Below are 63,496 nucleotides of genomic sequence, written 5' to 3' on the forward strand. Positions count from 1 at the left end.
AAGAGCATCCCCGATACTGTATTTTTGGGATATGACTCCCTCTCTGCTTCTGCCGTTGTTAGAGGTCTCCTAGTTAATGGAAACCCAGTTAATGAAGTTTCTGAAGGTTCTGAAGTAGAAATATTATTAGATCGGACACCATTCTATGCTGAATCAGGTGGTCAAGTTGGAGATAATGGTTTCTTATATGTGAATGGAGGGGAAGATAGAAGTCAAGCAGCAGTTATAGAAATTAATGACGTCCAAAAATCTCTGGGAAATATATTTGTGCACAAAGGCACGATTAAGCAGGGATCTGTAGAGGTTGGCAAGGAAGTAGATGCTTGTGTTGATGCAAAATTGAGGCAGGGGGCTAAGGTATGAAATTAGTGCAGTGTATCTGCTTTTTGACCTTTTCGATTTGGTCCTCATTTTGTTTATTTGGAATTGCATTAGCTACAGTTCTGATTTGATCACATCAGTTTCCAGTGGTCTTTAATAAACAAGAAAAAAAATATTTTATATAGATAGATAGTTTCATCTGTGTCATGCCTTCTGACAGCATCCATATAACATCTCTGATTATATGCAAATCTGTACAGGACTATGGTTTGTAACTTATGTTTCGTGACCAGTAACAGCTTAGCTTATATCACATGTGACATCTGTTTATAAGCAAATTTGTTGTTAGAAGTCAGATATGAATTTCTTATTGTCTCCATTATCACATCACACAGGCTAATATTGTTATATAACTCCTTTATGTTTCCGGCACTTTGTAGGCCCATCACACTGCAACACATCTACTACAGTCTGCTCTTAAAAGTGTGGTTGGTTCGGAAACTTCACAGGCTGGTTCCCTTGTGGCGTTTGACCGTCTTCGATTTGACTTCAATTTCCATCGCCCAGTTTCTGAAGGGGAATTAACAAGAATTGAATTGCTTGTAAACCAATGGATTAGCAATGCAGCACATCTTGAGACAAAAGTCATGGCTTTGCAAGATGCAAAAAATGCTGGTGCTATTGCAATGTTCGGAGAAAAATATGGTGAACAGGTTGGTATATCTTTAAATGAGACCGTACCCAAGATGGGACATTGCATTGATGTGACAAGGAATAATGAAAATTCTTGCATGACATATCTGAATTTAAAGGGACAACTGATGCTAAGAAAAGAATTATGAATGGTAGAGCAATTCTGTTAATACCTAACAGTGTTAGTAGTGGAGACAGCTCTCTACATGTTCAAGAAAAAAAGAAGAAACAGTGGAGACTCTGAAGTAGTCGGTGTTTGTAAATCTGAATCTTGTTTTTCTTCAGGGTTCATTAGATTTTACTACCTCTTCCTGGAAAGAATGCAGTTTTGGGTGCATTCTCGGTTATAGTGACCAAAGTTTGACCAAATATATAGGTAAAAATATTAAAGTTTTTGACATCAAATAAGTATATTATGAAAATATATCTATTGACAAATCTAATGATACTTATTTGATGTCATAACTATTTATACTTTTAATATATAATTGGTCAAACTTGAGATAGTTTAATGCTAGAATTGCATTCTTTTCAGGACGGAAGGAGTAGATACTAGAAGCATTGTCAGTAGTTAACCCTCCATTTATTTTATTGTCTAATAGGTCAGAGTCGTAGAGGTCCCTGGGGTCTCATTGGAACTCTGTGGTGGGACTCATGTCAGTAATACTGCTGAGATTCGTGGTTTCAAGATAATTTCAGAACAAGGAATAGCTTCTGGGATCAGAAGAATAGAAGCAGTTGCAGGTGATGCTTTTATTGACTATGTTTGTGCTCGGGACAACTACATGCGGCGCTTATGCTCATCCCTTAAGGTATGCGGTATGCATGCTGTAAAAAGCTTGTCTGTTACCTTGTGATGTATCGTGCTTTTGTTGGTGAGTCGGGCAATTGGGCTGTACTCATGCATCTGATGGTATTTGTCGTCTATTCAAATGGACTTTGGGTTTGTTGTTTCAAGTGTTTTGAAACTATCACACATGAAACCTGCATGCCCACTACTGCTGATTATAGGCAAATGTTGGTTACTGGCAATAGCCAATCCTGTGTACTGTTCCCCACCTTTGTAGAGTTATCAAAAGTATGTTTCTCCATTTACAGTTTCGCTGTTGATGTTTTAGCTGTGACTTGTATTTCAGGTTAAGGCTGAAGATGTGAACGGTAGAGTAGAAACAATTCTTGAGGAGCTAAGAGCAACCAGAAACGAAGTATCATCTCTACGCAGCAAAATTGCAGTGCTAAAAGCAGCTTCTCTTGCAAGTAAAGCTACAACTGTGGAACCCCAGAATGTCAGGTACTTGCTTCAGCTATCTCCAATTGTGTGTCCTTCATGTTCTGCTAATAATATAAAGTGAGCATGATGTTGAAAGTTTGCAAAGGTGATCTCACCAATCGGTTTTCTATAGGATTGTGGTCGAGAACATGGGCGATGTAGATGCAGATGGGCTGAAAAGCGCTGCGGAGTACCTCATAGGTACCCTCCAAGACCCTGCTGCGGTGATTTTAGGATCAAGCCCAGGGGATGGTAAAGTCAGCCTGGTTGCTGCCTTCAGCCCTGCAGTCGTCAAGATGGGGCTGCAGGCAGGGAAGTTCGTGGGTGGCATAGCCAAGCTCTGCGGCGGAGGCGGTGGAGGCAAGCCCAACTTTGCCCAGGCTGGGGGGCGGAAGCCGGAGAACTTGCCGGACGCCCTTGAGAAGGCCCGAGCTGAGATTGTGGCAGGGGTATCAAGTTCGAGCTGATTCTCTGCTGCCTCACCTGTGATGCTAGAAGTGTAGGGATAGGATTCATAGGGAAAATGTATTAGATATGATTGCCATTGGCATTCCAAGCAAAAACAGTTTTGTATCCTCCCTTCCTTGCCTTGTACATTCTCTGCAGATGACGGAGCCGTTTTTGTCAGTTGTACTACGCACAGCAAAACTACACCTCGGAGTCTCCGGTATCAATGTATCATCTTGGTGCTTTTACGTTAACCGCAAAACATGAGGCTGTTGGACCATCCAAACAGTTTTTGCTTGGAGTGCTCAGGCGAACGGGTGGTCGAGTGCGTTTTGCACAAGTGCACAACAATCCGATTAGACGGTGTGCCGAGTGCCGAACCGAATTCTGCCTGTTTCTTCCAGTTCCAGGCGCCGACGCCTCAGCTCCGTGTGTGGTGACTGGTGACTGGTGTGCCGATGCCGCTTGGCCACGTCTCGCCATTGCTGGCCAGTGGCCACGGAACAACCCACATCGCTGCGCCTGCGCCTGGCGGCACGCACCGTTTCGCATTTACCAGCGTAGGCGCGCCACCCACCAAAGGATCAGAGCTCCGTGTCGCCCAACGCAAAAACCTGACCGATGGCGGCCCGGTGCTACGCAGCTGCCTCCGTGGTCAGAGCAGGAGCGCACGACCTCTCCCTCTCCCCCTCCTCCTTTTCCGTCACAGCCGCGGCGCGTCCGAGGCCGGTAGGAGGAGTGTGGGCCTGCGGTGGAGCCGGAGGAGGGTACAGCTGGCTCCGCGCCGTCCGCGCCATGGGCTCCGCGCCGTCGTCGTCGTCGTCGCAATCCCCGTCGCCGCAAACGCCTTCAGGACAAACCCAAGGTGCCGTGCGGTTCTTTCGCCTCTTTTTTCTACCGCACAAGTGATTGTACAGCGTGTTCTAGTTCTATCTGCCTTCGGTGTTTGGAGAAGTTGGACTGGATAGGTTTCCCCCGATGCGGATGGCTTCTCGACATAGATTCTTTAGATTCTTTGATCTATATATGAATTGTATTAGATGGTGAACCGATTAGTCCACCGATGCGAGTGGAACAAGAAGGTGGACTAAACCGATGTTGATTAACCTATGCGGGCAAAGATTTGTGTCCTGAGTCTAATTTTGGCAAACCAGACAGTAGGCCTCTTACTTTATTTCCGGACTGATATGGGGATTGGATACTTAATTTGAGAATCGTGCCAATTTCTTGGCAGCAGCAACGGATGAAAATGGTGGTAGGTATCACAAGGCAACAGAACTAATTGTTCGTCAGAAACTCACTCAGATTAGCCCCCTTCCCTTTATATTCCAAGGGAACTGATAATTGATAACATAGGTTCAGACTTCAGAGTACCAAAATTATTCTGATTTTGTTTTAACTACTAAGGGGAACAGGTAACACAAGCAGCAAAGTTTTTATCTGTCCAACAGATATTAAAAGATGATAGTGTGGAAATGCTTCTGGGGTTTAAACTTACATAGCGCTGCCCTTCTTCAGACAAGTCACGAAATCTTGCATCAAGAGAAAAATGAAATGGCAATGTCAAAAGGCAACAAACAAACTTGACAGAAATGTAACAGATGCAGCAAATCCTTTGTCTCATCAAGAGGTTTTTGCAAGTTGCTGCAGGTAATCTTTTGTTTTTTTTAAAAAAAAAAAAGACCAACTTAGGAGGAAGCTAGGTGTCATTTTATTTTATATTTTATGAAGAAGAAATTAGGCACTCAAATTTGCCACAACAGGACTTGAACCTGGGTGGTCTGGGTATACATCCACACCCTTGACCAACTGGGCTTGCTCAGCTTCCTTCCTGGTTAGTCTTTGAACTGTAGTTTGTCCATCAGCTATTAAGTAATCTGGTCTTTGGTGATAAGTACCCAATTAAAATCCTTTTCAAGAAATATCAGAAAATATAACATTGAGAAACATCAACCACGAAGGAAAGATCTTCCTGTAAAAGATCATTAAGATGTATTTTGTTCTATCTTTTATTTTGTTTACAATGGTTTTCTGGAACACTCAGAGTTCACGTGATGCATTCATGCTTGAAGTAAAATACTATTTCAGACATAATGTATGCCTTCAATATTTGGTCTCTTTTTTGTTGTTAAGCACCGCCCTTTCGTTCAAAGAAATTAAATAAATTTGTTGCACCTGTTATGTGATTTGGAATTTGGATATTCTAGCGGTGACCCAGTATGTGGTACAAACTCTTTGAAGAAATATTGGACTAAAAGCCAATACTTTAACGTGTGGAAACAGGGAAAGCAGATTATACATCACTGAGTGAAGAGGAGTGGAAGAAGCGCCTGACTAAAGAGCAGTATTATGTTACTCGGCAGAAGGGTACTGAGAGAGCATTCACTGGGTACGTTACCAAGTGGGGCTGTTATTCAAATTCTTTTTGCAATCCACTCAAATTATTTATCTTCTTTTGCCCGCCTTTTTTATCTACTCAAACTATTATTCACTGGGTACATAAGATGCAGCAGAATGGTGCTGAGAACATATTGTCTGTTTTTTTATTATATATCAGGGAATACTGGAATACTAAAACCCCAGGCATTTATCACTGTGTCTGCTGCGACACCCCTCTGTTTGAGTAAGCAACCACACTTGGACAACCAAGAGAAATGCTTTGTATTTCTTCATTTGAAGTTTCTTTTCTGGAACCTCATCTGTGATTCTGCTAACTATTCTGCGCCACTGATGCTTTGATGATGTTTCAGGTCATCAACCAAATTTGATAGTGGTACTGGATGGCCATCCTACTATAAACCAATTGGCGAAAATGTCAAGAGCAAGCTTGATATGTCAATCATTTTCATGCCCCGGACCGAGGTGCTCTGCGCCGCCTGTGATGCTCATCTGGGGCATGTCTTTGATGACGGGCCACCACCAACAGGGCAGAGATACTGTATCAACAGGTATAACCTTGCTTCCGTTTAAGTCCACATACCATCCATCCTTGTCACATCGGACATTCAGATGCTAATTAGGAGTACTAAACATGAACTAATTATAAAACTAATTGCACAGATAGAGACTAATTTGCGAGACAAATTTATTAAGCCTAGTTAATTCATTATTAGCACATATTTACTGTAGTGTAGCACCAATTATCAAATCATGGAGTAATTAGGCTTAATAGGTTTGTCTCGCAAATTAGTCTCCATCTGTACAATTAGTTATGTCCAAATTAGTGTCCAAACGTTCGATATGACATGGACTAAAGCTTAGGAGGTGGTATCCAAACACGGAAACACCCCCTAACTCTTCTAAGGTTAGGTTAGGCTTGCACAAGTTCGGTGGTGGTAATATACTATGGGATTGTGAGTCCTCCCTGCAGTACTTTCCTCTACAGTGAGTCACTGACAATCAGGCCACCTTCCAGTACTTTCCTCTAAGGCCTTGTTTAGTTTGAGAAAAATTTTGGATTTCGCTACTGTAGCACTTTCGTTTGTTTGTGGCAAATATTATCCAATCATAGACTAACTAGGATCAAAAGATTCATCTCGCGATTTACAGGTAAACTGTGTAATTAGTTTTTGTTTTCGTCTATATTTGATGCTTTATGCATGTGCCGCAAGATTCGATGTGACGGGAAATCTTGAAAAATTTTGGAAACTAAACAAGGCCTAAGCAAGTGGGAGAGGGATGTACTGCAGAACATCTAGTTGCAATATCGTGCTGCCATAGCTGCGCTAAATCTGCGAGAATATTGAAAATATGGGGCAAATAGGTTAATTAAATAGTTAGTTCTTGTGCTTACTGTTATCCTTTTTCCACGCAGTGCATCTCTGAAATTGAAGCCTCAGTCGCTGGATCCTTTAGGAAGAAGTTAAGTATAACACTGGCCCGCCCAATGTAAACTGTGGGTTTGTATATAAACTATTCGAGTTGTACCATATTTATTATTCCTCTATTATGCATATCAGGTGCACAAACTGATGAACCTCTAGGGTGTGTGTGTTTTCTTACGCCTCTCATCTAGCTACAGCTACAGTTATAGCATACGTGCATGGCACTTGGGACCTACAACCAGAGTAGAAGACTGTGTCCTTTCAGAGACCACCGGCTGAAACCATTGGAGCTTACATGTATGTGATGGGAACATCACAGTTTCTCTGTGGCACCATGCGAGTGAGGTTGTAGAGGGGAGAGATCTGATTTCAGGAATCTAACCCTGACTGGTTGTGTGGCCACTGGCCAGCGCTCGGTCCTGAATTTAGGGTGAAATTGGTTGCATTGCCCGCATCTTCTCCGTCCTAAAATACGTTTGAATCTCGGTCTCGAATCTAGGGTGGAATTGGTTGCACTGCCCGCATCTTCTTCATCCTAAAATACATTTGGATGGTTGTTTTTATATTGTTCCAACTCGATGAAACACGTTTGGATGGTGGTTGTTTTCATTGTTCCAACTCGATGAAATACGTTTGTATGGTTGTTTTCACTGTTCCAACTCGGTTTCAATTCCAATTCATGCAAAATATACGGTGCCATCTGCATCGGCGATTCGGTGGAGATGCTTGATTCGAGCGTATCTCCTGATCAGATTCCGTGATGCAATATACTCGCCCGTTCTATTAAGGGGGTGTTTGGGACTGCTCTGCTCCAGTTTTTGCAGCTCCGCTCCACGAACTCCACCATGGAGCAGCTCCACTGTGGAGTTTGTGGAGCAGGAGGTACTGTTTGGCACGCAGCTCTGCTCCAGCTTTAGGAATGAGTTGTTTTCATGCAAATGACCCATTATGCCCCTGATCAAAATTGCTCATGATATTTTCCGACCATAATAGAAATCAATATTTTTTGACCAAAATAGAAATCAAATGATGGAACATTAACAGAGACCATAATTAAAATACAAATAATTGTCCCATAAATTGTAAATAATAGAAAATTAAACAAAGGTTATAATTCAAATAAATCAATACCTGCTCATCCTTCTTCTTTGTTGTTGGTGGACGTTTCCTTCCGGCGGCACCTTATCCTTTGGTTCCTTGACCGCTTATCCTTTGGTTCCTTGACCGCTAGCTCCCTGAACGGCACCAGCTTGCCTGCCGATGCCCTGGCCACTAGGGGCTTGTGTTGTCGCTCCAGTGCATGGCCACTGGCCGAACTCGGTAAAAGAACTCCAGCCATGATCACCAGGGGCCACTGGCCAGGAGCCGTATGAGGCCAGGAGCCGTATGAGGCCAGCTGTGGCGACGGACCGTACGGGGCCTGCGGCGGCGTCGCGCCGTATCCTGCGCTCCCGCTTTTACAGAAACTAATCTCGTGATTAATGAGTGGCAGGGCGGGTAATTACCTCACAACTCCATGTGGGAGTATCAAACTCCAAAAACTGGAGTACCCCTTGAGGTACTCCAGGAAAACCATGGAGCTGGTCTCTAGCTCCACTTTTTTTTTTGGAGCGGAGTTCGTGGAGTTAGACGTGTTTGGCAACCCAGAGCTGGAGCGAAGCTGAAAAACGGAAGCGGAGCAGTCCCAAACACCCCCTAAAAGTGTCATTTTTTATTTTTAGATTTCTTATTTGGTCGTTCATTTTATACAACTTTTTTATGCAAATAGCAAAATAAATAAATCATTGTTAAAGTATTTTTTTACTAATAAAATAAATCATAACAAAATAAATAATATTTATATAAAAAATTTGAATAAGACGAACTGCCAAACAAAAAGTTTAAAAGTCAAAAACGATATTTTCAATAGGACGAAGAAAGTATGCAACTGTGTGAGGCATCGGGCCCAGGCTTTTGGGTGCTTTTATGTTACCTTGTAGCCGTTTCGTCCTCCCGACATGTTCACTCGTGGTAGCCTTGTCAATCTCGCAAATCTACTTTGGAAAGCTCCTCTTCATATGAGTCCTGGCAGCCGAAGCCATCGATCTTTGCATGAGACCGGAGGAGTTATGTGGCTCGGTTTGTTGAAGAGCTATGTTGTAATCACCGTCCAAACCACTAGTGAGATTATCTGTGCGTGTGGCTCGACGGTTGAAGAACCATGCTATAATCACCGTCATGTATGGGGTGATTGGTTGCCCTAGCCAGGCCATCCTTGCACGCTTTGCCTGCTTTGCCTCATTTTTCTGTCGTGTTTGATTGCCCTTCTCGCATGCTTTGCCTGCTTCATCTCGTTCCTACCCTTCACCATCCTGCATAGCTCTGTCTTCTCATGGGGTGATTGGTTGTCCAACCAGGCCATCCTTGCACGGGTTTTCCTGTTTCATCTCATTCTTCTGTCGTGTTTGGTTGCCCTCCTTGCACGCTTTGCCTGCTTTGTCTCGTTCCTCTACCCTTCACCATCCCGCACGGTTCCACCTTTTCAATTTTCACTTCCCTCACGATGTAGGATGTCGCGATGCATGGTGTAGGGGCCCATGTGTCCCAAAACTCTGATGCATACATACAACCAAAAAAGTTATCGTCTCATATTGGATCAACAACAAAGACAACCAAACACGACTAGTTGCATGGTTTGAGTATGCATCCCACCATCTAGGATCAACTCTCCATTTTAGGTTGTCCATGACCAAAACAACCAATCACGTCCTTAGTTTCCATTTCCCTCACAATGTAGGACGGCACAATGCACACATGGTGTAGGATCCCATGTGTCAGGCACCTAAAACTCTTATGCGTACATGTAACTAAACAATATCTCATCTCCTACTGGACCAACAACAAAGACAACCAACACACATCTGGGTACATGGTTTGAACATGCATCCCACCATCTAGGACCGGCTCTCAATTCCGGCTGTCCATGACCAAAACAATCACTCACGCCCTCAATTTCCACTTTCCTCACAATGTATGACGGCACGATGCAAGCATGTTGCAAAGGGCTAATGTGTCAGACACCCAACACTCTGATGCATACATGCAACCAAACAAGATCTCATCTTGTATTGGACTAACAACAACAAACAACCAAACACTTGACTGGGTGCACAGTTTGAACATGCATCCCACTATTAGGACTGGCTCCCTATTCTGGTTGTCCATGACCAAAACAACCAATCACGCCCTATAAGTACGGGTAAATTTATCCAGAACACGAAATTTGAGCTAGAGTAGACAAAACTTTAGAAATCTTTATTTTGACTATTTTTTATATTTTTTTGTTTGGACAAAACTAGAATTACATGTGTGTGTTTTCACTGATGTGCGGAAAAGTTCCCTTTGGAGGTTAGAAACACATATGTTTTTCTCCCACCATCCAAAGAAGCCCGGAGTGTCCCACGCTCAACGTGCATTGTGCCAAGCCCCTGTAAGATTTATGTCATAGAAAATACATAAAGTAAGTAGGCTCAAACAAATTTTAGAAAAATAGAATTGATTTTCTATACAGCGAAGTAGTCTAGAACAAACCTCGTTAACAACTATAAGAGTCTTTTTGTTCACTATAAATATATGACTGTACGTTGCACCGATATTGTAGATTTTTGAATTGAACCTTAGTGATCCGACACGAACGGAGAAGTTATAAAGGCTTTGTACCGGATGTAGACACGTGGATTTGGTCTTTATATTAGAACTACATAGGATGTGGGTGTGTGAGTGTGAGCGTTGAGAGGAGTATGATTCGTATCGAACATGGATGTGTGAGCAGGGATCAAGATTTGGTATCACCGGGTAAATGAGACTTTAGAGTCTTTTAGGTATAGAGATAGAGAAGAGATGAGATAAAGATTGATAGAAATAAATATTTTGGTTAAAAAACCTCCAACAACTTTTTTTAGTTAAACCTTTAAATATTGCTATCCTTAATCTTAATTTATCGCTAGTCAAAGCGTGAGTGGCTCTTAAAGTGTGTACAAATATAGAGAAACTGTTAAATGATGCCAAACATATGAAAACAATTTATATTCATATGATCCTCCTGATTAAGGCCTTGTTTAGATCCAAAAACTTTTTGGATTTTGACACTGTAGCACTTTCGTTTTTATTTGACAATCATTATCCAATCATGTAGCAACTAGGCTTAAAAGATTCGTCTCGTGATTTACAGATAAACTGTGCAATTAGTTATCTTTTTTAGTTATATTTAATATTCCATACATATGCCGCAATATTCGATGTGATGGAGAATCTTGTAAAGTTTTGAGTTTTTGGATGTATCTAAACAAGGCCTAAACTGTTGAGGGTGTGAAAAGTTTTTAAGAAAGAATTTCGGAGATACTAGGCGCGACTGGGCGCGCCCGAGCCGCGCCCGTGGGCGTGGACTGGAAGTGGAAAATTTTAAACCGACACAGCCGCGGCAACGCGCGGTGCAGGCGTTTGAAAAGTTGCGGATCCTCTGTGGCGGGCGCCAAATTACCCAACGTCCTCGCGTGAATTCTCCCACAACCCGCTCCGCAGATCTACCGGACCAAAGGACAATCGAAAAAATATAAATTTTTTTACTTCATCAAGCGAAGAGTGATTCCCTCCTCTCCCCCTCTCCGCAGTCGGCACCGCGTGAGCCAAACCCTCCCAGCTCGCGCGCCCGCGATGGATGCCCCCGCCCCCGCCCCCGCCCCCGGACCTTTCTTCTCCGGCGCCGAGTCCACCGCGGCCGCCGCCCAGGCGTCCACGACCGGAGCCCAGCCGCCGCCGGTGGATCCGCAGGCGCACGTGCCCGTGCAGGGCGCCGGCGCCGGGAGCGGCAGCGGCGTCGCGCGAGGCTGCCGGCACCACGCGTACAGCCGCAAGCAGAAGTCGCTCGGCCTTCTCTGCTCCAAGTAAGGCCAGCAGCTCTCGCCTCTCACGCCCTAGCTCGGTTTCGCCCTGGACTCGCGGGCGTGCGGTGCTTTGACTAATTGACTTTGGTTCCATTCCTTCCTTCTTGAAGCTTCGTGGCGCTGTACGACCGGGAGGACGTGGAGGTGATTGGGCTGGACGACGCGGCAAAGCGGCTCGGCGTCGAGCGCCGCCGGATCTACGATATCGTCAACGTCCTCGAGAGCGTCGGGGTGAGTCGTGAAATTCCTTCTTGGAATGCGATTCAGAACTTTCAAACTATTTTTTCGAGCCGTCATGTGCCATCCTGCTTTAACAATTCCTGGGGGTTGGGGGGCCTCTTGCAGATTCTTGTGCGGAGGGCCAAGAATCGGTATACATGGCTCGGATTCGGGGGAGTCCCTGCCGCGCTGAAAGAACTCAAGGTCTGGATTCGATCCCGCGGTTCTGAATCGCACCCATCTTAGCTTCCACTGCTAACCTCATTACCCACAAATTTCCCTTTTTTTTTATCAATCGTGTTTGGTTTGATCAGGAGAGGGCGTTAAGGGAGATGTCTGGATTACCGGTGTTACTGCCAATGGAGGACTCCTCTACTGCCAACGTTAGTTTTCTTCAACTGGATTTGCTTGACATTGGCCTTGTTACAAAATACCTGCTGTTGATATTTCAATTTTCTTTGGGTTTTGTGATTGCAAAGTTATCAGATGATGAGGATGATGAAAAACTAGGCGATGCTGATGAAGATGCTGAGAGCGAGAAGCTCAGCCAGTCTGTTGACAATACGTCTGATAAGCCTGATGCACCCAGTTGCCGCCTTAGATCTGGTATAGCTGTTTAGTTGTGTTCTTGTTTTACCTGGAGCCTTCTATTATCTATGTTGTGTGCTCACGTTTGGATTCTGTATTCGTAGATCATCGGAAGGAGAAGTCCCTTGGGCTCCTCACTCAGAATTTTGTCAAGCTCTTCCTCACCATGGAGGTGAGAGCACTGAATTCACCCTGTATGATTTAGGTTATTTCCCTTTCTCACTTAACTGTAATGGGGCTTGTATTTTCTGCAGGTTGAGACAATCTCACTTGACGAAGCTGCAAAGCTTCTCCTTGGAGAGGGACATGCAGAGAGCAACATGAGAAGTTAGTACATGCATTCCTTTTGTTTAGTTCCATGCTTCTGTCAAATGCCTTTCCTACCCAAATAGAACTCACAATGTGATTCTAATATTCACAAAGCAGCCAAAGTTCGTCGATTGTATGACATTGCCAATGTGCTGTCTTCTTTGAACCTCATTGAGAAGGTAGGTTCTTGACCATACCGTTTCAAATGAATGGAAATCATATTTCTGCCTGTTGGCTGCTGAACATTGTTTCTTGTAACGTTTGTTTCAGACACAGCAAGCAGACACAAGAAAACCTGCGTTCCGGTGGCTAGGCCAGGCAAAGCGAAAGCAAGAGAACAATGTCATGGTTGCTCTACCTCCATCCAGGAAGGCAATGCCCAATAAGAGAGCATTTGGTACTGATCTTACAAACATGGACAATAAGCGAGGCAAGTTAGACACTTCAGCGGAGAACAAAGTCAAGCTCATGCAGGGTGCTGGCAACATAGTGAAGACTTTTGAGAGGCAGCTGGGGCAAGGGAAAAGGAGTGACTTTGTTTATGGGCCCTTCCACCCTGCTAGTGCAAAGAAACAGGAAACTGATGATCAAACCGTTAAGCAGCAGGAGAGGAAGACCATTCAGGACTGGGAAAACCTTGCTGTGTCCTTCCGTCCACAATATCAGAATCAAGGTGAGCTTAACATTTCATTTATATAAATTGCAGTGTTGAAGAATTCTTTTTCAAAGAAACAAATTTGCATCACCAAAACACTGTCTGTCCTCTTGTAATTTCTTGCAATTAACTTGTCAAGCACTTCTGCTTGCAGCAGCAGGTGTCTGATCTTGAATGGGAAAAGAAAAGAATCTGGAAAATACATGAGCAACTATGAATCGTTTGCTACTAAGACTTTAAAGGCTTGCTAGATATTAAACAGTATATAAACGCATCAAGTACTGAACAAGCAGCTGTGTACTTAACATGGTTTCTCTTACAATGTTTAAAACCCAATTTCCATGTCTAAAAATCATATAGCCATTAGTTTTTAAGGAAAACATAGATGATCATATTTTTGACGTAAATTCCAAAATCTGAACTTGTAATGAGAGAAACATATTTACATTTATTACGCTATAGAAACCAGTAAAGATCTGATATCACATGTTATTACGATAGATTTTAGTGGTCCAATTATGCGTGAAGTTTTGTATTCTTTTTGTCTGTTTGATACTTTGACCCCTTGTGCTATTTCTGTTAAACTACTATGGAGAGATGGTTCTTTTGATTGACTGGATTGAATTTACACCACCTTTTGTTGCTGCAGCCCTGAACGATCTGTTTGGCCATTATGTGGAAGCATGGAAATCATGGTACTTGGACCTTACCCGGGAAACGAGATCATGAAGCAGGACGTTGGCAGATCAGTTGTAACTTGTACGTCGATTCCAGTAGGTAGATCAACTCAGTTGTTGATGCTTGCTTAGGGAATCGCCCTTTACAAGATGTAATAAAAACTTGAAGGCGTTATTGTCTTTCGATTGTATTTACTCATGCTAGAAATGAGGCCATTTTTTCTAAGGAAAAAGGCAGCAAAATTGATCGAATCGGCAAATTGTTGCTGGTGGACAATACATAGTCGACGCCTAAGGTTACTATTTCCTCGTTTCCACTATCTGCCTCGTTGTATATCATGCAGCGTAAGGAGTTGTTTGGTACGAGGAGCACCAAGTTTGAGCAGCAAGAGTGCAAGACAGCTGAAGGCTACAATCCGTTCAGCTGGTTGACTATTTTTGCATTACTCCATTTCTGAACTTGCGCTTTTGATGAATTTGTCTGGTTTACTGGGACCTTACGTTTTAATGATCGTGCGATAGATGTTTTAAAATGACTGCTTGAGAGTAGTACTTGATCCACTAATTCTTTAGGATAATACGGAAAAGGTCATAAGCTAGTCATACCTTGGTTGCTCTAACAAAAACAGAAATCAATAGCTTGACATATTCTGGCATCTTGGGCTCCGGGCTGGGATAACATCTCATCAAGGAGATGCAAGACATGCAGATGCCTGGTCAAACTTCACAAACTGCATAAGGAGCACACTTCGCAGGATATACCAGGAGTATCCAAATGAACGTTGGCTGACAGTTTTATCATTGAAGCACAGCAAATCCACATGACAGATGACTGGAGTATGAACATCAAAGAGGGACGACCAAACTCATTCACCATCATACATATAGCAAGCCATTACCAAGCACTCATACGGTACTTTTAATAAGAGTAAGAGATGTCTTCCAATTTATGGACGGCACAACACATCGAACTGCCAGAAAAGGGTACAATCCCCAATGGCAAGTAGCAGTAGAACCATCAACATGCTTCACTTGGGGTCAGTGAAGAACTTGTTAATAGCAGGCATGATCTCAGGGGTCTTTTCATGCACAAAGCTTCTTAGGCCATGCATGGCGTAACGCCTCCCCTCCTCATGGTTCTCAAGCACACCAGCTGCCCTCCCTGCCTTGTTTACCCTGTAAAATTCAAGTCGTTTAGATTTTTCCAATCAACAAGTAGGTACATAATTGAGGAACCACGATTGCACTTTGTTCCTAATAACCAAAAATTAGTTTGGAAGGTCATGCTTCCAAATAATCCATACAAGTGCCGGTACAACACCATTAAAGTACTTTGTTCTTTGCATGATACAAGTTACACCATTAGTGTGGATAGTGATACAAGATTAGTGTATATGTAAACAAGGGGTGCATGTAACTAGGTATGCACAAATAAACAGCTCATGCCTACACGCATATGATCAGCTCTCATGTTTTATGTCAAAAGAAATGTTTGCCACCATGCAGGTACACAAAGAACAGAAGCATATGCATACATTGTAGGCTTCTAGCCACGATGCACTCCCAAACCTGACACTTGGGTTTCTAATACCTTAACTGGTCATGGATTCTTGTCATACCCCCACCCCACAAAAAAAAGACTTTTGCAGGTAATAAATATGTAAATATATACCATTTATCTCATCGGACCGAACGACTCCTACGAACGGTCTAGTCGTTCTCAACCTTGCCCACCAAAGAGAACGATTTTTCAAACCGGGAAAACTACTCGCACAAATTTCACCTGATGGATACAATACAACTCTGGTTCTGGCAAGTCAACGCCGAACCAGGGGTTCAGCCTTTCACTTTCAGACAAGGAAGAAATAAAGCGACTACTGAACTTGAACTACACATAGACCATTTCAACTTCAAGAAAGCGCCGATAAAGTGACTACTGAACTTGAACTACATATATAGACCACTCCAACTTCAAGAAAGCACCGAAACCGAGCAGATCTACCCTGCTCCAGCAGGAGCAGCACACCACATACAAGAATCGAACAGCCAAAAGGAGTTAAGAGTAACAGATCCGGACCTGACTTCCGGGTTGCCGGTGATGTTCCGGAAGAGCTGAAACCCGCAGATGCCGACGGCCACGCCCATCGCCGCGAACAGCGGGTACACCTGCGCGCGCGGAACCAAGGCACCACCATCAGAGAGAGGGAGAGAGAGAGCACTTGCGTGCGTGTGTAATCGAAGATACCGAGGAAGAGGAAGCTCACCTCGGGTCGGACCCAGCGGTTGGCCATCGGAGTCGGAGGCTCTTCGGACTGGGACGCGACCGCGACGGCGACGGCGGAGAAGGATGGGGGAAAGTGGAGAGGCGACGGCGGAGGAGGGGGAGTGGGCGGAGTGGGTGGGACGGTTTTATCGGCGAGTGGCCGCTTGGAGCTTATCGTCCGAAATGACGGTTCTGCCCTCGCGTTTTCGTTCACTTTTTGTTCTCTTCCGGTTGCCCACTGTTTGCAGTACACAGGAATTAAGCTTTCGTACGCTGCCAAGTGTTTAGTACGTGAACAGATGTGGTGTCCGCGTAATACAGTGACAACCATTAAGCTTTCGTACAAGAAACACCTACCTGTGAAGAGCGTGATTTTGATCTCCGTGTATTTATGTGTCAATTTTTTTTTAGAAAACATTCATTTTTTTGCCAATTTCTCGAGGTTTTAATTTTTTCCTACGATGGAAGGTTAACAATTCATACAAAATAATAAGACGTAGTGGCACGGTAATTACGCCACCTGCAAACATGAATTTAAAGCAACGTGGTTGCTCATTTTCTGTACAGACCAAATATTGTAATGATTGTAATTTATATGACTATATCACTCGTATATTTATATCTATATCTATATCTGTATCTATATCTGTATCTATATCTATATCTATATCTATATCTCCTGTATTTTAAAAATTTAACTATAAGTTATATTTTAACACGTAAGCCATCTGTACTATCTCTCACTCAACAACACGTCGTCTCACTGTCTTTCAATCTCTTAATGCAAGCCATCCATGACACTTCTATTATACAAAAATACTATTTTCAATATATAGAAATATACAAGGCATCCGTATATTGTTATTTTGTTTACTGTTGCATCATATTATAATTTGATCTAATTCTGTTAGTTTTTCATTGGATTCTTTTATTACCTTTATATAATTTTAATAAGAATCATGTACGAATGTGTAGGATTACTAAATATATATAACACTTTTATTTACAAAAAAAAAATCTTGCAAAAACGTGCAAGGTATCCTTTTATTAGTGTAATAATGATCGTACAATGTCATGGCGTCCTCTGTGCTTTGGTGATCCCATTCTTTTACCCCTCCCACGCAATCAATGCTTCTTTGGTTAAACCCTTAGAAAAGTTACATGGCCAGATAACTCCATTTCACCATATATAAGGATGTCTGAGAATGTTGCGTGGAGTACGTAAACCAGGACAACAAGGAAAATTGTTGGGCGTGGGCACTTATGTCATTTGCAAACATATGTCATCTGTGCCGAAAGCATATTCCAGTGCACTTGGCACCTGCACCAAGCGAGCCGTGTGCAAGGAGCACCGTGACAAAGGCGCGTCGTGAGCGACGGGAAAGTGTCCTTCCAAAAAAAAAAAACGGAATTTCTAAAACTTTTACGATTCATAGTCATATCAAATCACATATACATAAAATATTAAATATAGATAAAAAATAACTAATTACACAGTTTATCTATAATTTATGAGACAAATTTTAGTTTATGATTGAACAATATTTATCAAATAAAAATGAAAATACTACAATATCTATTTTATTAAAATTTTTAAAACTAAGCAAGGCCTTAGTTTGGGAACTGCCATAAGCTTCTGTTTTATCAAAAGAAAATCCGCATCGCTATCTTTAAGTTTAAGGTCAACTTGCAAATCTTGCGTCACTCCGGCCCCAGTTTCCGCTTAGAGCAACTTTAATATTTTGCCAACGATGCTATGCTAATCGCCTGCTGCGCTCGACATACCGCCTAAACTAATCTATCTGTTTACTCTATATCTATTTCAATCCGTATCTCTTATAAAATAGAACTCCAATACATGTAATAAGGTTAAAAAAAGATGAGTTGTTTCTCGTCCTGCTTTCTACTCAATCTATTCCAAATTATAAGGCGTTTGATTTTTTTGACACTAAAATTGACCACACGCCTTATTCAAAAAAAATGTGTAAAATATCACTTATTTTCTCGTGATTTAGTTTATTAATAAAAGTTCTTTAAAAATAACTTAGATTATGTTTATATATTTTTTTAAAATAAGACAAGTGGTTAAATTTGGGGTGAAAAAAGGTCAAATGTCTTGTAATTTAGAATGGAGGGAATACATTTTATCCTTTCATTTCTGCATTTTTGAAAAAAAAAGAAATAGGACGGGACATGGGTCAAAAGTCTGCGGGCGCGGGAGCATTTACGGGATCCCGAATTCAGCCGGAAAAATCCAGTTTTTGTTTCGTATTATTAAGCCCAATAATCAACAGCCCAGTACCGCACTTGATGGTTGGCCCACCATGCAGCCCATCTACTCTTCAGCTCTGCATGCCCCACGTGACGAGGCCCACGCCGCACCACTGAGGGCCCCTTTGGTTCACAGGCATGTTAATAAATTCGATTACTTGTAAAAAAAAAGAGATTTTATAGGATTGGATTTCCCAAGGAAAAAATATGCTTTCATGACCTTTGGTTCATAGGAAAAGTACTCTCTCTATTCTAAAATTATTGCAATTCTAGGTATAGGCACAACAACCTATACATACAATTAAAAGATTCGTCTCACAAAGTACTCGTAAACTATATAATTAATTATTTTTAATATATATTTAATACTCTATGTATGTGTCTAAATATTTAATAGTATATATTTAATGGGATAAGGCATAAATCTTTAGGAGAAACTAAACAAGGTCGCGTTGCCTCTCACCTTTCTCCAATGGCGGACCTAGGATTTTTGCTTAGGGTATGCCAATATAATTTTTTCATACAAGACGATATAATCCATATTATAATGTATTAAACATTCTAATAATATTTGCGACATCTAGTAGTATCTAAGCGGAACTTCAAATGAATTTGCTTGTGTGTGCCAAATAATTATCCATCAGCCAGTAGACTTTCGCATTATCAAACAAAAATTTTGTGGATGTGCCCCCTAAAACCATTTAAACGCCAAGAGGAGTACTATTATATGTGGCCAGCAGAGCCTCTAAGCCTCAGACTCTAGTCTCCAGGTTTCACCAGTGAATAATATCCTAATAGAAATTCCATGCATTAGTTTGCAGATCTAATTTTTATGTCTCACATCCATGCATTGGTGACTAACTAAAAGGACCAAATAAATATTTTTAATATAACAAAAGCGATCAATAAGCAACACATGAACAAATAAATCACCGGATAGGTGAATTGGGATAAATTCTCCAACCTTTCATTGTAGCAAAAGAAAGAAATAAGCACGAGAGGATTGTGCCAAAGTGCAAACCTCTTGCCGCGTGCTAGTTTTCAGCTTGGAATGGGATTGCCGTGGGAATCTATGAATAACGGACATGGCGTAGATTGAGGCGTCGACTCACCCTATTGGTCTGCTCTTGCGGCCTGCTATCTACTGTGTGTATATGCAGCCAGGCAAAATGTTCTTGGCGGCAGGCCTTGGATAAGTTTTTCTGTATACATACGTACGTATGCTTACGGCCGGATTTCAGGGTATGCCGTGGACCTACTAGCATACCCTGTAGGTCCACCACTGCCTGTCTCTGTGGCCCGTGCTGAGCTGGTCGGAGGTTTCTATATATAACAAATGAAAAGTTCAAACATGTGGATGAGAAGCCATCTACGGGTGATTTTCTTGTTGCCGGTTATTTTACTAATGAGCATAAGAATAGGCCACACTATATATGTCCAACGGACGGACCTAACATCGTGTCGTGCCGTGCCGTAGGTCGCCAAGCTGCTACGGGCCATCATGGCTAGCGAGCCGTGCCTATACGGGCTTTGTGCCTAGCCTTCGGCCTAAGGCACGACCTATGGGCCGGTTTTCGTGCTGTGTTAGCCTGACAAGCACGGCTTTTTTCCGTACCATATCGGCCGACGGCTCATCAAGCCAAAAACAGCCTATTTTTATCAATTTTTTTACCAAGTGCTGAAATACTTCATCATATTTACCAATATAACAATTAACAACATATATATACAAAGTCACAACTACACAACAATTCATTTTCACCAAACCGACCGTTGGAATGGGCCGTGCCCGGGTCGTGCCGCGTGCCTGGGTGGCGGCCCAAGCACGACATGGTCCCTCGGGCCATGCTCGGGCCTGGGCCAAATCATCGGGCCATGGGCTAGGCCACCGGGCCACGGGCTGCATGGCCATGTATAGATTCCACTAGCCCGAGTTGCTGCTGCTACAGGTCACCTGTGACATGGTGAGCATGTCCCCAAGGTCTAACTTTACATCCCCTAACCCTAGCAAGCTTTCCCTTGAGCTATTGCTCCATCCATGGCCACTTCCCACCATGGATAAGGTCAAGCTTCACAAACTTCATGCATGGCACATCCATCACTTCATGCACTGCATATAGTCTTGGTTAGTAAACACTATCACATGACACAGAGTAGTCTAATAATGTGTAGAAGCCTCTCATCTAAACAATGAGAATGGGACGCTTAATGCTTATTGCTTAGTTGTGGGATATTGGTAGAAGTTAAGCATGAGAAGGGAACTCATACTCACGCGTATAGGATGGTACACCTAGATAACTAACTACTAAAACCTATATGGGTACAACTTGACTATGTATCTAATCTAGCTATGGATTAAGGACCCTAATATCACACCTTGAGGATAACTTGGATATCTTACTCATGCGAGGGGTAGGTCATTGTGAGATGGGATCTCAGACGACATAGCTCGTGGAGTAGTAAGGACCGTGTATTGGGATATGTGAGTCTGAGTAACCACTCGTACAGATCACATGTTGCAGATGGGGTTGACAAGCTAAGTAACTAGGTGGGACTGGTTTATCCATGAAACTAGCAAGGGGGTTAGCGTCAATTGGGAGTGCTTGGGAAGTTACTCAAGGCACTGGGAGCAAGGACACTGACTAGGCAACTACTCGAATCTTTCCTTGGACATTGTGACCGGATTACAGAAAGGCTGGAGATGTGAGGCAACCCTTACCTATCGCTCGGGTATGGAGGTTCATCCAATTCTTCGTGTGGGTATAGTTGTACACCTTTGCAGAGTCTTGAAAGCATGGAATCCTTCAGGACAAAACTATTTAGTTGTTCTTTCTTTCTATACCCATGGTAGTACGAATGATGGATTATGGACACTTTGGCTATATGGTACACACCTTTACTTTTATGTTGAGCATAACATGTCATATATATATATATTCTTAATGAACAACATTGCTTTCCCCACTTATACAAATGTCTACCAATCCTTGTGCATCCACCAGATATCTATATGTTGAAATGAAGTCCAGCGAGTATGTAATGTACTCATGGGGCTATTGTTAAGTTGTTTTGCAGGTAAAGGACAATGGCGGCCATCTCACCCCATCATTGGTGGCAAAGTGGGTGAATGGCAGGAACTGTCCAAGCTATGGTAGTGACACCCATGGCAAGGCGACTACCCGTTACTAGTGAAAGTGTATATCGTGTAATAGTTGCCTTTGATAAGGTAGTAGTCGGTCATCACTGCATAGATTCTTAAATTCAACAACACTTGTAATATGCTTTTCGTTGAACTATTATATGTTTCTGTGTTGAGATGTAATCTTGAGTGTGGAGGCTACTGTCAATGATACTTAACCTAATCTCGAAGAGGAGTTGCTACGTGCGCTCTCGAGGGCCTGTCGATGTTGGTTTGCTTAAATTGAGTTGTTTAAGTGGATGACACTTGATTTAGGCAAGTTAACGCGTCGGGTCCCTCACACAAGGCTTCTAAGAATCTCCCCTTATTGTTCACGCCTTCACGGCATTGCTCATTGTTGACGTCAGACATTGAGCTACAACATCCTCGTGCGCAGAGGCAGCGCGCCTACCTGCCTAGTACTAAACTACTAAATATGGATATTGGATTTTCACGCATTGTGCTTAGCGTCATACTGGACACCATGTAAACTATGACCTTGTTTAGTTCCGAAGAGTGAAAAGTTTTCAGTACTGTAGCACTTTCGTTTGTTTGTGACAAATATTATCTAATCACGGACTAACTAGGATCAAAAGATTTGTCTCATGATTTACAGCTAAACTGTGTAATTAGTTTTTGTTTTCATCTATATTTAATGTTTCATGCATGTGCCACAAGATTCGATGTGACGGAGAATCTTGAAAACTTTTTGGTTTTCAAGGTGAATTAAACAAGGCCTATGCAAATGACTCACATAGTACAATTAAGGTCTAAAAAAATTATTTTCCTCCTCTCCAAACCTCGAATGGTGAACTGTGACGTGTGCTTTAATTTATGTATGCACTAAATGTGTATAGAAATGTACCAACTTAGGAGGTGTTTTTGAGATGTTAAAGTAATTAGTGTTCAATCATGAACTAATTAATGTTCAATCATGAACTAATTAGGCTCAAAAATTAGTGTTCAATCATGAACTAATTAGGCTCAAAAAATCATCTCCTAAATTATTCTCTAGTCGTGTTCATAGTTTTATAAATAGTCTATATTTAGTACTTCATACATGTGTCCAAATATTCGATAAGATAGATGTAAGAAAATAGCAGAACCAAACAGAGCCTTAGGCCAGTGTCAATGGAGTTTCATGGATGATTTCATGCACATTTAATATAGTGCCACATCAGCATTTTGCATGAAACTAGGAGGAGAGAGAAGGGATTCGTTTCATGGCCACGAAACGTATCCGCACTGTTTCCAAAACTTCGGAAACGCCGTGAAACCTGCACTGAGGCGCTTCCGAACGTTTCATCGCTACTCTGCCCACCACGGTCGCAAGTTCTGCCGTGCTTGCGCTCTGCCGCCGTGAGGCTCTGCCCGTCCGCCGCGCGCTCCGGTGCCATGAGGTCGTTCGCAACTATCGCTACTCCGTCCGGCCGCCGCCGCAAGGCCATCCACCTTGAGTCCGTCTGGCCACGGGCGCAGGGCTATGTCGCCACGAGGCCGTCCAGCCATGGGCGCGAGGGCTCCGCCACGAGCTCTGCCGAGGAAGATACAACCACGTGTGGTCGCGGTCTCCTCCGCCGCGAGCCCGCGAGCTCGTTCAGCCTTGGGCGCGAGGGATCCGCCGCGCCACGCCGTGAGCTACGCCGAGGGAGAGACGGCCGCGCGCGGTCGCGGGCTCCTGCGCCGCGAGCTGTCCAGCCGTGGGCGCGAGGGCTCACCGCGCCATGCTGCGAGCTTCGTCGAGGGAGAGACGGCGGCGCGTGGTCGTGGGCTCCTCCGCCACGAGCTCGTCCAGCCACGGTCGCGAGGGTCTGTGCTGCCACAACGCGAGCTCCACCGTGAGCCTCTGTCCAGTTCTGCAGTCTTTTGTCGATGACATGCTCCGGTGGGGAATAGAGAGAGGGGAGACATAGACGTGGGACCCACAAATCCAATAAAATAATCCATGAAACTGTGCCCTGAAACTGTGCACTCAGAAAGAATACTTGTTTCATGTTTTGTTTCATGTTTTGGAAACTATGAGATGAAATGTTGCATTGAGACTGGCCTTAGAGCAAGTACAATAATATATGTCAGCTTGGCTTATAGCCAACTCAGCAAAATCCTACTTGGAGGAAAGAGAGAAGGAGCTTGTCTCAACTTCGAGCGCTGTGGGGGTATAAACCCCTATACCCTTACGGCTAGACTTCGGCCAGGAGGCTTGGCCCATCACGAGACGAGTTCAAGGCTTGATCCGACAACCTGGAGTTTCGCGTAAGGAAACAGGACGTGGAGATCAAGCAGGATTCTAGTCGGTTAGAATAGGAATTGATATCGAATTATCTATGGCAATTGTAACCGGCTAGGATTAGTTTCTAGATCTGTAACCCTGCCCTCCAGACTATATAAGGAGGGGCAAGGGGACCCCCTAGGGTAGATTATCTCTCAACACAATCCAATACAACCAGACGCAGGACGTAGGTATTACGCCAACTCGGCGGCCGAACCTGGATAAAAAGCTTGTCCGTGTCTTGCGTCACCATCGAGTTCGTAGTTTGCGCACCGTCTACCGATAAACTACTACCGTGGGTATACCCCAAGGTAGACTGCCGACTAGCTTTCGTCGACAGTGGCGCGCCAGGTAGGGGGTGTGCGTGCAACTTTTCCGGCGAACAAGATGGTCACGATCCCAGCTTCCGCGACCGTGCCCGAAGGCCTCACGTTTACCGTCGGCCAGATCACGTGGACGACGTGCAGCGGCGGCTTCCCGACCACGGTCCCGAAAGAGATCCAGATCCAATCTGAGATCACGCCGTCTCCGACCACACGCATGACGACACCAAACTCCCGGCCGCCGTTCCCACTCTACAAGGGAAAGGAGATCGACTGCTCGGACCTCCTCCAAGCGCTCGATCGCGCCGACTCCAAGCTGCTCGAAGTCTCCCAACTAATAGATGGAGTTCTGCGCCGGCCCGACCAAGCCACTCAAGCGGATTTTTCGAAATCCCGCCGGCCAACTCGTGTCACCACACACGAACGGCTGGGAACATCCCTGACGATAACCTCAACCTCCTCAGGCCGATCCGTCGAGCTCAAAAAGGGAGACCATCCTTGCGGCCTGAATAACTCGGCCTCTGTCTACTCACAGCATGTTCAATCCGTTTTCAGCAAAGCGGGCTGGTCGCCGACAAGGAACAATCGTCACCATGTCAACATGGTGACAATCCGAGAGCTACGGAACGGCCAGGTTTCCAGCACCAACTCAAGCACCGGCTCCGTCCCCACCGAGGTTATAAACACCGAAGACGAGGGCTACGACCTGGATTTCCCTTCACACCCTCCGGGTTTCGACCGGTTCCCGATATTCCCCCCCCGGCGAGGGGATATTGTATTCAATGTCAGCGCTGACGAACCGGTTGTTGACGGAGAAACAGACGACCAGAGGCAACTCCGCGAACAGCGCAACGCTGATCGCGCCCGACGGCGTGCGGACGAGCAACAACAGACGCCACCGGGTAACCTCAACGACGCCTTTGACATGGTCGGGGACCAGCCGGTCTACAAAACGCCAAGCGCCAACGTGGCTGTCGCCATGGCCAACCTGGATCGGCTTCCTGACACACCAGAATGCCAGGGGGTCCGGACCAGTATCCGAGCACACCTGATCGCCGCGATGGGACAGACAGCAACTCTGCTTAAGAGAGTCCAGGATGTCCCTTATACGGAAGCCGCCTCCGACCAGACTCATCGTAGCCGGGCCTCGCCCAGCAGGCGTCGCCGCAGCCGCTCCCCCGACAACCGTCGAGGGGACTCACGGCGCGACGATGGTGGTCGAGACGCCGATGGCCGCCGCCAGCAGAACCGCGTACGCGGCCAGGAAGAAGAAGATCAACACAGGGATCTCCGCCACAACATCCCTCCCAAAGATGCCCGGGACCGCATCAACAGGCGCGCCGCAGAGAGAGCAGTCCACGAAAACCTGCGCCGCATTGAGTACGATGCGACCCATGGTCCCCCGGGCCTAAGGCAGTTCTCCTCACACCTCCGCCAGGTCGTGTGGCCCAGAAATTTCAAGCTCGAAAAACTTAAAAAATACGACGGCAAGGAAAATCCAGAGAACTGGATCACCCTCTACGAAATCGCCGTCCGATCAGCGGCAGGAGATGAGCACGTCATGGCTAACTACTTCCCCGTAGTCCTCGACCAGGCTGGCCATCAGTGGCTTCTCGGCTTGCCCGAGGACTCCTTCGACTCTTGGGAAGAACTACGACAGGCTTTCATTGACAACTTCATCGCCACATGCGAACAGCCCGGAAACAAGTATGACCTTGAAAGGATTAGAGACAGGAAGAATGAACCTCTGCGCGATTACATCCGACGATTCTCGGATATGCGTCTCAAAATCCCGAAGATTTCTCATGACGAGGCCATATCAGCCTTTATCAAGGGCTTACGTTTCCATGAAGCGCTGAGGAACAAGCTGTTGCGTAAACGTCCATCAACGGTAGCAGAGCTCCTCGCCACGGCTAAAAATTATGCCGATGCTGATGACGCAGAAAAACTAATCCGAGACGATGCGAGAGGCACCGACCAGCCCTCCCGGCGAGACGACGGTCGCGGCCGCTACGACAACAGAAATCACCGTCGCTCCGACAACCGCGATCACCGAGAGGGTTGGGATCGGCGGCGCGACAGCCGCGACGACTTCAGAGGAAAGCGCCCTCGCGAATACGACCACGAAGTAAACACGGTCAAACGTCCCAATGGACGACGGGACTACCAAGACGACTACAACAAAACGTTGAAGGGACCGTGCCAGCTACATCCAAAGTCTAACCATACCATGGAAGAGTGCCGCGTCCTCAAAAATATCTATACACGGCGGGCCGCCCAAGAAGACACCGCCAAGAAAAGTAACAAACGCGACGGGCACGACCACGAAGATGAGGACGAGGACCAAGACAGGGACCCCCGACACCAATACGTCAGCCCCACCGACGTGGTCCACTCCATTTTCGGGGGCAAGGTCTCCACTGAGTCCAAGCGAGAAAGAAAGCTGTTGAAGAGAGCCTGCCTCAACATAGACAGCACGGACGGGCTGATCGCAGATCCGAAATTTCCCGCCTGGTCCCACAGGGAGATCGCGTTCAGCAGGAAGGACCAGTGGGCCGCTATCCCGGAGCCGGGTCGTTTCCCACTAATTCTCGATCCTTGCATCAACAGCATCAGATTCGAGCGCGTGCTCGTGGACGGGGGAAGCTCCATTGACATCCTCTTCCGCAACAGCCTGCCCGCCCTCAAGATATCACCGGCCCAACTAAAACCGTACGACGCCCAATTCTGGGGGGTTTTGCCAGGTCAAAGTTCGGTGCCCCTCGGACAGATAACATTGCCTGTCCAATTCGGCACACCCGATCACTTCCGGACGGAGTTCATCAACTTCGTAGTCGCGGACTTCGACGGGACCTACCACGCCATACTGGGCCGCCCATCGCTGACAAAGTTCATGGCAGTCCCGCACTACTCGTACCTAGTGCTTAAGATGCCCACGGAGAAGGGTGTCCTGACCGTCAGAGGCAACGTCTACACTGCGTACACCTGCGAAGAAGAAAGTTTCAAGATCACCGAGGCAATTGACCTCTCAATCCGCATGGCGGAAACAGCAAACCAAGCCGCACAGCTGCCCCCCGACCAGCTCCGATTACCTGAGCAGGAGACAGCCAGAAAGAATTCGAAATCCAAGGAGTACAAAGAAGTGCAGCTGGTCGAGGGCAACCCCGAGAAGACAGCCCTCATCGGGGCTAACCTGGATCCAAAATAGGAAGACGCGCTCGTCAGGTTTCTAAGGGACAACGTGAGCGTTTTCGCATGGAAACCCGCAGACATGCCCGGCGTCCCACGGAACCTGATCGAGCACTCCTTAAACGTCTCGAAGACCGCAAGACCAATCAAGCAAAAACTGCGACGGTTCGCTCGTGACAAAAAGGAGGCTATTAGGACAGAAATAACACGGCTTCTAGCAGCCGGATTCATAAAAGAGGTGTATCATCCCGATTGGCTCGCCAATCCGGTTCTTGTACGCAAAAAGAATAATGAATGGAGAATGTGCGTTGATTACACCGATCTCAACAAACACTGTCCTAAAGATCCTTTTGGTCTTCCTCGCATCGACGAGGTGGTCGACTCAACGGCCGGATGCGAACTCCTCTCCTTTCTAGATTGCTACTCTGGTTATCACCAGATCTCGTTAAAAGAAGAAGATCAGATCAAAACATCCTTCATCACACCTTTCGGCGCATACTGTTACACTACCATGTCTTTCGGACTTAAAAACGCCGGGGCCACTTATCAAAGGGCCATCCAGCAATGCCTCCACGACGAGATTCGCGACGACCTCGTCGAGGCCTATGTGGACGACGTGGTCGTAAAAACAAGGGATGCGAGCACCCTAATCGACAACTTAGACCGAACCTTCAAGGCACTCAATAGGTACAAGTGGAAGCTCAACCCCAAGAAATGCATTTTCGGCGTTCCTTCCGGTCTACTGCTCGGCAACGTCGTCAGCTGCGACGGCATACGGCCAAACCCTTCAAAAGTCAAAGCCGTACTCGACATGCGACCACCGAAGAACGTCAAGGATATCCAGAAGCTAACCGGATGCATGGCCGCCCTCAGTCGTTTCATCTCAAGGCTGGGAGAAAAAGGCCTCCCCTTTTTCAAACTATTGAAAGCGTCAGAAAAATTCTCCTGGACAGAAGACGCCGACGCTGCGTTCACTCAGCTTAAGACCTTCCTCACTTCACCGCCTGTTCTCACAGCGCCTCAGCCCAACGAAGACCTGCTCCTTTACATTGCTGCAACCGACAGAGTTGTTTCCACGGCAATAGTGGTCGAGCGAGATGAACCAGGTCACGTCTTCAAGGTCCAGAGGCCCGTTTACTTCATAAGCGAAGTTTTAAACGAATCCAAGGCCAGGTACCCACAAATACAGAAGCTTATATACGCCATCCTGATAACGTCAAGAAAACTGAAGCACTACTTCGACGGCCATCGAGTCCTGGTGACAACCAGCTTTCCCCTCGGTGACATCCTGCGCAATAAAGACGCAAATGGCAGAATCGTGAAATGGGCAATGGAATTATGTCCATTTTCCCTGGAGTTTCAGAGTCGCACCACTGTCAAGTCCCAAGCCCTGGTCGATTTCATTGCCGAATGGACGGATCTCAACGAACCATCCGTTCCCGATGTCTCAGACCACTGGTCAATGTTCTTTGATGGGTCCTTAAACATCAACGGTGCAGGCGCTGGGATATTGTTCGTATCACCAAACAAGGACAAACTCCGCTACGTCCTTCGGATCCTTTTCCCGGCGTCAAACAATGTCGCCGAATACGAAGCTTGCTTACATGGCGTACGACTAGCCGTTGAGCTGGGGGTTAAGCGCCTCTATGTCTACGGGGACTCCGCTTTGGTCATCAACCAGCTCAACAAGGAGTGGGACGCAACCCACGAGAAGATGGATCTCTATTGCAAAGAAATTCGCAAATGGGAAACTAACTTCTATGGCATAGAGTACATCCACGTGGTCCGGGATAAGAACCAAGCAGCAGATGCGTTGTCAAAGTTAGGCTCGTCCCGGGCCCAAATCCCGCGCGGTATTTTCGTCCAGGACATCCATGAGCCGAGCGTAAGCTCCCCCCTGGTCGACAAGCAACCCAACGAGGCAATGCTCATAGATGACGCCACTCTGACAACCAGCGGGCGCGACTGGCGTGTCCCGTTCATCAAATACATCTCAGACGGGACAGGTTTTCAGGACAAAACAGAGAACGAGCGTCTCATCCGACGGTCAAAGAACTACATCCTGGTCGACGGAAAACTCATGCGGAAAAACGCAAGCTCCGAGGTACTGCTCCAGTGCATACCCCAAGACGATGGTATCAAGCTCTTGGAGGACATACACGCCGGATCCTGCGGCAACCACGCCGCATCTAGAACGCTGGTCGGAAAGGCTTTCCGAGCAGGTTTTTACTGGCCGACCGCGGTCAGCGATGCAGAAAAACTGGTTCGGCGTTGCGAAGGATGTCAGTTTTTCGCTAAGAGGACCCACGTACCTGCCCATGAAATTCAAACCATCCCGTCGTCTTGGCCCTTTGCCTGCTGGGGGCTTGACATGATCGGACCATTTAAACCAGCCCCGGGCAACTTCAAGTTTGTCTTCGTGTTAATCGACAAGTTCTCCAAGTGGATTGAATACATGCCCCTGGTCAAGGCAACTTCCGAGAAGGCTGTGGAGTTCCTCAATCAAATCATACACAGATTCGGCATCCCGAACAGCATAATCACCGACCTGGGCACTCAGTTTACTGGCACCACCTTTTGGGATTTCTGCGATGACAGAGGCATAGTCATAAAATATGTGTCAGTGGCACACCCACGTGCCAACGGTCAGGTCGAACGTGCTAATGGAATGATCGTCGACGCCCTAAAGAAAAGATTGTACACCGAGAACGACAGAGCACCCGGTCGATGGATGAAAGAATTGCCGGCAGTGGTCTGGGGCCTCCGAACTCAGACCAGTCGAAACACGGGGGTGTCTCCCTATTTCATGGTGTACGGCGCAGAGGCGGTTCTGCCGTCCGACATACATTTCGGATCCCCTAGAATTGAGCACTTCGACCAGTCGACCGCCGACAACGCCAGAGAACTCGAAATCAATTGCATGGAGGAAAAGCGTTTAGTTTCATGTCTCCGAACAGCAAAATATCTCGCGGCAATCAGGCGATACTACAACAGGAACGTCAAGGACCGTTCCTTCGTGGTCGGCGATCTGGTGCTTTGATGGAAAACAAGCCAGGAGGGAATGCACAAGTTATCTACTCCCTGGGAAGGACCCTTCGTGGTGACCGAGGTCACACGACCTACGTCCTACAGATTGGCATACCCAGACGGAACACGAGTGCCTAACTCTTGGCACATCGACAAACTGCGACGTTTCTATCCATAAAGTTTTAGCGACTTTCTTTTGTAAGTGTCTTATAATTTGTGACAATATAATTCTCTATTTTTTGCCTATACTTTGTCATACACAGCACTCGGCAAAACTCCCGCAATGGATGCTCTTGGCGACAACCAAGACAAATACGGTGACACGTCACTCAGATATTTTTACAGCGCTCAAAACAACAGTCATGACAAAAAGAAAACTTTATTACAAACTTTACATACAAAGTTTACAATAAATACCCTGACGGGCAGATACTAGTCTATTCCTACAGACTACTTTATTGGCCTAGCTGCTCGGGCTGATCACCCGCCTGGCCCTGCTGCCCGGACGAAGGGGTCGGGGCCACCGGCGCCTGGCTGGTCGAGACCGCAGGCGTCGACCGCCCATCTCCAGCAAAGGACGCGCCCGACAACTCCCTGGCCGACCTATCTGAGCTCGGCTGGTCTGGAGGAGTGGCCGTTCCGCACAGGTTAATGTCGCCGATCATTGTCGACGACAAGTCCAGCAGACTACCCCGAAGTTCGTCCGCTTCCTGTGGGCCGACTTCCTTCGGGTACCCCTTCTCCAGCCTGCTCAAGTCGACAAGGGGGTAGTGGGCGCGTACCATGCTGAGGACGTGCGCGCCGGCAAACTCCCCGGCGTCCTTCACAAACTGCTGGAGCCAGTCCCACGCCCGTTGCGCCTTTTGAACCGGGGTCAACTGCGGCGCGCGGGGCTGGCTCTCCGGGAGCTCGGGACTGATCAGGTCCAGGACCGGGGACACTCCCTTCCAGATCCTGCAACAGTTGACCTTCCAGGAGTCCCGGTCCTTGACCAGCTCATCCAGGTGCTTCTTGGTGTTCGCCTTGAGCACTGCAAACGAAACGAAACGTTACTTTCGGCATATCAGACAAGCAAAGGGGCAGGTAGCAACCAACAAGGCGGCACCCATTACCAGCTAACTCCCGGTCCTTACGACTTAATTCCTCTTCCGCTCGCCGTCCGGACTCCTGCGCACTGGCGAGCTGTTGGCCGAGCTGCTCCTTCTCTTGTTGGAGGCTCGCCACCTCCTCCTCCAAGTCTGCGTGAATCCTAAACTGGTCAGCGAAGCAAACTATACAAGTCTGCGAAACTGCTCGGAGCGTGAGACTAACCTTCCTGCAGCCGGTACTGGTCGGCCAGGCGACGAGCGAGGTCGAGACGACGCTCCTTCTCGGTGCTCATCTCGACCACCTTCTCTCCGAAGAGTCAGTTGGGGGAGCCTCCCCAGCCCTGGTCGGGCTGCTTGCTGTAGTCGGCGCCGCGCCCGGGAGCTCCTCGGTGCTCCCAGGGGCGACTGCAGCAGTCGGCTGTTCTGTGGTCTGGGGGGCCGCATCCCCAGAACCGCGGGCAGGCTCGCCCGTTCCCTGGCCGGCAGTTTGGCCAGGGTCGACATCCGATGCCGCACTACAGGAACAAAAGTTAAAAAAAAAAAGAAAGGGGGAGTCCAAAGTACGTAAGTTGAACACTTACAGGTCTGACCGGCGATGGGTCGCGGTGAACCTCCTCCTCGCCCGGCCGGTCGGCGCCTGTGCCCCCACCTCGGCAACTTGCGGGGCAGCCGCGCCGCTGGCCACTCGATCAGTGGCGACTGGTGCAGCGTCTGGGCGGCCCCGAGGCCGTCGGACCAACGACGGCGCAGCCTCCTCGTCGTCGTCGTCGTCGTCGACGATCCGCACGAGCCGACGACGCTTCGGCGCTTGGCTGCTCTCCGCCGGTAGGTCTGCCGGCAGCTCCGGCGTCGGCAGGGGATCCACCGGCAATGGCCTTTTCCCCGCCACCCTCTCCTCGGAGGTCGGGACGGGGCGGGCTCTGCTTTCCTCCGGCGGGACCTCTCGCACAGGATCTTCCATCCCCGGTGCCAGCGATACGTACACTACGCACCGGTCGACATCACCGACCTGCAAAGGTAACAGAGATGAGCCAACTACAGGCGACATACGAATGATCAAACGAAGTCTGCTACATACCTTTGGTGCTGGTCGTCCTAACTTGAAGGCTTGCACCCGATCACTGCTACGGGTGAAGCCCCCATCCGCGAAGTTAAACAGCTCGTTCAGCAGCTGTTGTACCTCCGCCTTCTCCAGGATCTCCGACCGCATCCTGGTCGGGTCAGTGCTTCCGGCATACTCATACGCCGAGTGCACCCTCTTCTGGCAGGGCATCACCCGGCGGCAAATGAAGTTGCCGACCACGCTGAGCCCATCCAGGCGCGACCAGTCGATCAGCTTCATCAGAACCGCCACTTGACCGTCGAACTCTGGGCGGTCAGTCCAGCTCGCCCTCTTCTCGGGAACGTACCCCACGTCGCAGAACGTGGAGCTGCCCGGTTCCTCCCTGACGTAGAACCACTTCCTGTACCATTCGGTCAAGGAGGTGTTCCATGGGCAGTGCAGGTAGCGATTCTTCATCCCATCACGGAGGTTGAGGTATACTCCACCTGCAACCTTGGAGCCTCCAACTGCTCCCTTCTTCCTCAGACAGAAAAGATACCGGAAAAGATCAAAGTGCGGCTCTATGCCAACATAGGCCTCGCACAGATGGATGAAGGTGGAAATAAGGAGAATTGAGTTCGGGTGCAGATTGCAAATCCCGATCTCATAGTACAAAAGAAGACCTTGAAGAAAAGGATGGACTGGAACACCAAAACCTCTCTTAACGAAGTCTTCAAAAACGACGACCTCACCGGCGCGAGGATCGGGGTAGCTCTCCCCCTCTGGCGCCCTCCAGCCGCCGAGCTCTGCGTCGTGCAGCAGCCCCATATCGACGAGGTCACCAAGAGATTTTTTGGTGCTGCGAGACTTCTTCCATTCCTTGGCCATCAGGTCGGCCCTCTTCCTGGAGTCGCTCTTCGCCATTAGAGGTGCGAATGTGGGCCGGAGTTAGGAAGATGCAGGTGATTGGAGAAGATGAGAACGGAAGGTTTGAAGGCAATGGCCGGAGAAGCGGTACAGGCGGTCCTATTAGGCCCTTATAAACCAGCGACCCCACCTCTCCCACTTCCTGTAATCTCGGGAAGTGGGCAGGCCATGCGGCGGACGCGGCGTTTCGGTTTACAATGATTATAGACAATTAATGCGGCGGAGTTTTCGTACCAATTGATGGTTTCCTTTTCTCAAACCACGCAAAGAGCGGTTGTACAGTTGCCAGGCACAGCTTTTCATGCATCCGTCTGACATATCGTCAGGAGACCCCGTCACGTCAACTTTAAATTTGAAAGACCTTTTCAAAAGTAAGAAGACACATACGCCAGTGAGTCAGCAATCCGGGGACTGCACCGACCACCGAGCACTTGACGCTCGGGGACTGGTCGCCCAGTTTATCAGCTCGGAAATCCGGGGACTGCACCGACCACCGAGCACTTGACGCTCGGGGGCTGGTCGCCCAGTTTATCAGCTCGGAAATCCGGGGACTGCACCGACCACCGAGCACTTGACGCTCGGGGACTGGTCGCCCAGTTTATCAGCTCGGAAATTCAAGGACTGCACCGACCACCGAGCACTCGGCGCTCGGGGACTGGTCGCCCAGTTTATCAGCTCGGAACTTCAAAGACTTCACCGACCACCGAGCACTCGACGCTCGGGGACTGGTCGCTCAGTCTATCAGCTCAAAGCTTTAAAGCATGCACCGACCACTGAGCACTCGATGCTCGGGGACTGGTCGTACAGTATAAGTAACACGTAATTCCAGGCAGCACACTAAGTGCCTGGGGACTGGTCGATTGGTCTTTTCGATTGCAGACGAGCATGACATGCTCGGGGACTGGTAAATTCAATTTTTTAGACCTTGCTACAAGGCTCATACTTCGCCTTCCAGCAAGCTCGGGGACTACATCGGTACGATGCATCTAGCGATGCATCTCAGTCTCAAAACTACTTTGGGGACTTTTCTTTTGACCCTGGCACCACGTGTCTACGTCACCTACTACCAGGCTCGGGGACTAAGTGGGCACACTTCACCTTGCGGTGAATATGCTTGCTTTTTTGATGTTTATACTTTTCGAAAAAGTAAAGTGGGCACACTTCACCAGGAAAGAAATCTTTTTTAATTTAGAGCACCACGCATTCTTCGAACAACTCGCTTCTTCGATGTCAATGTTGATCAACTGTCTTTTGAGTTGGTCAAAGAACCGTTGCAACTGTTTGGACGACTTTCCCACTTATTGAAGACGTCGAGTCTCACTGATCGAAGAAGCTCAAGACGACGTGTTACATCACAATACATGGTGCTCGGGGACTAGCTGTGGGGGTATAAACCCCTATACCCTTACGGCTAGACTTCGGCCAGGAGGCTTGGCCCATCACGAGACGAGTTCAAGGCTTGATCCGACAACCTGGAGTTTCGCGTAAGGAAACAGGACGTGGAGATCAAGCAGGATTCTAGTCGGTTAGAATAGGAATTGATATCGAATTATCTATGGCAATTGTAACCGGCTAGGATTAGTTTCTAGATCTGTAACCCTGCCCTCCAGACTATATAAGGAGGGGCAAGGGGACCCCCTAGGGTAGATTATCTCTCAACACAATCCAATACAACCAGACGCAGGACGTAGGTATTACGCCAACTCGGCGGCCGAACCTGGATAAAAAGCTTGTCCGTGTCTTGCGTCACCATCGAGTTCGTAGTTTGCGCACCGTCTACCGATAAACTACTACCGTGGGTATACCCCAAGGTAGACTGCCGACTAGCTTTCGTCGACAAGCGCCTAGCGCTTGCGCGATTTCCCGTGCTTTGTAGGGCCCGCCACTACCAGCAGACGCGGAAGGCGTTGAACAAAGGCCTTGTTTAGTTACAAATTTTTTTGCAAAATGTGTACTGTAGCATTTTCGTTTGTATTTGATAAAAATTGTCCAATCATGGACTAACTAGGCTCAAAAGATTCGTCTCGTCAATTTCGACCAAACTGTGCAATTAGTTTTTATTTTCATTTATATTCAATACTCCATGCATGCGTCTAAAGATTCGATGTGACGGAAATCTGAAAAATTTTGCAAAACTTTTCGGGAACTAAACAAGGCCAAATAGATGAGGAAAGGTCGGTAGGCCCCACAGATGAGGAGACTAGTCATTGTATTGCTTGTTTATTATACTAGGAGAATACTCTGTACATTGCTGCGGCCTGTGGGGATTTCAGATAATTTAAAAAGAAAATTAAATTATTTATATTTATAGTTATATAAATGAAATTATCTTAAATTAAATTTGTTGAATGGTTTGACACATCAATATGAATAGCTAAATATATGTTAGTAAATGAAGAGATGATTTATCATAATTACAATGGGGTTTAGCTTTATAAGAGTATAAAATTAGGCTCTTGCTGACTGGACTTGGCTTATAGCCAAGCTTATTAACCATGCTCTTATAAGGGCGCGTACAACGGGTCGTTTCGTCCCCTCTTCGTCGTCCTTTTTATAAAAACAACCCTGTCCTACCGTCGTCGTCTCCTAAGGCGACGCAGCCGGCCTGTGCTCCGATGTTGAGGCCACAACCTGAGCAGCGTTGTATGGCCTATCTCTACCTTTGGATGGTGCGTAGATCCCGGCGCTTGTGTGAGCGCGCAGGACGAAGTTGTCGCGCCAAAATCGTCTCCCTGTTCATCTATGGCTGCTGCGGCGACGGCGGCGTCCCGGTGCAGAGTGTCGGTCGCGGAAGCCGATCAACAGCGGTGGCCTGCAACCTTGGCTCCCACTTGTACGACGTTAGGTGCCCTCGCCGCTGCCCCGCACATGAGTCGACGCCCCTCTCCGAGCAGCTAGGATCGAGGACGAGGCGGAGCTCTCACAGCCCCGTGCAAAGCCAGTCTCCGGCCGTAGGAGATCTGGCCGATATCCATCATCTAACAGCAGTGTCTATTCTATTTATCTTAGTTCAGGTAAAGAAACAACCTGAAACTGATGGATGGAGCAGTTCTCCTTGCAAGTTCAGGCTATGTGAAATTCTGAATCGGAATCTGAAACTGAAGCATGGAGTCAAGTTGGATAAGATCTGCGCAACCTGTTTTCTTTAGTAGCTGGGAAGAACAATTGACAGCTAGGCCTTGTTTAGTTTCAAAAAAATTTGCAAAATATGAATAGTAACACTTTTGTTTGTATTTGACAAATATTGTCCAATTATAGACTAACTAGGCTCAAAAGATTCATCTCTTCAATTCCGACTTAACTGTGCAATTAGTTTTTATTTTCATCTATATTTAATACTTCATGCATACGTCTAAAGATTCGATGTGACGGGGAATCTAAAAAATTTTGCAAAATTTTTGGGAAACTAAACAAGGCCTAATGTATTGGCACGATTGTAGTTTGAACTCCTTGTTGATCATGAGATGGGGTTTGGATTTAGGAATGCAGTTTCAAGTTTTCTTCAAAAGGCAGGGCTAACTGCAAGTTTAGGAATGAATCTGAATTTTTCTACCTGATGTTATTTCTGAATTTTCCTGATGAATGAATCTGACAAAGACTACCCGCCTTGTTTACTTCCAAAAAATTTTGCAAAATAGGAATAGTAGCATTTTCGTTTGTATTTGACAAATATTGTCAAATTATGGACTAACTAGGCTCAAAAGATTCGTTTCGTCAATTCCGACCAAACTGTGCAATTAGTTTTTATTTTCATCTATATTTAATACTCCATGCATACGTCTAAAGATTCGATGTGACGGAGAATCTGAAAAATTTTGCAAAATTTTTGGGAACTAAACAAGGCCATATGTTTCTATCTGTAATGCTATTTGTTCTCATAAAACTGAGATCACCGTCTACAATGTGTGAACATGTTGGCAAAATTTGCTGAAGGAGCAATTGAATGTTTTAATAGAGTATTTACGCCCTTCAAAAGTGATGAACCCAAAATTCCACTATGAGAGCTCGCCCAACGCATAGGAGACCTAATGAGCACATATGGCAAGACTACGGAAACAAAGAAAATTAAATAAAAAAGTGTTGCAACTATATATAATATAATTATTATATTGATGGTTTCTAAAAAAATATATTATAATGATGTCCTTGATATATTTTCTATCAAATAACTACACAATGGTATAAAAATGTATTTATAGTTGATCTTAGCTACATACAAAAGGATTAAACAACTTAAAGATAGACTCCCGTATGTGGATTATATGACCTGTTGTTATGTGTGTCTCCATAGTAGATTCGAGACGCTTAGAGACGGACACTCGTCTGTGGGTTGTAATGCCCTAACTGCTCTCTTTTAACTACTTGGGGATGCCAGGCTCTGAGAATCTCCCATTACTGTTCATGACAATATTCACCGTTCACAACAACCACTGTTCATTCTCCTGTACAACAATGTTCACCCTTTTGAGCAATACGTGTTTAACTGTTTGCTGCTCTAGTCACCTGCTCACCATGTCATGGGAAGATGAAGCCCATTGGCCGCATTGGAACTACCATGATCCAACGTACAATTTTTTTTTATAAAATAGATACTGTAGCACTTTCATTTATATTTAACAAATATTATCTAATTATAGACCAACTAGGCTTAAACGATTCGTCTCACAAATTACAAACAAACTATACAATTAGTTTATATATATATATATATATATATATATATATATATATGCTTCATGCATGCGCCGCCCTAGGTACCTGCGGTGCCTAGGTCCAAGCGACGGGTGACCAGCCTAACCCCTGCGACGGAGGAGCAGACGTGACAACAATGCATGAACCCATAAGTAAAGGCCTAAAGGGGAAGGGGATTGTGCCCACTGCAGGGGCACGACCGTGCTAGAGAGTGGCCACCACGAAACCCCCCCGGTTGTACACAGAGAGAGAGAGAGAGAGTGTGTGTGTCATGGGAAGAGGAGTCGCGACGTCGCGCTTGTCGTCGTGAAGTGGATAGTGGAGAAAAAAATCCTTACCTCCTTAACTAGTGATAAGTGGGTCATTTTTACGAGAAGTTGAAAGATCCATGGATCGATGATCGTTGGATATGATTGAATAAAGAGAGAGAATAATTAAGAGAAGATTCTATGCGTATGTTTTTAGAATATATTGTATTTCTGTAGAGCACATAATCCGGTGTAGGTTTTAAATTTTTTAATTGTACTTTATTTAGGGGTAGAGATACACATCAAAAGTCTAGCGCTCGACTCTATTCACTTTGTCAAAAAGCAAAATACTATTTGTTGATCTGTACATTTTTCTTATGAGGCGTACTATTTTAACGAACCAACAATGTTTTTTTTCTCACAATGAACAATACTTTACTTTTCAGCAAAGCAAACACAAAACTTAGAATATACTCCCTCCGTCCAATAGTGATCTATCTATTTTATTATTTGTATAAAAAATTTAAATAAAATAAACGGTCAAATAAGAAGTTTAAAAATAAGAAATGATATTTTTAATGAAACAGAGTGAGTAGTAGTCAAGTAGTGCATGTGTTTAGTGATAATAAATCACCTAAAACCAACAGGGCCTCCCCATCCGGCGCCGCCGGCCCCTACTGAGATGCCTGTCATCGCGAGATCGGTTCCATGATCTGGAGATTCAGGACCAGCGACAGGTGTCCATGCGCTCAAAACGACGCTGGCCGGGGTCCCAACGGAAGATCACCGTGTGTCCCTCTTCGGGTCAGGTCGCTTTACCGGCGAGCCACCTGTGTGCTTGGCTGCTTTGTTTAGTATAAAAGGGTGGCGACTCACGAGTAGGTTTTGCTTCTTCTTCGAACTACCGCGGATTCGTGTCCAACTGTCCACACTGTGCAGCGCCAAGGTCCTGGACAGGCCAAAAGCCATCGCCGGCGGCAGTCTCGTTCGTATCCGTGGGCTTAATTTTCTTTTCTGTTGGAAAGTCAAGCTCACATCACTGTGTTTTACACGGCACGCGCCCTCCCGGGCTCTCCGTCTCGCGACGCCACGACGCCCCCCGCGGCCAAGCCAGTCTGCAGTTCTGCACCACGCGGCGGCTCCACGCAGCACCGCCCGCGACCCCGAGCTACGCCGAACCTGCGAGAAACCCCCCGGCAAAAACCCGGCGATTTCGGTGCACCGCGCACGTTGCACCTCGTTCCCGCCACCCTGCACGCCATGGCCGGGGCCATTCTCCGCCGCCTTACCCCGACCGCCGCCACCAGCCCGCGCGTGGCGCCGCTACTACCCCTGCTCGTCGCCCGGGGTGTCTCCGACTCCACGGACGCGATCACCGTGGAGACCTCGGTCCCCTTCAAGTCCCACATCGTGGACGCGCCGTCGCGCGAGGCGACCACCACGGCGAGGGAGCTGCTATCTTTCTTCCGCGACATGTCGCTGATGCGTCGCGCCGAGATCGCGGCGGACTCGCTGTACAAGGCGAAGCTCATCCGGGGCTTCTGCCACCTCTACGACGGGCAGGAGGCGGTGGCCGTGGGCATGGAGGCCGCCATCACGCGCGCCGACGCCATCATCACGGCCTACCGCGACCACTGCGCCTACCTCGCGCGGGGTGGGGACCTCGTCGCCGCCTTCGCCGAGCTCATGGGCCGCCGGGACGGATGCTCCAGGGGCAAGGGAGGCTCCATGCACTTCTACAAGCGCGACGCCAACTTCTTCGGCGGCCATGGCATCGTCGGCGCGCAGGTGCCGCTTGGCTGCGGCATCGCCTTCGCGCAGAGGTACAGGAAGGAAGGCACCGTCACGTTTGACCTCTACGGCGACGGCGCCGCCAACCAGGGACAGCTCTTCGAGGCGCTTAACATGGCCGCGCTCTGGAAGCTGCCTGTCGTATTGGTCTGCGAGAACAACCACTGTGAGTTCTTCTCATGTTACTGCCATGTGCCTGCCACTGTGAGTTCTTGTGAATGTGACAGCCATTCAGCAGCGTTTTTCTCTCATAAATAAATCAGGCAACAGTATTATACCATGACTTACAGTCAAACGAATAAGGCGATTGTTTTCGACCGTGTGATTAAATCGGAAGTGGAGTAATTTTGGAGTATCTACCTGGTTTATGCAGATGGGATGGGGACGGCAGAGTGGAGGGCCTCCAAGAGCCCGGCTTACTACAAGCGCGGGGACTATGTGCCTGGGTTAAAGGTAAAGAGTTTGTTTCTTTTGTTTGGTTTATTTGTCTATTTCAAAGTGAAGTAAATAGTATTGATTGGTTTTGTAAAACGCAAATTTGGTTGCACCGGAGTTCAGAGTGGAGTTATTTGGCTGTGATATGGTTGGGTTTGTTCTGATCTCAAATTGTATGCTGAAACCTGAAACACATAGTACCTTAGTTATTGAAGGGCTAATAGCACTATGAGTTTTGCAGATTCTTAAGGCTTGGTCGTTTAATTTATGTTAGTATTGTCGAGATTGATCTCCTTTTGGAATCCCCCTTGTTCAGCAAAATCTGCATACTAGGATGTTGATTTTGGTCTTCGTATCTGCAATCTAGTTAATGCTTGGCACTGAAATGGTACCTCGTGTTTGGTGCAGGTAGATGGAATGGATGTTCTTGCTGTGAAGCAAGCTTGCAAATTTGCCAAAGAACATGTACTTGAAAATGGACCAATTGTAAGTGTATTTAAGAAATAGTTCTGATTTCTATCAATTTAAGGACATGAATGCATGCCTATCTTTAGATCACATAATCCATCACATATGGGGTCAGACCAGAAGATGTTACTAGTAAACTGGAAAGCTTTACTAGGCTACAAGCAGATACAAATATCTTTCTGCCGGCTGCCTTGACATTTGTTTGCCCCTCTGCTTTCCTGAATACAGTCTTACTTCCAAAATGTGGAAAACTTATGTTTGGTGCAGCTATTTTCTTATGATCTGATATGCAATCAGATGTACTCTAGAATACTACTACTCTATTTCAACATCAGTGTTTTTTCAGAGCAACTTCAGTGCTTCCGTCGCGACATTTCAACTGAATGTCAAGTGGTTTATTTGCTTTTATCTCTTTTATCCTGAGTTTAATTCTTTTTTGAATGAAAATCTTGAATTCAATTCATGTCAATTGGGTCTTCTTTGTTGGCATATGTTACCGTATACAGGTTTGCCTTTTGTTTTGCACTTTTGCTCATCCTGTTCTATTCAACAAGCAAATCCAGAATCCAATATTTTGTGTAAGGTAGTCACTGATTGAGTGATTGTGGACTACTTACACCTAGAAACATGTTTTGCCCATTTCTGGCTCTCTACTTTGTATTTTTTTCACTGGCATTATTCCTACTTCTGATTTGAGGGTCTGCAACTCGTTCATTATAGTGGATAAAATTATCTTGGAGGCATTAATATTTGAAACAAAATGTTAATCTACAGCCTAGGTCTTACGCCTTTATTTATTTTCTTGTAAGTATTTACTGTACATCCCTACCCTAACTCCATACTCTTGTATACTCTTGTACTCTTTCTGTACCACCAGATGGCTCAACGCAATACGTCCACACTTTATATGCAATCCTTCCCGCTTTCAGTCCACATATCTATTATGTGATTTCAAACTTTCTTCTTAAAGATGCTGATCACCATGGTTGTATTCATTTCATATTTTAGATCCTTGAGATGGACACCTATAGATACCATGGTCACTCTATGTCAGATCCAGGTAGCACCTACCGCACTAGGAATGAGATTGCTGGGATAAGACAGGTTAGGATAGCAATTGTGTCTTGCCACTTGAAAAATGTGTTCCTCAGAGGATAGACATTATTCTAAATGATTTGTCTGTCTATGAAATTATGATACACAGGAGCGTGATCCAATCGAAAGGGTTAGGAAGCTCATATTGGCCCATGAATTTGCAACGGCCCAAGAGCTAAAGGTATTGTTTAGATTGTTAAGAATACAAATGTATGACAGAGGCGCATGGCCTTGAACATCCTTTACTTGGCAGATAGAAGAAAATTTGAATTGTTTATTAAATTCCTTAAGGCAATCTCTTCTTTTCTACTAGGACATGGAAAAGGAGATAAGGAAGCAAGTTGACGCTGCCATTGCTAAAGCGAAGGTCCGAGTCTCAGTTAATATGTTCTATATCTGTAATTCTGTATGCCCGTAGTTTATTCAGACTAATTATGCTTATGAGTTCATCGAATTTTTTTATATGCAGGAGAGTCCAATGCCTGACCCATCTGAGCTTTTCACAAATGTTTATGTCAATGACTGCGGTTTGGAGGTAAGTACAGATGTTAAGGGCTTATAGTTCATTCAAGAATCAAGATTAGTGCCTCAGCAGTTCTCCATGCCAGTTCCTATGATTCATGGACACTACTGTCTTTTCTGAGCATTTGCGGATACCCTTTTTTGAAGTATAAAAGCCAATTTGCAGCGTAACACAAATTGAACTTCAACTCAAAATCTGCTGCTTATATCTCCTTAGGTATAAACAAGTAGCCAACTGTGTGTACCTTTGCCGCTAACTGTACCTACTGTCTACTGAAACCGCTTGCTGTAGGTTAGTTTGCTGTAGGGTGATGTAAGAAAATGATGTATAGTAACATTCCTAAGTGGATGCTCTGTGCTAATTAACGATCTTTCCCGCGATGCAGTCCTTTGGTGTAGACAGGAAGGTGGTGAGGACCGTTCTTCCGTAGGCTGGCAAACAAGAGCAGCAGTACAGTAGTATGGTCTGTATTGTGTACACGTACCGAGGAGCTTGCACTACTGATACAGGACAGGCGAAGGGATCCTCTGTTGCCGTACGCATTCCTTTCTCTGGTAGGAATAGTACGAAATAAGTTTGTTCGTATGTATATTGATGATGCATCAAGTGCTGGATTCGGTTTTCCGCATCACAATCACGGGTTATACTTTCCTCTGCTTGTTTGAGCTATGATGATGTGCAGCCGAAATTTTATCAGGTGACCCATGCCATGCAGATTTTTCTCAGGTGAGCTATTGCAATACTTGCACAGATTCCGTTTCCCTGCACAGTCCCACCATGTAAACAGTAGTTCGCTGCATTGTCTAGGCGGCAGCTAATAGCTTTTTATTTGTTGAGAATTTGAGATGCTTTGACTCTTAGGATTCTTGAAATGACTTACAGTTTAGGATAAAAGGAGCAAGTAATAGCTAGAAGTATTAATTATTGTTCACTGGTTTGTATAAGCTGTAAACTACCTGATGAGCAGGATCCTATCATCACTAAATTAAAGATAAAACACACGCAGTGCGGCGCAGGGAAAGTAGCCGTTGGCGGGCAGCATCCGCGCTGGCTGCAGAGATCATCTACGGCGTCCGTGCAGTACCGTTGGAATTCTAGGGCCCAGTACTAGCCTAGCCGCCTAGGGGCTTCCAGTCCAGCCGCGACGAAACGAACGTTCAGCGGACGGACGGGATGACGTGGCGCGCCGGCCGGGGGTAATTCACCGTGGGGCGTCCCCTGCTCGGTTTCCTCCAAGCTCCCGAGTCCGAGCGACGACGGATGCCGCCGTCATGCCGAGCAAGCGAGGAGACCCGTCCGCGCCGCGCCCCTTCCCCGGCGGCCTCTGTTCCTGATTCTCCTTGGGCCACGGGTCAAAACACACGGCCCCCTGCCGCCGGCACGACCAGGCGCGCTCGAGGCACGCGGACACGGCACCAGCCACCACCAGCCTCGGGCCGTCGCTTTGCTTGCACCTGTGCGCGCGCTGCGTCTGCGTGTGGCTAGCAGTTGATTTCGCTTTCGCGTCCACCAGCCGGCTGCTTTCTGCGTTCCCGGATCAACGTTCTAGAACAACCCTTGAGGACGGCCGCTTTTCGAGTGCGAAAGCGACGTTTCTCCGACCCCCCCAAGTTTTATTTGCACGGCCGCCTACAACCGACCAGAGGTCGAGTTATGCTTCGCCTCACGTAATCTTTGATATGGGGCTACGTCCCGACGCATACCTTCACTAGCATTGAACACCTCCCGCGCTCAAACAGATCTCGCGCTAGTGATCATGTTCGGCAGCCCGCGACCATTTCACGCCAACAACTGCATCTTATTGGATTTATTATGGGCTAAACCTATTTAGATTTAATAAATCAATAAATTCTATGGTGTATAATTTTAGACAATTGTTGTATCGGATTGGAAGTCCAAGAGTCCTTGACTTGACTTATATGGTGGGAGTTTTTTCATTTTAAATGGAGAAGTTCAGAAAAGGATAAAGACATGGTGGTGCGGGAGTTTCAACTCAGTTATGAGGGAGTTTTAACTCACTATCTGCGGGTGTTTCGATAGATAACTAAGGGAGTTTTAACTCCGCGTCAACAGGGAGGAGCGAGAGGGGCAGGTGCCTCCGAATCCCTTGCTCATCTCTTTGGTATAACAAGAGAGAACACACAAATCACAGTTTCGTTGTAAAGTAGGAATCTCCATCTCGTAACTCCGCGCACACGGAGGAGCGAGAGGGCAGGTGCCTGCGAAGCCCTTGCCGTTCAAGACCTTGCACGAGGGATCTGCAATTAGGTTTTTGGGGAGCGTCATCGCGACTGCCTAAACCGCTGCTGCTGTTCGTGGTCGTTTTCGAGCGCTGTCACCGTCTTCCTCACGCGGTCGCGGGCAGGTTTTCTCCTTCCCGGTGGATACATCATCTTCATCGTCTACATCATGGAAGTTGGACAAGGATTGCGATCCTCGAATCGCATGGAAGGGTATGGTCGGTTCATCTCCTCTCTGTTTTTCGTTTTGTTGTTCATGCATGTGTCAGTAGTTCGTTCCTGTTGTTTCATATGTTGTCATGCGCCTGTTGCTTTTGTTCAGTCCTGTCGTTTCATGTTATGTGTGATGCCTGTTGCTGTTGAGTACATGATCTGCCTATGTTTCGTCTATACAGTTCTGTAAATTTTGTATGTTACCATCTGTTTGTTTCAGTTATACCACGTTATTTATTTTGTTCTATCATGTCATATGAATCATGTTCGTATGTCTTTGATCCTTACATGCTTAATGTTTTAGCATGTAATTTAGCCATGAATTTGGTTAATGTCATAATCTCAGTAATTTATGCTTCATATGTCATTACCATATTGTTAAATTATGGAATTAAAATGACACAAAAATTGTCTAATTATCTAACACATCTAGCCACACACGACTCATCTCGTGCCTCAAAAGCCATCTCGACTATGTTCTCACATCCAGCCCAACGGCCGTCGCGCTCCATCCCTACCACATTGCGCTCCACACCAAAAAAGCACACAACATGATGTCGCGCTCTCTCTCCGCCATGTCCCCATCTCCATTGTGCCTGGTACCCGTACCCAATGCGTTCATGTCCCAAAAGAACATGTAACACTTGAAAATCAAAAAATATCTACTGCAACAATGAAAAAATATACTGCAACACTAAAAAACATGCATTTCAACATTGAAAAATATCCACTACAACAACAAAAGATGTATTGTAACATTGAAAAATATGCACTTCAACGTCGAAAAATATCTACTACAACAAAAAACTATACTACAACATCAAAAAAAAATTACTGCAACATCTCAAGCAGTAGTATTGCAACATTGTAAAAATATCTGTTGTAATGACTGAAAAAATCTCATTGCAACATTTAAAAATCATCTGTTGAAACATCCCAAAACATTTGTTGCAACACGAGGAGTGAATAGCAACTCAAAAGCTTGCCGGAACCCTAACCACCACCGTGTTCCTCAGATCCATAGCAACAACAACAGTAGGAGGAGGAGAGGAAGCCCTTAGATCCAAAGGAGGAGGAGGAGCCCTCAGATCTAGAGAAGGACCATCCTTACCTTGTCGGAGCCGCTGTGGTCTTCCTCGTCTCCGGTGAGAGGAGTGTCGAGCGTGGGGTGGCATGGAGGTCGCAGAGGGGCAAGTGACGGAGGGACGGAGGGAGCCGGGTCATCGGAGGCGCAGGGTAAAGTCGCAGGATGGGAAGAGAGAGGGAGAGAGCCTTGGCGGACGGGCGAGGCGGACAACGGCGGTGCTCGTCACGGCAGGCGAGCGAGCGTGGCAGAAGAATGGGAGCGTGAGCGTTGCAGACGACTCGAGAAAAGGATAGAAAGACCGAGAGACGGCAAGTGAGTACAACTGAACAACAACACCAACCTAAGGCCTTGTTTAGTTCACTCCAAAAACCAAAAACTTTTCAAGATTTTCCGTCACATCGAATCTTGCGGCACATGCATGTAGCACTAAATATAGATGAAAATAAAAACTAATTGCATAGTTTATCTGTAAATCGCGAGATGAATTTTTTAAGCCTAGTTACTCTATGCTTGGACAATGTTTGTCAAATAAAAACGAAAGTGCTACAGTCCCGAAAACCAAAAAATTTTCTAAACTAAACAAAGCGACACACAACTCAGAAACAACGGCAACTAAACCAAAGTTTAGTGAAGAAGAAGAAAAATCCACGCCATAAGGTCCTGAAAGACATGACCTTTGGGACACAGAAGTTGTATAAAAGAGCTCTAGTCTTAGGGTGTTGACTATTGAGCGATATAATACAGCCTAGGCACTAGGAGAAGAAAATTTGCGTGTTGCACAAAGGCTGGTGACAGGAGAGCTTGAGTTTGCAAACGATACCATTCGTGCCTTTGGGGGCAACCCGTCCTCCCTTTTTTTTTCCAAAGTTTCCTTCTAGGGAACATACCTATAATTACCACTAGGATACTCTAGTCACATTTCCGTGCCGTGCGACACACAGCAAATAAGCTAGGACTAGGTGAAGTAGTCGTAGTTGTGTTGGTTGGATGCTCCCTACCCATCAAACGTATAGTGGTCCAGTGGTCCACATTCCACTTCTTGGATGACTCCTAAAATAGGCCTCTTTACTTCAAAAACCAAAAACTTTCTAAAATTTTCCGTTACATCGAATCTTACGGCACATATATGAAACATTAAATATATATAGAAACAAAAACTAATTTTACAGTTTGCCTATAAATTGTGAGATGAATCTTTTAAACTTAGTTAGTCTATGACTGAACAATATTTGTCAAATAAAAACGAAAGTGCTATAGTACCCAACAACAAAAATTTGTTGCAGTGATATTTTCCAGGTGTATCCATGTAACTTGCAGGCTGCAGCGACGAGGATCTAAGGCTCCAACGAGGCCGAGCTGTGATAGCCGAACACAGACGACAGAATCTCCGAGGCTGATGGAGATGGACAATGGAGGCCGTAGAGTAGATCGTTGAGTCATTGATGCCTGGAGACCTGGAGTCCTAAAGACCTGGGTGGATCCAAATCCACCACGCTGTTGGTGCCTGGTAGCTGCCTTGCACTGCTGTGAACTCGCGTCGTGCGCTCGTGCTCGTGTAGTCGTGTACTCGCGTTGCTAGGGGCTACGACTGAATGGATAGTGGCGGTTGGGTGGTGGATTGGTGGAGTGGTCGGGTGAGGGTGAGAAATAGGGTTACGAGCTTACCGCGTATATATACTTTTGGACTAATGGGCCTTCTTACATGGGCCTAGGTGCTTGGCATCCCTAACTACTGCGGTGTTGCCTTCATGGGGTGGGGATGCAGGGATCGGGGTCGGGGAGCAGGAAACCGTCACCTTCCCTGCCATCCCCAATTGGGACAACTATCCTACCAATTCCATCCCCGTGGTGATTAACTCCCCTCCATCGCCATCCACTAATGAAAGAATTCCCCATGGGGAATCAGGGACTAGGTCTTGTTGCCATTTTTACTCAGGACTCTAGCTCAGGACCTTGTCACCAAGGTTTGGTTCTAGGGTCCAAACCATGTTCCCTTGGGTTTGGAGCTAGGTTTCGAACCATGTTCTCTAGGCCCAGTTGAGTGTTTTTACATGCGTTTGAAGGGACAGGACCCTAAGATGATTTGGTTGTTGGATATAAACCAGGTCTGGAGGACCCCTCTCTAGAACCTCTCTATGTACATCCAGACCCTGAGTTGAGTTGGTTCGGACCTCGGTCTACTTCTAGGGTCTGATACTACACAGTTTGACACGTTTTTAGTGACCATTGAGATCTAATGAATGTGTTTGAATGTGTAGGCACATGACATCATCCGGGGGTTTAAACCTTTAGTGTAGATGGTCCAGAGCCTCGGTCTAGACCTCCCTGAGGGCATGACGGCTATAATTTGTTGGGGGCTCCATAAATAGAGCATGGTCATGTTTTTCTCTCTCTTGGTCACTGCTACATATGATAACATCGTTTGAGCTGAGCAAACACCGTCCCACTCATTTTCTTGCTTGATAGTGCAAATCAAAGTGAGATTGAGTGATTCTTTGTGTATTTGCTTTAGTGATTGCATCTAGTGGCACTTGGAGATCAATTTGCTACGGTTTTCTTGTTACTCTTGGTGTTTGCCGACACTAGGTGACTTGGAGTAGCAGGACAATGGTATGAGTTGGTGATTGTTCGTGGTCATCTCTTAGTGATTTGTAAGGGGTCTTGTCCCTTCCCCACTGAAGAGTCAAAAGATAACTTTAGTGGATTTCTCGTGTCATTGAATTACCTCACTTGTCGGTAGGTTCTTATGGCATCCAAGTGTTGAGCTAGGTTTGTGAAACACCTATTAGCCGCCGAACTACCAAATATTGGTTGACAAAATGAGGACTAGCGTGCCCATAAGCACATAAACCTTGAGAGAAAAATCTTGTGTCAATTGTGATTGATATTCTCCTGGTGATCCACTTGGCATTCATTGACTGGTTCATCATCTCTCTTGCCACAATGGTATAATCAGCCTACTCACTCTCTTGTACTTACATTGATATATAGTTGTGTAGTAAGCTATTTAGTATAATTAGTTTCGAGAGTTTGCTTGCTTGTTTAGTAACTCCTTTAGTATAGTTTTTTAGTGTAGTTGGTTTGAGAGCTTTTAGTGAGTAGTGACATTGTTGTATGCCTAATGATTATAAAGAACTAGAATTGTGGTGTAGGTGGCTTACAACACTTGTAGAGCTAGAGTAAAATTGCATTTTGTCATTTAGGTTGATAACCATTTACTCTAGGAATTTGTAGAGATAAATTTTATAGGTCACCCTCCCCTCTAGCTATTAGGACCTTTTATAGAAGATTACTTGGTTGACTTCTAAAATTTGCAATGCCAAAGATTTGGCAAGGCAAAAGTTGACCAAAGTTTTACCACAGATTTGACAAGCCAATGTGAGAGTTTGGCAAGTTTCGACAGCAAATCAAATACTAATCAAAATCATGACAAGCCAATGATAAATTAGACCCAAAATAGTACCAACTTTGTATTATAATATTTAAAAGAAAACTTTGATTCTTGGTCTATGTAAAATACTTTATAGACCAGACTAGAGGCGGTAGTTTAGAGAAAGTGCTGATTTATATTGTTGGATAATACTATGTATCACCCTAAGATTCACTTCATTGGAATAGTCCTCCCTCGCATCGCCATCCACTGAGTTAAGGCCCAGTTTGGATCCACCGAATAAAGTTTAGTTCATATAATGTTTAGACATATATATATAAAGTATTAAATATAGACAATTTATAAAACGAAAAACACACATTAAGATTAATTTATGAGATAGTTTTTTAAGTCTAATTAGTATATAATTAATGATAGATTAATTTGTAATTGCTACCATAAAAGTGCTAATGATAAATTAATTAGGCTCAATAGATTTGTCTCGTAGATTACAGATGAAATCTGTAATTTATTTTTTATTAAATCAAACACTCCATAAGTCACCCTAGTTTAGATGTGAAAAATTTTTGGATTTCGCTACTGTAGCACTTTCGTTTGTTTGTGGTAAATATTGTCCAATCATAAACTAACTAGGATCAAAAGATTCGTCTCGTGATTTACAGGCAAACTGTGTAATTGGTTTTTTATTTTCGTCTATATTTAGTGCTTTATGCATGTGCCGCAATATTCGATGTGATGGAAAATCTTGAAATTTTTTTGGATTTTGATGGGAACTAAACAAGGCCCAACGTGACAACTATTATAAATTTTAATCAACAGTACATCTAAACACCGCTATATACTCCCCCTTTCCATGCTTTTTCTCTACCGCCTGACATTCCGTACACTCTAGCACGCACACCGGTACCACGCGGCCCACGCCACGTCCAGCCGTCCAGGTCCAGCTGCTCCTGGTCCACCGCCCGCAGGCCGCACGCCGCCGCACCTGCCGCTGCCGCTGCCGCACGGGACCCTCGAGGCGGCGGCGGCGGCGGCCTTGTTTCGGTCCTCGTGCTCGTGGTGGTGGAACGGGAACGGGACGCTACAGCGCCATTGGATTCCGACGGCCCACCAGCGCCTTTTCGCCTGACACCAACAGTTGTTTTTACGCTGCGGCTCGGCCCCTTGGGCCTTGTTGGGCTTCCCCAACGCGGTGAGTTGGCGTACTGCCTCAATCGCCATATCATCAATCTATGTCCAGATCAAAACAGCAGCTGGTGGCCTCGCAGGGTGTCAGTGACGCCTGCAGAAGCAGCGTATGCTCCAATCTGACAAAAGTTGAAGCACCACTTGAGATTGGCGTTGTGAAGTAAAAAAACTCTGGTATTTGCTTGGCACAGCAGATAAAGATGGATGTGATGGAAATGACCGTGAAAAAGATTCTCCACTCCCTGTGTGCCTGCATTGGGAGAAGAGTGCCTCAATCTCAGCCTCATTTACGTGTACACGTATCTTTTGGGTGAGGCTAACAAGGCTCACAGCCTGCGTTGTTGTTGGTGCTTTAAAGTTCCGAAAAACGAAAAGTTTTTAGCACTTTCGTTTGTTTGTGACAAATATTATCTAATCATGAATTAACTAGAATCAAAAGATTTGTCTCGTGATTTAATATTATCTAATCATGGATTATCTAATCATGGATTAACTAAAATCACTTACTAAACTGTATAATTAGTTTTTGTTTTCGTCTATATTTAATATTTTATACATATGCCACAAAATTTGATGTTATGTAGAATCTTGAAAACTTTTTCAGGGTCAACTAAACAAGGCATTGCTCCTGCTCCTGCGAAAGTTGCTGCGCCACGGGCATCGGATGAGGATCGGCGCTTGGTGTGCACGCAGAGATCGACCCCAATAATGTGCAAGGTTTCTACGATCTTTAGGCCTCATTTAGATCTAATTTTTTTAATTTGGATATTGTACTTTTATTTATATTTGATAATTATTGTCCAATCATAGATTAACTGAACTCAAAACATTCATCTTACAAGTTACAAACAAACTGTGTAATTAATTATTTTTTATCTATATTTAATACTCGCAAAAAGGGAATGAATGAGCATTGTCTCACCATATCCATGGTTAGCAGCATTATATCTAAAGATTGCAGCCATTTCGTGGATGATATTGGATCACTATCTATTTGGCTACAAATGCTTACTCCAATAAAGAATATAAGCCTATTAGTACATTGATATGGTCTCCAATATGACAACTTAGCTTGTATATAAAGATATACTATCATGGATAGAAAGAGGTATATGTTATGAAACTAGTCTTCCTAGCAAACCGGATCTGGTAATGCCAATCTTTATGTTGTCATTTGTATATACATAGTTTCAAATATTATGGCAAAAAAATGGCTTAGGAGAAACCATGTGGACTTATATTTGTGATAGGACAAAGTAGGACTATATCTCATGATCAAAGAAAGTAACACTATCTCTAACTATATAAGAAACGAATATGTGGCATTTGCCTTAATTACCTTGACTAATAACAATGTAATACGCTCTGAGTGCATTACTATATCTCCATGAGCATTCATTATAAAAGGAGATGATCGGCACCTATACGACGTAAAATGTAAGTCACATATGTTTCTCAAGCATAGATCAAGTCCCTGAAACATAGAACAAAATGAATGGTAACGGCAAGTTGGTAAAACCATATAACCAACCTAAACCGTTACTAACCGCTGAATTCCGACAAAGTGATAATAAAGGAACACGATAACTGCCATAACCAACAAAACGATGGTAACGGCAAATCGGGAAAACCTAAACCGTTATTGACCATTGAATTCCGACAAAGCGATAACAAAGGAACACAATAAATTGCCATAACCATAAAACGGACGACATAGAATTGAGACACTAAAACGGATAGAGCAGCAAGAGTGGAGACTAATCCATAGGCTACAAAAAGTATATTAATCTCCAGCTACGTGCAGTCATGCTATTGAAATTAGCGTAGACTAAGCATCTTAGTATCTACCACTTGACACTAGATTAAGCACAAATGCAGGTACTACACCGGTACAAATGTTGTTCACACTTCACAGCATGCATGACAGCTAGGCCTTGTTTAGTTCACTCTGAAAACCAAAAAGTTTTCAAGATTCTCCGTCACATTGAATTTTGTGGCACATGCATGAAACATTAAATATAAACGAAAACAAAAACTAATTACACAGTTTAGCTGTAAATCACGAGACAAATCTTTTGATCCTAGTTAGTCTATAATTAGATAATATTTGTCATAAACAAACGAAAGTACTATAGTACCGAAAACTTTTCACTTTTTGAAACTAAACAAGGCCCTACTACCGACTCCGAAAACTGAAAACAAACAGCATACCGTAGTGCACAAGCTGCACAACTGGAAGCCAACCCATCCACACACCACACCAAAATCACGCGCTCCCCCAAACACGCACGGGATGCCACACCGCCGCCGCCTTTTATCGCTAACGCCACCCGATTTTGTACACACACGGCTACGCCAGCGGCCAATACATACGGCCTCCCGGCTCACCGTCACCGACCAGTCTCCCCTCCCCAGCAGTCCCCACTACTGCGACTGCGAGACAGCGCAGCACAGGCTGCTGCCCGCTGGCCGCTCGCTGCGAGAGGAAAGAGAATCCAAGAACGCGCAGGAGCCACCCCGCCCTCGTCACCGGCGTCCATGGGCGGCGCCGCGATGTGGGCCGCTGCTTTGGCGGCGACGGTGGTCTTCTTGGCCGTCGAGGTTTCGGGTGCCGCGGGGGCGTTGCCGAGGTTCGCGGAGGCGCCGGAGTACCGGAACGGGGAAGGGTGCCCGGCTGCGGCGGCGGGGGTGTGCGACCCGGGCTTGGTGCACATCGCCATGACGCTGGACGCGCACTACCTGCGTGGCTCCATGGCGGCGGTGTACTCGCTGCTCAAGCACGCGTCCTGCCCGGAGTCCATCTTCTTCCACTTCCTGGCCGCGGAGGCAGACGGGGAGGAGGACCCGGAGCCGGAGCTGCTGCGGCGCGCGGTCGCGGCGTCGTTCCCGTCGCTGCGGTTCGAGATCTACCCGTTCCGCGCCGAGGCCGTGGCCGGGCTCATCTCGGCGTCCGTGCGCGCCGCGCTCGAGGCGCCGCTCAACTACGCGCGGAACCACCTGGCCGACCTGCTCCCGCGCTGCGTGCCGCGGGCGATATACCTCGACTCCGACGTGCTCGCCGCCGACGACGTCAGGCGCCTCTGGGAGACGCGCCTCCCCGCCGCCGCCGTCGTGGCGGCGCCCGAGTACTGCCACGCCAACTTCTCCCGCTACTTCACGCCCGCGTTCTGGTCTGACCCGGAGCTCGGCGCCCGCGTCTTCGCGGGGCGCCGCCGCCCGCCCTGCTACTTCAACACCGGCGTCATGGTCATCGACCTCCGCCGCTGGCGCGCCGGGAACTACCGCCAGCGCATCGAGCGCTGGATGGAAATCCAGAAGGTGAAGCGCATCTACGAGCTGGGCTCCCTGCCCCCGTTCCTGCTCGTCTTCGCCGGCGAGGTGGAGGCCGTCGACCACCGCTGGAACCAGCACGGCCTCGGCGGCGACAACGTCCACGGCAGCTGCCGCCCGCTCCACGCCGGGCCCGTCAGCCTCATGCACTGGTCGGGCAAGGGCAAGCCATGGGACCGCCTCGACGCCGGCAGGCCGTGCCCGCTCGACCACACCTGGAAGTCGTACGACCTCTACATCCCCAGCGACTCCTCCGGCGCCGCCTCTCCGGCCTCCGGGCCGGCATTGTCCGCATCCGTGCTCTCATGGTAGAGAGAGAGAGAGAGAGAGAGAGAGAGAGAGAGAGCTTCTAGTTCCGTAGTTGCAACAGCTCTTTTGCTGATTGAGAGGTTCTTGGCAGTGGCAATGTGCTGCCCCCATTGCATTGCATTGTCTTGCTGCGGCTGTTGCCGTCGCTGCTATGATCTAGCTGCTGCTCGTGGTGGGCTGTACAGGGCGGCGAAGGGAGCGGCCGTGGCGACATGGCAGGGGAAATCAGGAATGGGTTGGTAGAGAAGGGGAGCTTTTGCTCTTTGGGGTAGAATTCAGATTGGTTATTTGGGGGGATTTTGATTCTTTTTGGTCCGGCAGGTGATTCTTGCATTGGGGTTCCCAATTCTCTCGATTGGAGGTGTAAAGACTTGGAATTTTGCTCTATTATTGATCATTCTTTCATTCATATGTCATGCCTTCTTGACCTGAATTCTTACTGTATGGTGATAATGATTTGCTTTTTTACTTATTAGATTGATGAACTGAACTGAACTGCGTTGGAAATGCCCTTGTTTATGATGTTAATTATCTGTCAAGTATCAGACAGGCTTATCTCCCCTCCAATGGTTCTTGTAATGCTCAATAATTCTTGATTCAATTTGGCAAATGAGGTGAGGACTGAGGAGCATAGCTGGCAGTACATTGAAGATTCATGGAGCTGAAATGTAGCATTGGTCCGTCGGACCTGATACATCTGTGTTGTGTTGAATGAAATGTTCTTGGAACCTGGCTGTTCATCTGCAGTTGGACTGTTTGTGATGTACTGCATCCTCCTACCAGTGATCCATTGTACTACATGCCTAGTACTTCAGTTCTGTATCAATTGTACATTCTACCTCTGATTGACCAGGCTGAATTGTAGTAGCACTGAATTTGAATGTCTTTTTGTGAAACATGCCTATTGCACCTGCAGTCAATTATTTCCACAGATGTAAACACTCCCCTCTGATCGGGAACAGTACTATGTTACATTCTCTGTATCCATTCCTGTTGTATCGATTTTTAGATCAGAATTCAATACTCCGCACAAGAGTCCTGTGACTGTGGAAACTTTAAAGTTCCTCCTGAGAAGGTTTTTGCAATTAATTTCCCACCTGCTTTAATCCCGCCTGAAAAGCACACACAGATTCATGGAGTATTTGAACATGCAGACTCGAATCGTGAAATCTCCAAATACGATTATGATGTAATTTTGGCTTGCCTTATTTTAAGGGAGACTTCTTATACCCTAAGCAATGTACTTCTATATAATCGGCAACAAAACTTGGCAATATATTCGGCTATCCCATCAATTCTATATTTCTATTTCCAACACTAGTTCCCATCTCTGTAACAGTGTTGCTCAACACGATCTCCTGCATTTTATTCGGGGAAAAAAGGGGTCTACGAGTAATTTCGTTTAGAGCGGTTATGCTAGATTGAGGCTTTGAATTATCCTGAATTTCGCTGATTAATTGTTATATAAACTAGCCAATCTTTCTAGTTGAGAATTGTTTCAGAGAATAGACAACCGACCAAGGTGTATGTTTTGCTGCTTTACGACCAAAAAGTTGATGGTTTGAGACTTGAGAAGCTATATACGAAACATACGGCCTAGGTGTTGCTGGTACTCGGAGTCGGAGCATAAAGGATGTGACCACTTCATGTCAAAAAGAAAAAAAAGCTTACTCGCTTTTTATACAAGCAACAATTCGCACCACAAGAAAAGGTGATGAGCAACCAACTAATGACCAGCTTAGGGAATTGCGAGCTAGCTGCAAGGCAGTGGGCACTACATTTGCGGTAAGGATGGCAGCGGGTCGGTTTCGGGTCGGATATCCGCGGGTTTCGGTTCTTGCGGGTTCGGTTTTGGGGATGATTTTTCACCCACGGTTTTCGGGTTCGGTTTCGGGTTTGGTTTTCCACCCGTGGATATCCAATGGATATCCGAATAAGTCATTAGAATTAATTTTTATATTTTATAATATGATAATAATAACTTTTTACTTAGATTATGAAATTTATTTTAAGCTAACTCATGAAAATATTTATGTTTTATTGCCTCTTGTTTATACATGTAAATATGTGTATATATATATCATGTATATATTTATAGAAAGTCCTTATTGCTATTATTATGTTGACATAGAAAGCGGGTTTCGGGTATCCATTTGGGTTTCGGGTATCCGCGGGTTTGGTTTTGGGGATGAGTTATCACCCGAATCGGTGTTCGGTTCGGTTTCGGGTTTCGATTTCGGGTTTCGGGTTCGGGTGCACATAGACTTCACCTGATCCGAACCCGCCCCGTTGCCATCCTTTATTTGCGGTGCAGCTAATCAATCATTGCCAATATTCTGTCTTTCTCACGTCACTTGCTTCTTTGTAATCCAAGCCTCACCTTTTGGCCATTCTTTTTCACCTCCCTTTTATTTCCGCTGCCCATACGTCAGGATCGCACGAAGAAGCGGGACGAGTGACGAGCTCCTCTCCTCCACCCGTCGGGCATCGGCATCGAGCCGTCGTCGCCGGGGGCGGATCTAGAATTGGAACAAGGGAGGGCTAAATAGTAAAGCTTTAGGACTAAAGCTAAAGATTAACGGTAATTTGAAGCTAAGGGCACTCACAATGCAGACTCTATCATAGAGTCTAAAGTTATTTATTATCTCGAACAATGTGGACTTGGAGTCTAAATAAGACTTGGAGTCTTATTTTTCTACCTCTTTTTCAATAAATATGGTGCCACATCAGCAAAATACCATAATTAATATGTAATTAATTGTCTTGGACTCTGTAATAGAGTCTTGCATTGGGAGTGCCCTAAATACCATTGATTTAAAGGCATTAATCAGGCTGGGGGGGCTGCAGCACGAGCAGCCCACCCCGTGGATCCGCCCCTACTCGTTGCTCAATCATGATAGAAAATATTATTAGTTAATTTATTGTAAAAGAAAAATACTATTAAATGACCGGTAAATTCGCCCTGATAAGCTAAGACAAAACGATCGGCGGCCAACCCCTTGGGCCTTGGCCCCGTATTCAATACCACGTCACATGGACGGACAACAGCTGCGTGTTTAAACTTTAAAGGAGAGGGCAGTGCTATTATTGGCGAACCGGTGGTGATGGATGGGTTGGGATCATGAATGATCGGTGGTGCATGTCGCGCAAGGGCGACATCATTTTCAGCCGAGGTGGTGCCGTCACAAGTGTTTTATTTCCATGTCTCTGTCGTCACGTTATTCACCAGAGCATCCAAAGTGGTAGTACACATAGTATAGCTGCTTCTGTGGTGATGATCCAGTTTATACACCCATCAGAGCATGAGCATCCAAAGCAAAAGCAAAAGCTTCCCGGAGTCGGGTTCTCGTAACAAAGCTTCCGCCGGGATCCGTTCTCTTGTACTCCCTTCATCCCAAATTGTAAGTCGTTTGACTTTTTTTACCCCAAGTTTGACCACTCATCCTATTCAAAAAAATTGTGCAAATATAGTCAAATTTTAAGTCATTCTTGAAGAACTTTTATTAATAAACCAATACACAACAAAGAAAAGTGATATTTTGTACAAAACATTGAATAAGACGAGTGGTCAAACTTGATATTAAAAAAGTCAAACGACTTACAATTTGGGATGGATTGAGTATTATTTCGCCGTATTTGTTCTGTCACACAACAGTATTTTTTTCTTAGACCAGTTTTAATAGAAGTTTTATGTGAGTTTCATTTGCATTAAATAGGTTGCCACATAGGTTTTTTTTATGACATGGCAGTGTATTTAAGAAGAGAGAGAAGAAATGAGAGACAAGAAATGAGTTCCATCTAGATGAAACTCTCTTGGCACGATTACCAACTCTCTATAAGTCTTGAAATTAAATACATATGAAACTATGAAATGAAACTTCCCATTAAAAGTGGTTGTTTCATCAAGTTCTACTAAAAAACGAACAGGGTCTGATCGCCGCCACCTCCCGGTTGGTCGTATCAAAATCGGGCGCCATTCATGAACGGTGGCGTGGCGTGGCGCCTCTATAACGGCACGGCGGCGGCCACGGAAAATGAGGCCTGCAGCGAGCGGCCGGCCGGGCGTCCGGCCTAGCACATGTGACATGCCTGCCGGCGGAAATGATGCCGACTTCCAAAAAGCTTCCGTTTCCGCGGCAGGCCGCGTAATGGCCGGCGCTGGAATTCGGCGGGGAAAATGCCTGGCCGTTTGCGGGAACTGCCGCCGTGCGCCGTTCGGAGCAGAGCAGCCGTACCGGGGCGGACGCGTTTGGTTGCGGGATTTATTATTCGGGAATGGACATGGACAAGAGGACGAAGGAAGGAACGATCAGCAACTGCCTGCCGTTAATAGTAGCGATTAATTGGGTTTACTGGTACTCCCTAAATACATGCATTCTGCATTGTGGCTTACTAAAATTTATACTTAAATATAATACATTTCGCACCAACGATTATATTTAGATTTGGTAAAGCTTGTTAAAAAAAGAAATCATGATTTAAGGAGAAACGCTATAATTAAATTAATCTATAGGTACACGCGTCATTTGAACGTTTTCTTAACTTGTTTTAGAATTTCTAAAATATACAGGAGCATGGTGGTAGGAGGGTTACTGGTGACATTGCTGGTTATTACGGAGTATTAAGCATTTATATTTAAATTTTGTGCCTACTAGGGTACAGTAGGTACGGCGTCTTGACATGATTTCGATAGCTTAGCGTGACGGAATCCAAATCCAAATACAGAAGTATAATTAAAATTCAAAGGAAAAAAGATATAACATCCAATTCAAATCCAAATGCGGATGGCTGAGGCCCAATCTAACCCAACCCTGTTGCTTTAAAGTCTAATAATCCGTCCATGAAGATTCTCCCATTTGGGGCTACTTTGTAAATTGACTAAAATTTGATGATGTATTCACACATATTTTTTTTAAAAAAAATGACGAAAATTTGTTTGAAATGATTAAATATAATAAATGCCAACTTTTTATAAATTCGTGTCGCTATACATATTATATTAGGAGCTTAGAGCTTCTAATAAATAGTGGAAGCCGCTCCCACCAACCTATCGTGGTATGGTCCTGGCAGCAGGTGCGCATGGGGAGACCACCTAACGCGTCTAGGCCCCGCGCTGTTATTTGTGGCAGGGCACTGTTGACTCCCACGAGCGCAGGCATATGTCATCCACGCGTGACGTTGCCTAGGCACTCATCTGCATGGTCTTCACTTTCAGGGTATGAATATGCAAAAGCATATTTCCAAATTATACCCAACGTACAAACATAGGGTAGGTTTAATAGAAACCACATTGAATCATTGGACTAGTGGTAAAGTGGGTAAAAATATGTGAGATGAGGTATAAACATAAATCAACATTGAATAGGTCTCGATTTTAGTGGGGTTCTATGCATTATTCCCGGGTTCATTATACATCTCCCGAGGGAAGCATGGTTTGGGTGGGGTAGTCACATTTTTTGAAACAATAATCTCCCCTTAGGGTTAGAGGTTTAGTGGGGTTCTATGCATTAGTTTCAAGTTAATTATACGCCCCCTAGAGGGAAGCATGGTTCGGATGGGCCCAACATGTTCGTATACATTGTTTTTATGGCATAGTTTGATTTAGATATATATTGTGTCGCTTCATGGTTTCAAACACACCCTCTTGGTTAGTTTTTGTGTGGAGGCTACTAGTTTTGATTCGCCTCATTACGTGGTCTATATGCAATCAATATATGTATTCTATGATATCCATTGATGCACCTTACTTTTTATGCTCTGATATTATATTTTATTTGATGTCAGTCTGATTTCTATGCTATTTGGTTACTAAATTTAATGAAGCTCTTTGTAGTAAGGCAGTAGGTTGAATATCCGTTGCTCACTGAAAAAAGCAATTGCTTTGATGAATGTGCTCAGTGAAGACCAAATGGGGAACTTTTGTTGAGGAAAGGGCTTTTCCAATTTGCTTAGCCTCAAATTGTATAGGCCCTGGTCCCCCTTGACTCTTAAGTAGCTAATGAACCATATTGACCCTGACACTATGATCCGCATAGTTGGTCTAGGAAGAGAGTTGAAGATCACAAAGGAAGGTGCATCATATTCTTAGGCTACCTAGTGCCGGAGAGATCCTAAGTAAGGAATTGGATTTTGAATTCTGCCCCGAGTGAGCGAAAAGGTGGTACTGACTACTGACGACCTCACCATACACGAATAAAAAAGGTTGACGACTTCATTTTGATTTCCACCTTGTTATTTTCAACAATCGACTTTTCCCAACGGCACTCCTCGTATGCATCACTGTTACATGTGCATGGGGATGCATGTGCAGCGAGTGAGAGACACACATCCTCATGTGCCCCAAACAGTGTATGCATACGAGGACATATGTCCTTAGGGCCAAAACAACATTCACCAGTAAGGCCTTGTTTAGTTCACTCTGAAAACCAAAAAAATTTCAAGATTCCTCGTCACATCGAATCTTGTGGCACATGCACGAAACATTAAATATAGACGAAAACAAAAACTAATTACACAGTTTAGCTGTAAATCACGAGACGAATCTTTTGATCCTAGTTAGTCCATGATTGGATAATATTTGTCACAAACAAACGAAAGTGCTACAGTACCGAAAACTTTTCACTTTTCGGAACTAAACAAGGCCTAATAGAAAAAAGTTACAACGAACGTGCAAAGTTATAGTGATAGAAATTAACTGGATATGGTTTGGCATAACACTTGGCTACTTTGTGCTGATTAGTGTTGCTATATATGTTATTATGAGGCCTACATCAAAAGCCATAGCTAGAATTTACCGAGTGAAATGATTGAATCTTTTCTCACTAGATTGAGACTTATAAAGATTGTAGTTGCCTCAATCTATTAATGTGAATTCAGTATGGCAAATGATATTGTGAGTTGTGTTGCTGCACTATCCTTTGTCGCTTATTTTGCTACTCTAACTTAGAAGCGAAACACTTGAAAGGTGAATTGACATTCTTTTTGCTATATTGAATGCTTGCACATTTATACAGATTGCTCTGAGAACATAATTCAGGTACGAGGATATTGAGATCACTCACCCTGGGCGTTCGGTACTACCGAACCGATCGGTTTGGTATTTCGGTACCTTCACTAATTCGGTACAAGCCAGTACCGTTCGGTTCCTGGAAAAACTCGGTACCGAGGTATTTCGATTTCGGTACTTTCGGTTTGGTACCGGTAAATACCGAAAGTACCGAACAACATGTAATATTAGGTTGAGTAGCAAATTTTGGCAGAAATTTTACATGAATCCATATAGAATAATAGTGTCAAATTAAACAAATAGAAAGGCACAAATACATAAGATATAGTTGTCCATAAATACATAATATATAGTTGTCCAAAACATAATATATAGCTATTATATGGGCTGCTAGCAGGCTAATTCGGTACTGTTCGGTAATTTCGGTTTACCGAGGCCCAGTACCGAAAGTACCTCGGTAAATTCGGTACCTGGAAACCTCGTACCGAACCGAATTATTCGGTTCGGTTCTCGGTACTTTTCGGTTCGGTTTCGGTTTTCGATATTTCGTGCCCACTTAGGCCTTGTTTAGATGCACTCAAAAACCCAAAACTTTACAAGATTCCCCATCATATCGAATCTTGCGGCAAATGCATGAAACATTAAATATAGATAAAAAAGATAACTAATTACACAGTTTACTTGTAAATCACGATATAAATCTTTTAAGCCTAGTTACTCCATGATTGGACAATGTTTGTCAAATAAAAACGAAAGTTCTACAGTGTCAAAATCTAAAAAAATTGAATCTAAACAAGGCCTTAATGTCATCCATTCAATATGGAAAAATGACCATACTTCCAGAATGTCGGAACATATATGCAGACTGTGCATAAGGTGTGGCAATGCTACTAGAATATTTGCAATGTATCACAAGCGCACATTTATACAGATTTGCTCTGAGAACATAATTCAGGTGCGAGGATATTGATATCACTTAATGCCATCCATTCAGTATGGCAAAATGACCATACTTGTCCGAATATATATATGCAGACTTTGCATAAGGTGTGGCAATTCTACTAGAATACTTGCAATGTATCACAAGAAAAAAAAATATCAGAACTAGACTTCTCCATGCAAGCTCCCAGGATGATTGATTGCATAATGTCAAATTATAGTTTGAGTAATGCTGTCACTGAACTAACTATGCTTGTTTGAGGGAAAAATTACATACATCGGAGCTTGGTAGTCATATATGCAGCAAAAAAATATGTCACATGTTTTTTTTATCCAATTTGAATGAACCAATGTCAGATCTATGGTTTCCACTCAGATATATTCATAATGCATATAGCTTGGGTTAAAAGCTAACTAAGGCCTTGTTTGAATGTAGTTGGATTCGCATCAATCCACATGTGTTGGGATGGATTGGAGTAGAACTTAAACTAAATTCCACCCCAATCCACTCCAACACATGTGGATTGAGGTGAATCCAACAACATCCAAACAAGGCCTAAAGATGCAGCAGGTCTTTGATAGCTGTGGTTACTGGTTAGACAGCTGGTTGATTCTGACGTTAACGTTACATGTGTCATATCCTGTTAGTATTCACAGTGCTGGGATCACATCACAGAGATATATAAATACGTGTGGCTCATGCTGTCATGCCGTCATGGATGAGATTAATCGGTTTGCTTATTCCGGTGGCCCCTGTAACTTGGCGGCGACGATCAAGAGCTGGAACAACAAGCCTGCTGTTTTACAAGTTCTATTCATGATATCGTGCAGTGTTCGCTCCCAGCGGCGCCACCGCTGCTGTAGCGCGTCTCCGTCGTCGGCGGCCACGCCTCACGCGAGGGGAAGACTGGGCTCGCTTTGTGGGCCAAAACAAGGGGTAATTCGTGGGCCGGCTGAATTGGGGTGTGTGTATATATATATATATATATATATATATATATATATATATATGGAAATTCCTTTGTACACGTACGTGTAG

General features: G+C 45.5%; 6 protein-coding genes across 8 annotated transcripts in view; 5 read left to right on the forward strand and 1 right to left on the reverse strand.

The window, feature by feature from the left end:
- Positions 1-2,979, forward strand: part of LOC8065711 (alanine--tRNA ligase, chloroplastic/mitochondrial) — a 6,917-nt gene extending 3,938 nt beyond the window's left edge. The window contains exons 9-13 of the mRNA XM_021448972.1: positions 1-357; positions 762-1,034; positions 1,617-1,826; positions 2,151-2,305; positions 2,418-2,979. The exon at positions 1-357 is cut by the window's left edge and continues 564 nt beyond it. Coding sequence (XP_021304647.1) covers positions 1-357; positions 762-1,034; positions 1,617-1,826; positions 2,151-2,305; positions 2,418-2,751 — 1,329 coding nt within the window. The 3' untranslated portion in view covers positions 2,752-2,979. The remainder of the gene's footprint in view (positions 358-761; positions 1,035-1,616; positions 1,827-2,150; positions 2,306-2,417) is intronic.
- Positions 3,111-7,164, forward strand: LOC8061494 (peptide methionine sulfoxide reductase B1, chloroplastic). Its single transcript, XM_002436743.2, has 5 exons — positions 3,111-3,596; positions 5,015-5,120; positions 5,289-5,354; positions 5,482-5,679; positions 6,546-7,164. Exons 1-5 carry the CDS (start codon positions 3,353-3,355, stop codon positions 6,595-6,597), a joined length of 666 nt encoding a protein of 221 aa, XP_002436788.1. The 5' UTR covers positions 3,111-3,352; the 3' UTR covers positions 6,598-7,164.
- LOC8061495 (E2F transcription factor-like E2FE) lies at positions 11,192-14,301 on the forward strand. Of its 2 annotated transcripts, none has more exons than XM_021449696.1 (10): positions 11,192-11,477; positions 11,588-11,708; positions 11,823-11,900; positions 12,011-12,079; positions 12,176-12,302; positions 12,389-12,456; positions 12,539-12,611; positions 12,708-12,772; positions 12,864-13,266; positions 13,898-14,301. In XM_021449696.1, exons 1-10 carry the CDS (start codon positions 11,248-11,250, stop codon positions 13,975-13,977), a joined length of 1,314 nt encoding a protein of 437 aa, XP_021305371.1. In that variant the 5' UTR covers positions 11,192-11,247; the 3' UTR covers positions 13,978-14,301. The 2 variants fall into 2 exon arrangements, with proteins under 2 accessions (XP_021305371.1, XP_002436789.1); XM_002436744.2 differs by having other exon boundaries at positions 11,194-11,477; positions 12,711-12,772; positions 13,898-14,228.
- On the reverse strand, positions 14,694-16,377 carry LOC8061496. The gene is made up of 3 exons (XM_002438101.2): positions 16,190-16,377; positions 16,003-16,091; positions 14,694-15,101 (listed from the first exon to the last, which is right to left on the reverse strand). The coding sequence occupies exons 1-3, from the start codon at positions 16,214-16,216 to the stop codon at positions 14,954-14,956; spliced, it is 264 nt and encodes an 87-aa protein (XP_002438146.1). The 5' UTR covers positions 16,217-16,377; the 3' UTR covers positions 14,694-14,953.
- LOC8065712 (pyruvate dehydrogenase E1 component subunit alpha-2, mitochondrial) lies at positions 39,332-43,593 on the forward strand. 2 transcript variants are annotated; one of them, XM_021448951.1, is made up of 9 exons: positions 39,348-39,427; positions 39,557-40,399; positions 40,607-40,686; positions 41,077-41,154; positions 42,145-42,240; positions 42,341-42,412; positions 42,545-42,598; positions 42,701-42,766; positions 43,140-43,593. In XM_021448951.1, the coding sequence occupies exons 2-9, from the start codon at positions 39,703-39,705 to the stop codon at positions 43,182-43,184; spliced, it is 1,188 nt and encodes a 395-aa protein (XP_021304626.1). In that variant the 5' UTR covers positions 39,348-39,427; positions 39,557-39,702; the 3' UTR covers positions 43,185-43,593. The 2 variants fall into 2 exon arrangements, with proteins under 2 accessions (XP_002436790.1, XP_021304626.1); XM_002436745.2 differs by having other exon boundaries at positions 39,332-40,399.
- Positions 53,021-54,923, forward strand: LOC8061497 (probable galacturonosyltransferase-like 9). The gene has a single exon (XM_002436746.2). The coding sequence runs from the start codon at positions 53,412-53,414 to the stop codon at positions 54,513-54,515; it is 1,104 nt and encodes a 367-aa protein (XP_002436791.1). The 5' UTR covers positions 53,021-53,411; the 3' UTR covers positions 54,516-54,923.

Source organism: Sorghum bicolor, chromosome 10 (genome assembly GCF_000003195.3).
Source record: "Sorghum bicolor cultivar BTx623 chromosome 10, Sorghum_bicolor_NCBIv3, whole genome shotgun sequence".
Lineage (NCBI taxonomy): Eukaryota > Viridiplantae > Streptophyta > Magnoliopsida > Poales > Poaceae > Sorghum > Sorghum bicolor.

Bases quoted from the DNA above. Each gene is read 5' to 3' on its own strand.
- LOC8061494 (XM_002436743.2), top strand. From the start codon at position 3,353: ATGGCGGCCCGGTGCTACGCAGCTGCCTCCGTGGTCAGAGCAGGAGCG. The intron at 3,597-5,014 runs GTGCCGTGCGGT...GTGTGGAAACAG, and splicing joins GCCTTCAGGACAAACCCAAG to GGAAAGCAGATTATACATCA. The intron at 5,121-5,288 runs GTACGTTACCAA...ATTATATATCAG, and splicing joins ACTGAGAGAGCATTCACTGG to GGAATACTGGAATACTAAAA.
- LOC8061497 (XM_002436746.2), top strand. From the start codon at position 53,412: ATGGGCGGCGCCGCGATGTGGGCCGCTGCTTTGGCGGCGACGGTGGTC.
- LOC8065712 (XM_002436745.2), top strand. From the start codon at position 39,703: ATGGCCGGGGCCATTCTCCGCCGCCTTACCCCGACCGCCGCCACCAGC. The intron at 42,241-42,340 runs GTTAGGATAGCA...TATGATACACAG, and splicing joins AGATTGCTGGGATAAGACAG to GAGCGTGATCCAATCGAAAG. The intron at 42,599-42,700 runs GTCCGAGTCTCA...TTTTATATGCAG, and splicing joins CTGCCATTGCTAAAGCGAAG to GAGAGTCCAATGCCTGACCC.
- LOC8061495 (XM_021449696.1), top strand. From the start codon at position 11,248: ATGGATGCCCCCGCCCCCGCCCCCGCCCCCGGACCTTTCTTCTCCGGC. The intron at 11,901-12,010 runs GTCTGGATTCGA...TGGTTTGATCAG, and splicing joins CCGCGCTGAAAGAACTCAAG to GAGAGGGCGTTAAGGGAGAT. The intron at 12,303-12,388 runs GTATAGCTGTTT...CTGTATTCGTAG, and splicing joins CAGTTGCCGCCTTAGATCTG to ATCATCGGAAGGAGAAGTCC.
- LOC8061496 (XM_002438101.2), bottom strand. From the start codon at position 16,216: ATGGCCAACCGCTGGGTCCGACCCGAG. The intron at 16,092-16,189 runs GTGAGCTTCCTC...CCGCGCGCGCAG, and splicing joins ACCGCTGGGTCCGACCCGAG to GTGTACCCGCTGTTCGCGGC. The intron at 15,102-16,002 runs GTCCGGATCTGT...TGAATTTTACAG, and splicing joins ACCGGCAACCCGGAAGTCAG to GGTAAACAAGGCAGGGAGGG.